Genomic DNA, 72089 nt, shown 5'->3' with positions numbered 1-72089 from the left:
TATATTATACTAAAACTAATCTACAAGTGTTCAACAATAAAAAAATATTATAGATTTTTTTTTTGGCTTCAAAAAAAAAAAAAAAACCATATTACAGAAGTATAATATGGTGTGTGACTGTATTCATCATTTCCATACCGATTTATGAAAATGCATCATTTACTGTCACACATATATAGTACTGTTAGGGGAAGGTGAAGAAAATAAGTTTATAAAGTGCTGAAGAAGTATAGGAGCAAGAGTACCGCTCACAAAAAAAGATTTTTTTTTTTTTTTTTTTTGAGGAACACAAAAAGAACTAGGCACTTCATAACATTTTACGAATTAATTTAAGCTAACTTATCACCTTTCAAATATATTTAGATTATCTACCCAAGCCAAATTAACGTCAATCTATATGTTATTTGCAAACCATATGATTGAATCAGTGATAAACTATTTGCCTTTAACGTGAAATTACTCATATTTAGGGCCCAACACTCAACTTCCTAGATGCCTCATGCTTGAAGCGACAAAAAAAGGTTAGTTTCAAATACATCTTAAGTCAAGGCCTTGCATTTGGACGGTATAAATTTTTTTTCCTCATTTTATAAGGAATTGTTATTTTATTTTAGGTATTAGTCATGAATAGGAGATTCGTGCCAAAGAGAAGTCAGTGACAAAGAACTACTCCAATTATGGATTAATCAAGGTTAATCCTTGGAAGGGGCCAATCCTTTGATTGCACAAAGTAAGATGCAATGAACTTTGGCACTTATTTCATTTAATGTAAAAACTTAAAAATTATATTCTACTAGAAAATCTTAGATCTTTAGAAGGGTTATTTTTTATTGCCTTTTACAATTTTATTCACTCTACATGCTTAGTATACAGTGCTTGTTAGTCGCAAAAGTTCAGCTTTCTCTTGTGGTTTCCCCGGGGAATAGGAAATGGCATTCCCATTGGTGCAGTGGTAACAACTTCTGTGGTTGCAAAGGTCTTGGCTTACCGCAATTATTTTAACACCTTTGGGGAAACCCTGTATGTTTTGCTGGTGGTCTGGCTGTTCTGAGAGTAATTGAGAAGGAAAAGCTTCAGCAGAATGCATTTGTTTTGGGGTCACATCTGAAAGATCATCTTACTGCCCTTAAGGAAAAGCATGAAAGTAAATTTCTGGTCTCTTTGTTTTGTTGGAAAAAATTCTATATAATTGTGAATAAATTTCAGCAAGCACAGCAAGACAACTCCAAAGAACACAAAGATTTACATGAAAAACTTTTCACCTTGAAAAGAAAAACCACGGAACAACCTCCGCATAATTTCACTATATTAAATAGAGATTACATCAATACAACTTGAGCAATGAAAAAACTTTCTTTTTTCATTCACTGCTTTCTTTCTCACTAGGTATCTCTCCCAATTTTCTCTTACTCTCTCTATTTCTCTCTTCTCTTTTACTTGCTCTGTCCTCAGTCTCACTTGCTAGAATTTCTCCTCTTTTTTCTCTGCCCAAATGGCCGAATAGCCTCTCCATTTATTTCTTCATCTTTTCCTTCTTTTCTCCCTTCCTTGCACACTCTTCACATTAAGTCACAATAAATGCAAGCTAACTTATCTTAACTTTGCTTCAACCAATTTCTTTTCTTCAGCTCTCCCTTAGCCGAATGACCCTTCCCTTTTGCTTCTTTCTTCTTTTTATTCCTTCAGCGTGTCCAACACGCATAAGCCAACCAACCCCAATAACTCATGTTGACTTTTGTACATAATAAAGAAAAGTTAAGAAACATGAAATACATGCTCATTAAATGAGCATGTCCATTACGGGGGCTGGACTCATGGTGCAGTGCACCCAACATGTTTTAGACGTTAAGAAATGTGAATCTTTGTCTCACTCTTTATTGCTACTCCTTCTAGCACCACTTGGAAAACTCGCACTGTAATTAATGAGATTGCTTTACTTGTCTCTGCAGTTATTGGGGATGTGAGGGGAGGTTTGATGCTTGGAGTTGAACTTGTAACAGACTGCCAGTTAAAAACTCCAAGTAAGGCTAAAATTCTACATATTATGGACAAGATGAGAGGTGGGAGTGTGTCTGTGTGTGCATGTGCCTTTGTACATTATCAATTTTGGTTAAGAGTGAATTCTCATTAACATTATGATAATACACTAGCAGAGTAGTTTATATAAAACCCAAGATTAGAGCTAGAAGAAACTAACTTAACAGCTAAACTGAAAACAAGCTGTACACTAATCACACACGTGCTAAGCACATGCTCACTAATAGACTAAACTACATACAGTTTAACAAATAGTATTAATAGCAGCTTCAGTACTACATGTCGTTTAGTCTGGTTTATTTCTTTCTTCTCTCTCTACATCTTTGCTCACTTCTGATCTAGCTTCTTCATTCTTTAATCTTGATCTTTGATATACGTGCTTAATGTGTATCCAATATTTTCATTTAAAACAACAAACAAGGTAACCTATAGAATGAATCAAAAAGAGCATGAAGAGCTTTAATTAAAAGAGCTGTTGGCTAAAGGCTAGCTTGGTGAGAGATGCATGGCATGAATTCATATACTGTCCTAGCCATTAATGTACCAAAGAAAGATGAAATATGACTAATGCGTGTTGATAGCAGAGTGGCGAACGAGATTAACAACAAGTACTGCTTCTCAATTCCCAGTCTTGATGATTTTCTCTAACCGATTGCATGGAGACACTGTTTTTTGTGATAGATTTTCAAGTCATTTTATTTGAATGAGTTCAGGAGATGAATGGAAAACCATAGTATTATTATTTATGGAAAATCATACTTAACCATGTGCAAAGAAGAGAGAAGCCTAGAGAGAGAGAGAGAGAGAGAGGGATGAGTTTTTAAAGCCACCACTGGCGAAGGCAGTGGTGATTGTTGTTGTTGGTGCTCTTTCTTAATTTCATTTTACCCTATACCACCAGATACTGGTTTAGAAATCAATCCTGTCTCTCTCTCTCTCTTTTTTTTTTTTTTTGGGTTTTGAAAACCATATGCGAATCTTAACCAAATATCGTAATTAATTTAAAATAAAAGATCTCAAACCTCACAACATTCATGCAAATCTTGACCAAAAATCACATGCACGACAAAATATGCAGTTTTTGAAAAGGTGTTGGATTTTTGCAGAGATAGTAGTGGGCTGGGCGGGGGTGCTTGGTTCTGGTTTTTTCTTTTTTCACAAGTAATAATTAAACTAATAGAATTCCTAGCATACAGTGTAGGTGGGCTTCTTTCAATTATAGGTAAATATGCTTAGATCAATGACATTTTGGATGATTTTGTTCATCTAGTCGTTGTACTGTTTATTAACTTTGTTAGAGAAAATGTTGCTTGCCACAAACTGCATCTTCAGCCTTTTTTTACCAGATTCAGGCGGTGTCTCCAACGGTTTAGCAGCATCGATCTCTAGCAGGTGTAAGGGTTCAATTTCGATGAGACATAATTGTGTGTGAGTTTTACACACTCGATCCATATAGAATATGCACTGAAAAAAACATAGCAGAGACAGGAGGGAAATTTCATCAAGTCATATTGTTATAAATACTGAATGATTGTATTGTATTTTTCACTAAAACAAATATACATGAGTGCCTTTATATAGGAGACATATGAGTGCAGTACTAGTAAATATGAGTGCAGTACAAGTAAGAGTGTAGTACAAAAATGTGTACTATATAAGTAATCTAGTTAGGCCTAAAGCCCACAATACTATACACGTTAACAGCCCCCCTCAACCTCAAGGTGGATGTGAGACCAGCTTGAGGTTGTCAACTAAATCACGAAGGCGTCCCTTAGGATATGACTTGGTGAAGATGTCTGCAAGTTGATCGTTGGAGGAGACGGAGAAGAGCTTGAGAGCACTATGAACAATATGATAACAGTTAAAATGACAATCAATCTCGATATGTTTAGTTTGTTCAGGGAAGACATCATTGTGAGCAATATGAATGACACTCTAATTATCACAATAAAGAGGAGTAGCAGAGGACGTAGACACACCTAAGTCCTTAAGAAGCCATTGTAGTCAAAGGAGCTCAAATGTGGTATCAGTAAGGGTATGATATTCTGCTTCAGTATTGGAGCGGGCCACAAAGGTTTGTTTCTTACTTTGCTAGGAAATCAAGGAAGAGCCAAAGAGAAAACAATAGTTAGTGGTGGACCTGCGATTAGTGGGATCTCCTACCCAATCAGCATTAGAGAATGCACAGAGTACAAGAGGAGACTGAGCTGAGTAGAAAAGGCCATGAAAGATAGTGCCCTTCAAGTATGGAAGAATGCGCAAAACAGTAACATAGTGAGTCGATTGTGGAGTAGACAAATACTGGCTGACCTGATGAACAGTATAGGAAATGTCTAGACGAGTAACTATGAGATAAACTAGGCTGCCAACCAATCGTTTGTAAAGAGAAGGATTAGACAATGGTTTCCCCTCGAGGGAGTCAGATGCGCGTTAAGCTCAACTAGAGTGTCAACGGTCTTGCTATCAGTGAGTCTAGCTCGAGACAAAAGGTTAGAAGCATACTTGACTTGAGTAATATAAAGACCATCTGTGGAATGAGTGATTTCAAGACCCAAGAAATAGCTAAGGTGTACAAGATCTTTCATCTCAAATTGCTGATTGAGAAAATCCTTGAGTTCTTGTATGCCACTAAGGTCATCACCAGTTATGATCATATCATCCACATAGAGGAGAAGTAAAATGGTGATTTTATCAGTGCAACGAAAAAATAAAGCAGCATCATAAGGACTGGCAGTGTAACCTAAGCGGAAGATGGTAGAGCTGAACTTTGCAAACCAAGCTCGTGGAGCTTGGTTAAGACCATACAATGCACGTCGAAGGCGACAAATCTTGTTTGATTCAACAGAGAGACCTGGAGGAGGTTGCACGTAAAATTTTTCACTCAAATCCCCATTAAGGAAGGCATTTTTAACATCCATCTGAAAAAAAATCCCATTTTCTAGCAGTGGTAGCAACCAAAAGGGCACGAACAGATGAGATGCGAACAACTAGAGCAAAGGTCTCTTCATAATCAATCCTATACTTCCATATAAAACCTTTTGCAACAAGATGAGCCTTATAGTGTTCAATGGACCCATCAAAGTGAGTTTTAATCTTGTAGATCCACTTACAACCAACCACAGACTGTCTAGGAGGGAGAGTAACCAGATCCCAAGTATGATTTTTGGTTAATGCATCAAGTTCTTCTTTCATTGCAATCTGCCATAAAGGGTTAGTGGAGGCCTCATGATAGGTCTGAGGCTCGTAGAGTGTAGCAAGGGTAGTGTAACAATGATAATAAAATAAATGTGTAGAATGGATCTTACTCGGGTTGAGTGGCGAGGTGGAATGTCTTGTGGAGGATCTTTAAGCAGAGCAGAAGCAGGGGACCCAGGCTTAGGTTGGGGTAGCTCGTCATCAACCTGTTCATCTTCAACCTGTCCAGAAGGAATAACAAAAATATCTGGTGGTTGGATAGAGAAATCCAAAGGAGGATCAAGAGTATTTAGAGAAGGAACATGAGACTCGTTTGGAAAAACTTCGAAAACAGAAGAGGTAGTTAGGGAAGAACGAAAGTGAGAGAGTTCAACAAACAAGCGGTGTTCCCAGAAGACAATATTATGAGAAACACGAAGACGATGAGACACAGGATCATAACACCGATACCTCTTTTGTGTTTCACCATAACCAAGGAAACAACAAAGTCTAGACCGAGGCTCAAGTTTGTTGTGCTCATGAGGCTGAAGAAGAACGAAACAAACAGATCTGAAGGAGTGAAGGTGATGATAGTCAAGGGGTGACCTAAAGAGGCGCTCATACGGAGTTTGATTAAGGATGATAGTGCTTGGAATGCGATTAATGACATGAACAGCATGAAGAGCAGCTTCACCCCAAAATGGAGGAGGAACTTTGGCAGAAAGAAGAAGAACACGAACAGTGTCAAGAATGTGACGAAGTTTCCGTTCAGCTCAACCATTTTGCTGAGAGGTACTTGGACAAGTTAGATGATGTACAGTGCCATAGGAGTGTAACAGAGCTTGAAAAGCATATTGAGTATATTCAAGAGCATTATCATATCGAAAATTTTTGATACGTTTGGAAAATTGTGTTTCAACCATTTTTACAAAGTTATTGTATGTTGGCAAAATTTCCAGAACGAGATTTCATAGGAAAGATCCAACTATAACGAGAATAATCATCAATAAAAACAAAAAAAAATCGAGATCCACTAATACTAGCAACAGGAGAAGGTCCCCAAACATTAGAATGAATTAACTCAAAAATGCTATTGGAAATAGAATCACTATTATTAAAAGGTAAAGTTGGCTATTTTCTTAACTGGCATGAAGTACAATCAAAATTGTCTTTGGACACAAAACTTAACAGACCCTTAGAAACTAACTGTTATACTTGAGAAGAGGGTGCATGACCAAGACGAGAATGCCAAAGTGCGAGAGAAGGTAAGGAAGAAACCGCAGTAGCAGTAGCAGCAACAGACATTGGAGTAATTGGTGGAAGATGAAGATTGTCCACGGGAAATATACGCCCAACGCTAAGACCAGTCCCAAGCTCTTGTCCCATCTTCGAATCCTGCACCATGCACCCAAAATAGTAAAAAATAAGGCGATATCCTAGTTTAGCTAATTGTCCTACATAGCACAAATTATAGGATAGGGCAGGTACATGGAAGACCCCAGGAACAGAGATGTTGGAGGTCGAAACAAAACCTAGACTATTTCCATGCATGGTGGAACCATCAGCTATATGAATATTTAGAGGATGTGATGTAGGGTCAAGTTTGGAGAATAAGAAAGAGTGAGGTGTCATGTGATTGCAACAGGCAGAATCAAAAAACTAAGTTTGAGACTTACTGGGTAAAACTGAGAGAGCAATGGAAAGAGATGCATTACCAGCCATATGAACAACCTAAGCTATGATCTCTTGTAGTTCAGTGGGTGAAAGGTTGATAGTGGATCTAGAAGGCTGAAACTTAGCTGAAATGGGAGGCATTGGCGGAGTAGACTCAGCATTAACAACTGCAGCAGTAGATTTGTTGCGATGGTAACAAGTCTCAATAGTGTGGCCAGGATGCTTGCAATAGTTGCAGACTTTTTGTTGTTCTGCTTGCGACGATGGCTAGAGCCAGAGGGATCACCTGATCACTGAGGTTGCTCTATGGGTGGAGCAAAAAGAATAAGAGCCAGAACATTAAACTTATTATGGGCTTGAAGAGTTGCAAGGCGAGCTTCTTCTCTTACTAAGTTGTTCACAATAGTATCAAGAGAGAGATGAGGACTACGATTAAGAAGCTGACCTCGAATGGGCTCATAATCCTTGTGAAGTGACATCGAGAACTCATAAAGACGAAATTCATCTCTAACAGCAACATATTTTTGAGCATCATTTGAACATGCCCATGTTGGATCAGAAAGGTCAATTTGGTCCCAAATGAAGCGAAGCTCACCATAGTAGTCATTGATGGATTGCCCTGGTTCTTGCCTGAGTTGATGCAATTCAACCACTAACTGATATTTCATGGATCCGTGAGTAGTGGAGTATCTTTTGGCCAACATATCCCATGCTGATTTTGCATCATCAAAGCTGCCCAACAGATTGGAGATGGAGGGAATGGAAGTGTTTCGAATCCATGCGAGCATCATGTGATTGTGACTATCCCATTCAATCGTGCGACTAAGGAAGACAATATCTTCTTCACTTGCCCCCTTCACAAGAATAGTGATTGCACCAGTACAATAATGCCAAAGCATATGACTTTTAAGAAAACTGCGCATAACTTGAGACCAAGATAAGTACTTCTTATTCCCCTCCAATATAGTATTGATGGGGCGAGGAAGAAAAACATCCTTTTTATCCATTTAGAACAAAATATGCAAAAACAAACTACAAAAATGAAATCTACGCGAAAAACTGAGTGAGGAGAACCTGGACTGCAAAAAGTTAAAGGTCAAAGTCAACGCCCGGTCAAATTCAACGGTCCACTCAGTCAAAGGTGATGACGTCAGCAAGATGACGTGGCGCTGACGTCAGCAGGTGACTGGATGTTGACGTAAGCTACGGTTGATGTGGCACTGATGACAGCGCATGGGATGCAACACAGAATTTTCGAGCAGCGCTTGAGGGAGCGTGCATGCTCCGATGGCTTCACGGCTTCCACTAAGGTGTAGATCGGTGCAAGACGATCTCAGTGGTACCTGCAGAAAACTGATCGGAGCAAGAGTCGCGGCGATACGGAAAGGGGCAGTGGTCTTTGCAGTGTGGAACTCCACAACGATGGCTGCTACAGGTCTGGAACCCAAGGATAATGTCTGGAAGACGTCGGAGGTTCAACGTCAAAAAGTTGCGGCAGCTGTTGTGAGGGTGGAAGCGATGTTGAGAATGGAATAACACTAATAAAGACAAGACTGCTAAGAAAAAGGTAAGAGCAGTGGCTCTGATACCATGTTATAAATATTGAATGATTGTATTGTATTTCTCACTAAAACAATATACATGAGTGCCTTTATATAGAAGGCATATGAGTGCAGTACAAGTAAGAGTGTAGTACAAGAATGTGTGCTATACAAGTAATCTAGTTGGGCTTAAAGCCCACAATACTATACACATTAACACATATAATTAAAATCATTGAGAGGATTCATATTAGAGGTTTGTTTGGATACCGCTGAAAATTGAAAACATTTAGCAAAATAATTTTTAAATGTGTGAATAGTGCCGTGAGACCTATTTTTATTGAAAAAAGTTGCTGAAAAGTGAGATTTGTGGGTTCCGTGAACAGTACACAGAACCCACTGGTGTGACACATTTCAGTGCAAATGTTGGAGTTCAAAGAAGTAGTGGGTCCTATGCACAGTACACGGGACCTACTGGCAGGTCTGTGGGAAACGTTCATGTGCTTTTCAATTTAAAAAAGAAAAAAAAGCAACTGCCAACACTCCATATCTAAACCAACACTAGGTTTAATACCCTAAGAATAGGTATTGCACTTTATCGTAATCTGATAAGCCATTTATTATTTGCAGAACATCTAGTAGGATATGTTAAATTAAAAGATTGATGTCCAACAGGATATGTTAAAAAATTATAAGTTTATATCGTAGGATATGTTAATAAACATTGACGTCCAACAGGATATGTTAAAAAATTATAAGTTTATATAAAGTAGAATATGTTAAAAAACTTGTGAATGTAAAAACTTGTGTACAACGACTGTATTGCAAATGTGTACAATTGTTTAGTCATTGGATCTCGATCCGCATATTGAATGCATGCTTCAGCAGGCATTATCTTTTCATTTTTAAATGTGCCCAACGCAAGCAAGATTACCCCTAGTAGGCCTCGGAGGCTTGGACACAGCCAGAAGGCTTTTGGCGTTTGTCAGTCCCCCGTATATACAGTTACCAATGCTACCCAATTCAGCAGAAGACAATGATAGACGTGCCATTTTTCAACTCATTTAATCTCATACTTAATGAGTTATGTTTGATTATTGGATGCGGTGGCTGACTCTTATATCAAATAATATAAACTCATGAATAGAACTCACTTTTAAAAACTAGCTTACAAGAAAAGAGTGTCTAATAACTTATATACACATGATTAAATTTGTACTTAAATCATGTGAGACACTTAAATTATAACAAGAATGCTGATTTTTAAAAATTAAAACTTAACGGATAAATAGCATTCATTTGAAATTTTATGGACAAAAAAAATAAAAGCTACCATGTATATCGGCCATAAAAATTTAAGACTCAATAATGTATATCGGCCAAAAAAAAAAAAAAAAGTTACCATGTAAGAACATCAACATTGAATGGGGGAAATCCCAAATGCATGCCAAATCCCAAATTTATTTACAATTGAGGCCCAAAAGACATCTCCATTGAAAGTTGTAAAATACAAGAATTGCAAAAAAAAAAAAAAATACAATTAAGCTACAGTGCGATTCTAAATGTAGAATCGCACTGTAGCTCAATGGTAAAAAAAAAAAACTATTTTTTATTTAGTCCGTGATCTTCTCTCTTCGCAGAACATAATTTCCTGCTCTCTCTTCTTTCTTTCTTTCTTTCTTTCTTTGTCTCTTTCTTTCTACTCTCTCTTCTTCTTGCTCTCTCTTCTTCAATGGCATGGAAGCAACGACGTGGAGGCTCGATCAGCTTTTGTGGTGGAGGCGTGGAGGTTGTGAGTTTGTTCATGGGTTTCCGGCGTTTGGATCGGATTTGGGTGGTGTTTGGGTGGCGTTGGGGTGGCATTTGGGTTGGATTTGGGTTGGCATTTGGCGTTTGGGGGATTTGTTCCAATGGGTTTGATGATGGACTTTGGTTTTGGATTTTGATTTGGCTGGATTTTGCTCAGTGGAGGTGGGTGGTGTGACCGAGAGTGGTGGAGATCGACGTGGTGGAGATTGGTGGGTGGCGAGATTGGTGGAGCTATGGTGGCTGTGGCATTATGATCGGCGTGATGGTTTTTTTTTTTTTTTTTTTTTCCAGTTTTGCCGATCTGGCTTGATATGGATGAATGATTATGGAAGAGTTGTGTGGAGGAGTTAGGTTGATTTGGATGATGGGGGAGGAGAAGGTGAAAAATAAAGTAACGGGAGGATAAAATTGAGAAAATACAAAAAAAGAAAAAATATATTTTATTGTGAAGATATATTATTTTAATGAGTAGAATAGAAAAATAAAAGTTTGGATATTGGGTGTATTGAAAAATGGTATTGTATAATTGATAAAGTGATTTTTTGATGGTAAAATGGAATAAAATTGAGAAAAATGAATGGTATGCTCTAAGATGCCTTCAAACTTTTTTCTAAGCACATGCCTCACGCTATTGTCAGAGTAATGCTACCTTCATCTAGTGCCAGTTGCTTGAAATGGTCTGCCATGATTTCAGTCAACCATGTGAAAATATTCTAATTTTTTTATTAGTAAAAAATATTATATTTGAAGAAATAATGCTCTGTTATTCTAGTTAGTAAGATCATTTTCATTCAAAGTGGGACAAATGCTCAAAGTTATTTTTAGCAACAAAACTGCTAAAAAATGCCATGCATCAATGGTATTAAATTTTAAATTTTTTAGCACCTTGCCACAATAGGATGTTATTACTAACACCTTACTATAGCAAGTTGCTACTCATTTATTATTATTTTTTATTCCCCTTCTCTCTCTCTCCTCAGATCTCACCCCCACTCTCTCTCAAAAAGAATAAAAAAGAATAAATAAATAATATTTTAACGAAGTGGTAAAAATATAGAAGTTTTGATGTTAGGTACATTGTAAAGTGATGTGTTAAATATTATAAAATTGGTTTTTTAGGTGCTAAATGCTAAAATTTTTGAAACTTTTTATTAGAATGCTTTAATGTACATGTATTGTACTCATACGTTCGTAATTTACAAATAAAATTGTACAAAAGTAAACGCATAATTTTGGAACTAAAAATTAATTTAAGTTTCATTACTGCCATCTTTATATTCAGCAAGTTAAGTATGCGTTTGAAGGATAAAACAATTGTTGCAGTCAACTCACTTTACAATGTTCTATAGCGAAACATTCAAAGAGTTGACTTAGTAGTTCTTAGTTCCACGTGATATTAATGAGATTTTGGTTTCAAAATCTCCTTTTAACTTTAATATAGAATTAGAAGTCTAGGAGTATTCAAAAGCAGCTGTTAAAAAAAAAAAAATCCAACCAGTGTGACCATCTTCAATTCCTCACTAGTCTTCTTTGACTACTAATCCACTTAATTAGCAAATGTAAATTGTCCTGATAATCCACTTAATTACGCCCTCCATTTCCACCCACAAGATTTCTTACCAAACCTAATTAAATAATAATTCGGTTTTAAATCCATAGCCGAGAACACCAATGTAAATCGGTCCTACTTTGATATGGTAAGCAAAGATTATCACAATCTCGTATTGGTTGGGGAGCTCATGACAACTTACATTTTTATATTGGATGGACATGGCCAATGAGTAATGACAGTCACAGATATTATCGCTATATAAACGTGACGCATTGCGACATTTTAGTCTCATCCAAGCGTCCAACATTCTATTTGATTCTAGTCTTAAAGACCCACATTTGCCTTAACCTTTTCCATGGCAAACAACCATAATACAGTCTTCTCACCTGATAGGACATATTCTCAGTTTGTAAAACCCGCAAAACCAACGTCTTCATGTGTTCTTTCTCTTTCTAGCATTGACAACTGAAAATTCAAAAAGCGTGTAATACATTTTTGAACGTTTAGTCCCTCAAATAACAAATTACCAAATCAAGCTTATAGACAAACAATGTACGTGTGGAAAATGTAAATAAGTTAAAACAGAATTGATAACATAATCTAAACCAAATAAAACCACATCCACAGCAAAAATTAAATGGCAAAGATTAAGGGAAGAGAGATGCAAACACAAGGACAACACAACGATGAGTTATCGAAGAAGAAACCGAAGCCCTCGATGTAAAACCTCTCTACCGCTCTCCAAGCGGTCAATAATCCACTAAAGAATGTAGTTGGGATACATGGACAACAGAAGACCCTCCAAGCCTAATCTACCCAGTGTACCTAAGCCCTCCAAGCTCCTACTCTAACAAGGTTGCGCCGAACCTATTTCTTTTTTAGCTTACCGGATTCCGCTATAGCCCATAGCATCAACCAATATGAAATTGGTCCCTTCCTAACTGCTTCCCAAAGCACCAAATAGTCTTCTCACAGATATGGGTATGGTGAGAAAATGTTTTGGCAATGGACCTCTCAAGGATGTAACAATGGAGAGGAAGAGAGTAGAGGAATTTGAAGAGTCTCTAAGTGAAGATTGTGGATGAGTCAATCTTGTTTTTTTCTAGGGTTTCTCTCTCAAAATTCTCTCTGGAAGCTCTCTACATCTCGTGGGTATAAGGGGTATTTATACTGGAGTGAGAAAGGATTGAGAAGAGTCATATTTTCCCAAACAGGGTTGGTTGGCGACTTGACCTCGCGACTTGACTGAGTCGCGAGTTCAAGCCGCAAGCAAACAGAATGGCTAGGATGGACTTTTTGTCTTGTAGTGCTCTAGCTGGCGTGACTGTTCAACTTCTCAGCACGCCTTGCTCGTGTGCATCATCTGGCGGTTTGCAAACTGCGAGCCACCCGCAAGATCCAACCGCGAGTCCCTGCTTCACTACACATTCTTGAGCATTTCTTCACACTCTCTCACACACTACTCTTACATGAATCCCACCTAAATACAGGGTTTCTAAGTGCTGAATTACAAGCACATTGGCACGGAATAAAGCCAACACAATGGTTGATAAATTTCAAACTTACGATCTCCCCCTTTGGCTATTCCATGACAAAACCCTAAAACAAACTCTAGACTTAACATGTGAGTTGGGAATAGTTGAACAAACCTCACTCACACCTAACTCTAGAATCTGTATAGCTCTTGAATCTTAAGAACAAGTGTCTCCTGAAATACAACAACATAATATGATCATTGCATGCAGAAAAACTTGTAATGCATATGAGACAAGCACAATGCGATCAAGTACAATGGAGTAAAGTAATAGACCAAAGCTTGACCATACAAGCAATCACTATAAAATTGTGACCACAATGCTCATTCACACTTGGAATGAACATCCAGACATGCAAGCTATTAAGCTTAAATGCAAAGAATCATTTGCATGTCCAACACTCAACCAATGCACAATACAAGAAGTATATGCATCTAGGAATAAGATCCTACAAGGGCACAAGAGTGATGTACTAAAAACAGTGCATAGCAAAACATCAAGTACATAAGCTACATAGCATAGATACAAAACATAAAGGCTGCCGAAGCATGGTACAAACCATAAAAGCCTACAGACCATAGAAAACAAACCCTAAAAGCTTACAAAACCAACACGGGTACATACGAAAGCATGCATAAATACTGAAAAACTATCTTAAATATATATGATCCTTGAGTTTAAAACAGCAAGAGAAAAACAAACCAAAATATTTAACACAGTATCTAGCAAACCTATAGTAAAACAAAATTATCCGAAACACAAGAAACTATATAACATAATCATAAAGTAAACTGCTTTAGATAAGTTTTTGGCATGCTCCCCTTCAAACTGACACTCCCCCTCAAGAGCTGCTACCCTTCAAAAAATTCTCCCCCTTTTTGACCTGAATGGCCAAAGGGTCACTGCTGAAAGGTGAAGCTATCAAACTTTGCTGAGAGGATGTTCATTTGATCTTGAAGTGCAGTCAGCCTATCAGATTGTTCATTCTGGACATCTTTGAGCCCATCAATCTTCTCTAGGATGATCTGGAATGCATTTGAAGGTACAGCTGATGAAGATGAAGCTTTGCTCCTCTTGCCATGACCTCTTGAGCTTGAAGCCTGTCCTGCAGCCTTTGTCTCAGTGTCCATGGGTTCACCTTCAGCTTGTTGACCTTCCTCTTCATCACTTAGGAGACGAACTTGTATCCTTGTGATGGTCAGTTTGTTGATGGCTGAGGGTACAGACATGAGACTGATATCTTGAAGGATGGAAACATCTTTTAGTCTGAAAATCCTCATAAGAAGGCTGGGAAAAATTAGCTTGGCCCTAGAGGTTGTTCTAGTTTCATCCACAATGGTGTCAAAGATGTGAGAACTAATGTCTATGAAGGTGTTTTCCTTGAGCTCCATGAGAAATATAGCTCTAGCATTAGTCAGCTTCTTAACTGGGTACAAATTGAACATCATGATGGTGGTTAGACACCTCATGTCAGCAGGGAAGGCAGTAGTGTTGAGGCATCTCCCCTCTCGTGATCCACCAATGCGAGATTGGGCGGCCTCTATAGATAGCATCCTGTCCTTGAAGTTGGTGAAGTCATGGTCCTCTATTTCTTCAAGATCTAGCACCTCATCTATATCACCTACTACTATCGTGAATTCCTTTCCTCTTATACAATAATTCAACTCATCTTCTCTCAGTACAATATTTGCATAAAATTCTCTGATAAGAGACTCACACACCATAGGTAGGTCACTCAGCAACTTATCCCATCCTCTGCCCTCAAAACACTTTGGAATGAAGGTGTCATTCAAATCCACCAAATCTACAAATCGTTCCTGAATGATGGGTGCCTTTATGAAGAAGTCTCTATATCTCTTAAAGTGTTGAGTGGATCTAAATTTTGAGTTGTCCATTTTTAGCCTTTTATCACCCTTCTTGGCAATAGTTTTCTTCTTGGTAGGTGTCATCTGCAAACATAGCAGAAAAGGCCACAAAACAAAGCATAATAGATGGAAAACCGACCATTAGAAACATGGTTAGTATAACAGAAAAGAGTGTAAAAATATATTCAGTTGAGAGTCAGACAATGAAAGATATAACAAATAATAGAAATGATAGAGCAACCTAACAACAGGACCAATGCCAAGCACACTATGATAGTGACCACAACTATTTAAAGCAAGAACACTAGAAGAGACAGACCCAGGCACATACACCTGTATAGAAACCATGTGTAACACATACATCCAGAAGAAGGCATATGTCATTGAAACATAGCTCAATGGGTATGAGATAATCAAACAAACACATAGCAGACAAAATCCTCAAGGCAGAAGCAACACTCATGATAACAAAAGGTAAAAAAATAACCAAACCATCAAAACACAACCACATAGAACCAAACAAACTCACACACAGAGTAAACCACAATAAACCCAAAAATATGTCAATAAGACACATCATAATGGTATGAGATGCACAAATCAACACAAATAACCTCAAACAATGAGACTAAGACATGATAGCACCCATAACAAGCATCATAAAACACGGTCAAACAAACCCAAACGCCAAAACTAGACAAATATGAACCCAACCCATAACCGAAACAACAGATGTCACAAACCTTAGCAATAACTCATAGATCCAACAAAATAGGGTTAAAAACATGAAAAACTTAGAGAAAATAAGAAAACCCAAACCTTTTTCTTGAGGATTAAAGTTGAAAGGATGAAGATTAATGGCGGGTTTAGGAAGAAACACGGTGAATTTGAGAGAGGTGTAAATGGAAAAGATAATGAACAGTCACAAAAGTTCGAGGGAAAACTGAAAAAAGATTTAAAACTATCCATAAAACGCAAAACACGCGATTTTCGCAACTGATTCAAGTCGCGCGCAAGTCACCAGTCTCAGTCGCCAGAGCACTTAAAGCCAAAAATTTGTTTAAGTTTTTTTCGAGACTAGAAGTTCTGCCCGAGAGAAAGTTGCGAAGTAAGCCGCGAAAATCTCTGTGTACCCCTCGCGACTAGACCTTCCACCCGCGAATAAGTCGCCACTTTAAGCCGCGAAAAACATAAAGACCCAAATTTTGAAAAATATTCTAAGTATTTTTCACGACTGGGACATTTACCCGACAGTAAGTCACGAGAAACCGCTGTATGGGCTTGCAACTAGGGCATGCGATTGGACCAACCCGCGACTAAAACGCCAAAACAGGGCAACACTGTTTTTGAAATTTTTGACATTTTTGAAGGAAAAAAAAATACTATCCAAACACAACTTAAAATACTCAAAAATCTTTTTGTGTTTGATCAACAAAGATTGAGTATGTGAAAACACATTTAATCAAGTACAATCACACAAATGAATATGACATTCATTGATTATAGGCTTGTGTGATGTGTGTGGGTATCAAAGATGAGATAGTTCTTAGTCTAATGAGAAGCTTCAATGATCAATTCAACCAAGACATACACAATTAGCACTAGATAATGTGACCCATCTCAATAATAGAAGTATGCATATTTGAACTCCCACAAAACTTGATAACATAAGAATGAAGCTTTTCATTTGGCTCCATATTCATCATATTATTTGATCTTTTTGAAACAATACATCTCATTGTGAGATCGATGCCAGAAATTTTGATATTTCAATTGATGAGATAGCCTTTGGCTTTTTTTTTTTTTTTTTTTTTGGCATCATACATTTTATAAAGGCCGCTTTCCCTTTTTCCTAGTCAAATACTAGTATGTGTGACATGCTTTTGCAGCTCAATATCTCTTTTCATTTGAAGATTTACATTTGGTGAGCTCTTTTTAAGCAAAAACAATAAATAAAAGAGTTGGAAGATATATAGGCATAGGTCTATGCATGTCTCAAGATCGACAAAACCATTCACTAATCATTCATGACAAGTTTGAAAATCTATTTACAACAGTCACATAGATGTTAAGATTTCTACCACAAAGATATGAGTGCATTGGGAACAAGCTATTAGATGCTTGTAGATGCATAAGGCCATTAGTACAAAGGTACAAGGCAAAACATGTTTTGAGACAAAACCCAACAAAGACGATCAAACTTTTAGGATTTTCTACTTTTTATGTGTTTTTGGATTTTTGACACAAAAACAAGAAAGATTGATCAAAAACAACAATGAGAAAACATTTAAAGAGAAAACAAACAAACAACCAATAAACATACAAACAAGCATATTCACACGACATAGGAAGAATTGATGCATGAACATGTTATAATGCTTATGCATGAGTACCATTTTTCACCCACACGTCACGTGCGTTTAGGGTGATATCCCTATAGGATTAGGTACGAGAGTTAGAACTTTCAAACCTTCTTGTGAATCTTTCCAAGCAGTTGGTGAATGCACCAATCATCTTCATCACGTCTATCCTTCCGAGATCACCATTTCGACCTCTTGATGGTTCAACAGCCCAAGTTGTCTTGTCGTTTCTTGGTACTCTTGACCTTTGATCACTAGCATTCCTATGCTCTCAACTTATGACAATTTGGTCGAGTGTGCCCTTGAAGTTCGTAGTGATGACACATATGGTTCGTTCTAGGACCTCTTTGCGAACGTGGAAGAGATTTTGCTTTGGCTTCAAACCTGACCACAGATTGATTATGGGACTTGTTCAACACCCGCTGGTCAGCCACATTCTTCTTCTTTAAACTTTTGCCTTCTCCACAGTAGGGGCAACTACAGCAGACTCTTTGGCCTTCACAAACTTCACTTCTTTGGAGGCATTGATAGTTGAGCTACTTTCTCCAGTGTATCCTAACCTGGTTCTGTCAGAAAAAGTTTTTTGAGAGGAAAGGACATCATCAAGCTTCTTTGTGAATACGCATTCTATTTTGGCATTTGCTTGAACCACCTCAAGCTCAAGGAATCTCACTTTGGTGTAAGCTTCGGTTAGTTCGCCATTTAGTGTCTCAATCTCACACTTGGCCTCCTTGTATCTCACTAGGAGACTTCGATAGTCCTCCTTTGCTTTCTTCATCTTCTTTACAGCTGCCTTGGCCACCCTTGCATACTCTCCCAACTTCTCAAGGAGTGAATTTTAGTTCTCTTGAAGACCAACTGTATCTTCATCTTCTTTAGCATCCGATTCTTCTATAATACCCATGGATTCCTCATCACTATGCCCCCCAAGCTCCTGCACAAGAAAATTCAAGTCCTCCAAAGACTCAGTATGAGCAATAGTCATGAACGCTGAGAAATTCCCTTCTTCATCACAGCTATCCTCCGAATCAGAAGTGGAAGAATCAGAGTCATTGAGAGTGGTGGCATAAGCCTTCCCTTTCGATCTCAAATAATTAAGATATTCCTTTTTGAAATGGCCATGCCCATTACATTCAAAACAAGTTACTCCTTGGGTAGATTGGGACTCCTTCCCATCTCTCCTTTTGAAGTCCTTTTTCTCCTTTCCGGAACTTGTGAATTTTCCTTTATCACCAAATTTCCCACTGTTCTTGAATTTCAGGAATTTACAGAAATTCTTTGCAAGGTAAGCTACATCATTTTCGACTATATCCTCATCTGATGAGTCGTGTGATTCTACCCTTTCATTTATCTTCTTAAGAGCAAGTGATTTGCTCTTCTTTGATTTGGCAATGAAAGCTCATATGTTTGGAGAGAGCCAGTCAGCTCTTGGACTTTGATTTCATCAAGGTCCTTGCTCTCTTCAATTGTAGTCACCTTTGCGTGAAAACTCTCTGGAAATGAACGAAGAAATTTTCGTACAACTTTCGAGTCCTTCGTTTTCTCTCCCAAGTTAAACTTGCCGATGACCACTTCATTCAGCTTACTATAGAAAGAGTCAAAAAACTCATCCTCACTCATTTTCAGCTCCTCAAACCGAGTGGTCAGCATCTGCAACTTGGTGTCCTTAACTTTCTTTGTTCCCTCGCACGTGGTCTCCAATATCTGTCATGCCTCCTTGGCAATGGTTATGTGAGATATCCTATGGGACTCATCTGAAGATACACCACAAAAAATAGGGTTAAGTGCTTTGTTGTTTGCATTAGACGTTGCGAGGGCTGCCTTATCCCATGTGGATTTCGCTGCCTCCGGCCTAGTCCAGCCGACTTCAACAGCATCCCAAATAGATTCATCTATTGAACATAAGAATGCTCTCATTCGTACCTTCCAAAAGGCATAATTGCTACCATCAAAATATAGTGGAGCATTCAAAGATTGAGAACGGTCCATCCCAATGCGGGGTTAAGGATCGCACTAAGGTGTTTAAACCACAAATAGTGCACCCACTCTGATACCAATTGAAAGTTCAAAAAGCATGTAAAACACCTTTGAACATTTAGACCCCCAAATGACAAACTACCAATTCAAGCTTATAGACAAACAATGTATGTGCGGAACATGTAAATAAGCTAAAATAGAATTGATAACATAATCTAAACCAAATAAAACCATATCCACAGCAGAAATTAAATGGCAAAGATTAAGGGAAGAGAGATGCAAACACAAGGACAACACAACGATGTGTTATCGAAGAGGAAACAGAAGCTCTCAGCGTAAAACCTCTCCGCTACCCTCCAAGCGGTCAATAATCCACTAAAGAATGTAGTTGGGATACATGGACAACAGAAGACCCTCCAAGCCTAATCTACTCAGTGTACCTAAGCCCTCCAAGCTCCTACTCTAACGAGGTTGCGTCGAACCTATTTCTTCTTTAGCTTACCGGATTCCGCTATAGCCCATAGCATCAACCAATATGAAATTGGTCCCTTCCTAACTGCTTCCCAAAGCACCAAACAGTCTTCTCACAGATATGGGTATGGTGAGAAAATGTTTTGGCAATGGACCTCTCAAGGATGTAACAATGGAGAGGAAGAGAGTAGAGGAATTTGAAAAGTCTCTAAGTGAAGATTGTGGATGAGTCAATCTTGTTTTTCTCTAGGGTTTCTCTCTCAAAATTCACTCTGGAAGCTCTCTACATTTCGTGGGTATAAGGGGTATTTATACTAGAGTGAGAAAGGAATGCGAAGAGTCATATTTTCCCAAACAGAGTTGGCTGGCGACTTGGCCTCGCGATTTGACTGAGTCACGAGTTCTAGCCGCGAGCAAACAAAATGGCCGGACTGGACTTTTTGTCTTGTAGTGCTCCAGCTGGCGTGACTATTCAACTTCTCAGCATGCTTCGCTTGTGTGCATCATCTGGCAGCTTGCAAGCCGCGAGCCACCCCCGAGATCCAGCCACGAGTCCCTGCTTCATTGCACATTCTTGAGCATTTCTTCGCTCTCTCACACACTACCCTTACATGAATCTCATCTAAATACAAGGTTTCTAAGTGCTGAATTACAAGCAAATTGGCATGGAATAAAGCCAACACAATGGTTGATAAATTACAACCTTACAACAGCGACCCCAACCTTGAACATATTTGTCAAACCGTTCATGTGTACCAATCAAATGTTGAGTCCTCTTATGATAATAATCATGACTTCACATCAAGTGTTAGCAACCAAGCAGATCCAGCTAGGGTGATTAGAGAAGCTCTCTCTAAGGCTTTGGTTTATTGCTATCCTCTGGCTGGCAAGCTTAAGAAAAACAGTGATGGAAAACTTCAAATCAATTGCACCGCAGATGGAGTGCCATTCTTAGTGGCAACTTCCAATTGCGATCTCTCTTCTCTTCACTATCTAGATGGGGTTGATGTTGAAGTAACCAGACAGTTTGTCTATGATGTTCCTTCTGAAGGTGACTCAGGTTGCCACCCTCTGGTTCTTCAAGTGACCAAATTTTCTTGTGGGGGTTTCATAATTGGGATGGGCTTGTCACATTCCGTATGTGATGGGTTTGGTGCAGGCTTGTCACACTCCGTTTTGGAAAGATTCAGAGAAGTCAATATAAAGTTTAAGGCTGGAGGTGCATTAATGGATTTCACAGATTGGAGGCGACTAGGCTCTTTAGATATAGATTTTGGATGGAAGGGGTCAATTAACATTGTTCCCGTGCCAATGACCATGATTGGGTATGTGGATTTGTGTATGTTCTTGCCTCCAAGCAATGTCTATATCCTTCGAAGAAAGATGGGGTTAGGGTATTTATTTCTCTTCCCAGAGCTGCCATGGCCAAGTTCAAAGAAGAGATGGATGCTCTAAAGATTGCAGGTGATGGTACTTGTGTTTCAGCTTTGTAATTTTGTTTATTTGTTACAAGAGCGGTTTCTATTTCACACACCAAATTACACAAATCCATAAACACAAATGCCACATGGCAAAATAAATGGTGAGAAATAGACATAAGTGAAATTGGTGGGATATAAGTGGCACGCCACATTGTGTGTGAGTACTTTGTGTGCACTATCCTTGTTACAATTAGTGAGATGCGATATTTTGTTCTTTTGAACCGAAAATTATATCTTGCACCCGGCATATATGCCGGGTGTGAGACACAGGGGCGGGCCCCACAGTGTGTGGGGCCGCCCCTGTGTGAGACACCCGGCATATATGCTGGGTGCAGGATATACCGCCTCCTTTTGAACCCAAATTCTTTCTATAGAAAGAATTGAATAATACCAGTGAACTACAAATATTTTGACGCTTAAGCGTTGAATTTAGTGAAAAAAATAAAGTATTGTTCCTGTAACCAAATGTCATCATGCCTTGTTTTTCCACTCATAACTTGAAGAGTGATATTAGGAATAATATTACTTTTAAGGTGTGTTTGCGTAGCGGCTGCATTGCGTTTTCCTGCATTGTATTTTTTTTTTTTTTTTTTTGCTGGTCCCATAGCACTAAAAAAATATTTTGCTACAGTGTTTTCAGTAATAAGTTTTTAGTTTTCAGCAAAATAAGCAGTATCTAAATACACACTTACTATATGTCACCAATTGAAAAGAATAAATATTTATTTATTAGGTAGTTAAAGTTCACTAATTATATTATTTTCAAATTAAGTTTTTTGTAGTAAATTTTGTAGTAATTTCAACATTTTTCATAAATCTAATTATGGTTGTGCACATTTAAAATCTAAATCATTGGAAACAAGTCTTAAGTGAAAGAAGTTGTAGTTTATCAAAAAATCCTATTTATTTTTATCCTAATTGTGCCAAATATTAAAAAAGAGAAAGGGAAAGAAGAGGGAAATATACCAACCCTTACTGTTGCTATTTCATAGGATTATTCTTTCTCATATTTTGTAAGAATATAGATAAAGAGTAATGGCAAAGTCAAGATTTCAACATGGGAAGCAAGATTAAAAAATATATATTGAGAGTAAAAATAACTTGAAAAACATTATCATTATTAATTAATAACAAATAATATATATATATGCTAATGTAATTTTCATACACAATCTAATATGTAATAAATATAAACTTCAATTTGTTTTTTCATAATCTCAATTAACTACAAAAATATATTTCATATAATTAAAATAAGAAAACAAAAGTAATCAATTCATAGCTAATGACTATCAAATTAAGAGATTAATTTAATACATCAAGTTTAAAAATGTAATTTATTTCCCAAAATACATTAAGAAAATAAATCCATATATATAGAAGTATTAAGAATATAGCAATATACACGTAAAGTTGTATATGTGTCTAATGGCTTAAAATGCTTTTGAAATTTTTTAAATAAAAACTCAGAGTTTGAACTGTAAAATAGTTCAAAGATGAAAGAGAAAAAGATTAGTGGAAGCTCTAGGGTTAGTGTTTCATACTTTTAATTAGTGCTATATAAAAATATAAAAAATAGTTTTTTTTTTAAATAAAAAAAATTATGTGGGACACACTATATCAACCCTTGGATTGTCGTGGAAAGGGTGAAAATCTGTGAAAAGCAAAAAAAATTTAAAATGGAACCACTAATTGCCTTATTTTATTTAGGACTAGTTTGGAAAGAGAGTAATGATTAAGGCCAATTTTAGATTTTATTTATATTACAAAATAAAGATATAAATCATTTGATCTTTAAAGTACATAGAGATTTACATTAATCAAAAGAAATATTAATTTTAAGAATTTTGATAATTATTTCATAAAAAGTTAATTTCATTCGTATATGAATTTTGATCAACCACAAAAATAGGGTAGCTATTTAACATATAAATATTTATTTTATTATAATAGTTTGTTTAGTACCTATTTGCTAAAAGCAATATATCCACTCACTAAAAGTTTCTAAGAATGGTAACGAATATCACCATCTTTCAACAATAAACAACTGAGTTTTGCTATAAAAAAAATTAAAAAAAAAGATAACAAAAGATATGTATCATCGAATTTTTCATTAGATAAATTATAAGTTTCGAAAATTTAAACCTAGAAAATCAATGTTTTTTAGATAACAAATAAAACACTTTATATCTTCATTACAACTTTCCAAGAATTATTACTATCTAAAACTCAAAATATGTGAAGAAAATTTTTGGGATGTTAAAATTTAGTGGGATTATTTTAGACATTGCACAATAAATATTTTAAGAATCATAAACTTTCATTAGGATTTAACTGAGAGAATAACAATATGACATATTTGCTATTTTCCAAAATATTAAGGGAAAAATTGCTTGATTTTAAAGTTTAAGGAGGAATTATAAACTATCCCAAACATGAAGGATGGCTCAACAAAGTTGACTAAACCAACAAAAAATTTCTAAAACACAACAGAATGACACAAAATTTTCATAATATTTTTATAATTTTGTTATATTTTATTTTGACTTGTAAAGTGTTATGAAAAATATTGTGGATATAGCACTTCTTTTTTCACAATACCTTTATTTTTAGTTGTGGTTGGCTTTAGTATGATATTTTATTACTTTATTTTGATCTATAAAGAATTAACACCTCAATAATTATGAAAATATTGTGCCAATTTGTTGTATTAATATTTTATTATGATGTGAAATAGTGCAAATTGGACAAATCAAAAATAATATAGCAAATCTACTGTAGCTTTACCCATTCATGAAAAAAAAGTGGCCAGCGAAACAGTGAAAATTGAACAACCAAAATTACTGTAGCAAAGCTACTGTAACTTTTTCCATTCACTCTTTTTATATATAAAAAGTGTTGTGAAAAATGTTGTTGATGTATCACTTTTTTTTTCTACAATACCTTTATTTTTAGTAATAGTTGGTTTCAGCATTATATTATATTCTGATCTACAAGGAATTAATACCTCAATAATTGTAAAAATATTGTGACGATTTGTTGTGTTACTAACTTATCTGTACTATTATTTAAGGGGTTTCTTTTGTTTGGACTAGATTTTTTTTTCCCAAAATACCCCTATTTCTTTAGGTTTAAGTGGAGACAGAACTAAAGGACAATAAAGTAAAAATATATCTTTAACTCCTACTAAAACATTGCATACAAAATAGGATTACTCCCCCACTAACCCACTTATTCAGAAACAAACTACATGTTTTAACTTTTCTCTTTCTTTATTTTTTTAATTGGCCAAATATATATATATATATATATATATATATATATATTTAAACCCACGTTAAAAAGTTACTATAATTTTGGGTAAAATTTAATAATTTGCATCAATTGTAATTTGTGATTATTACGTTTTTCAATTACAAAAAAACTTAAGAGTACAATGAGTGTTATACGTTTGTACCAAATATTAAAATTATAATTGATACAAATTATTAAATTTTACCCAAAAAAATAGAATAACCTTTGAGCACGCGTGTGAACGCATGCTTTGAGGCTAGTTATATATAATCTAGGTAACTAAAGGCCCGTTTGGTAAGAGATTTATAGTAACATTGTTTGTATTTTTTTGAAAATACATATGGGTGAAAAAATGTGTAAAAATACGTATAATGTTGTTTAAACATTGAAATATGTTGTTTAAACAACAATAACAAACGTTCTCTAACAGTTCATGTCTATAAAAAATAAAAAATAAAAATAAAAAGTTGAACTGGCGATGTTATGAGAAGAGAAAAAAAAAGGGGCAGTGAACAGTACATGTCTTATAAACAAAAAATACTATAGCAGTATGGATTGGCTTTTTTTATATATAGATTTTGACTTATAAAAAATTTACATTGCTAGTTCAGCAGTTTCAAAAATATTGTAACGACAACAAGATATCTTAAAATTTTTCCAAAATAAATGTTATGTCCATGACATTTTTATAACAAATTATAAGTAGTAAGTTGTTATTGATAGGTAAAAAAGTAATTTCATTAGCAAGTTTAGATTAGAACCAATAACAATTTACCACATATGATTTGTTATGAAGGTGTTGTGAAAAATGTTGTGAATGTAGCACTTTTTTTGCATAATAACTTTATTTTTAGTTGTGGTTGTTTCCAATATGATATTTTATTATTTTATTTTGACTTATAAGAAATTAACATCTCAGCAATTATAAAAATATTGTGTCAATTTGTTGTGTTGGCCAAATGCCTTGAATAAGTATAAAAGGATTTTTAGTAGCATTAGAATGAGTCAAAAAACTTGACTAAAACAAAACACTATTCCTAAGCCTATTGACTCTTTTTATATTTTATTTTGACTTGTAAAGAATTAATAAATTAGCAGTTTTGAAAATATTGTGATCACAACAAGATGTCTTAAAATTTTCACAAAAGAAATGTTATGTCTATGATATTTTCATAACAAATTATAAGTAGTAGGTTATTACAAGTTGTTATTGGTGGGCAAAAAAGTAATTTCATTAACAAGTTTGAATTAGAACCAGTAACAATTTACCACCTATGGTTTGTTATGAAAATGTTGTAAAAAAAGTTGTGGATGTAGCACTTTTTTCGCACAATAACTTTGTTTTAGTTGTGGTTGGTTCCGATATCTATACTATTATTTAAGGAGCTTTCCCTGTTTGAGATCCTCTTTTTTTTTTTGTTCAAAAAAACCCCTACACCCCTATGTTTAAGTATAAACAAAACTAAAGGACAATTCGGTAAAAATACAATTCTAACTCCCACTAAAACATTGTCAAAAGAATAGAGTCACTCTCTTGTTGATTTTCAAATTATTGTATCCACTTATAAATTAGATTTTCAAAATAAAAATTATATATAAAAAAAAACAGGTTTTTTTTTTTTTGCTACAAAATAGAATCACTAAAAAAAAAAAGCCTTATCACACGAGCAAAGCACGTATGATGAGGCTATTGATATTTCATTATTTTATTTTGACCTAGAAGAAATTAACACCTCAACAATTGTGAAAATATTGTGCCAATTTGTTGTGTTAATATTTTATTATTTTATGAAACATTGTGAACTGAGAAAACCAAAAATAATGTAGCATAACTACCGTAACTTTATGCATTAAAAAAAAAAAACAGTTGGTGAAGCAGTGCAAGTTGAACAAACCAAAAATACTATACCTTCAAGTCATTCTCTTTTTTTTTTTTATATAGATAATATAATACAAAACAAACAAAAACAAATTGGTTTACTTTAGAAGAAAAAAAATCCATCTCACCAAATTGCCCAAATGCCTTGAATAAGTATGACAGGTTTTTTTGTAGCATTAGAATTGTGTCCAAGAAATTCACCAAACCAAAACACTATTCCTAAGCCTATCGAATCCTTTTATATAGTTAATAGAAATGAGAAAAGTAGGACTGCTTTTTCCCCTAAAAATATAGGAGATTTCTAACTTGTCTTATTAGGGACAAAAAAAATTAAAAAATTCTAATATAATATAGCATCATGAGGACCATCAACGAATCAAATATTGAGTTGTGTTTCCAAGGTTTTCTGGTTGCTCACTGTCACGGTGCATATGTTCAATACCACGCACAAATGGCAGGTGGCCTCCCTAAGTAGTTGGTACTTGGTAGTAGATACATTTTGTACATTTATACAAAGAATTAATAAAATTTTGTTTCTTTGTAATTAAAACATAACATAGTTACAAAGAATTTCGGCGGAGTTCAGGAGCGCCATTGATCTCAATGTTGGTGTCACAAGCTTTGACCAAATATCTCATTGTCTCAACTAGCATTATAGGTGGAGAAGAAACAACTTAAGGAAACTCATGATAGTAGCCATCGATCTTTCTTGAAGGATGATCATTCGAACTGGGAGAGTAATTCATCTGCCAAACATACTTCAACAAGTAATTAAGGAAACAACTCCTAGATTCTCTAAACATGAAGGCATAGTTAGTTCAAGATCTAATGCCACCACTTGCAAGTGTTTCAAGTACCATTGATTTAGATTGTCTTAGTCGTAAAATTGTGACTCTTGTTGATGAATAGATAATTGAAGAGAATGAAAAATACAATTTATTTGAGATATATTATAGAAGAAAAGTGTTGGAGCATTTTAATATTATATAATTAAAATTGATTTATATTACAACATAAATGTAAAGACGTGAGAGTTAATATGAAAAATAGGGAATTAGTGAAAATGTTTAATCTTACATTGAAAAAGAAAGAAATTATTATATTTCTTTTAATTGTGGCGATTAATGGGCTAATATGAATTGATTTAGATATTGAATTAGATACATGCACTAAATAATAGAGAGGTTCTAGGCAAAGAAGGATGTTCTTTCTGTTAGAGTTTTGAACTTGAACACTTTGTGCAGACAAGTCAGAGAAGGTTTGCACAATTTACAAAGCTTAGCCAACCAAGAACTTGAATCTCCTTAAGTTAAAGAAGGTTTGCACAGCTTACAAAGCTTAGCCAACCAAAAGCTTAAATTTCCTTAAAAAGAGCGAGTGCTGCGCCTCAGTCCAAATAGTGTTGTGTATTATTTTTATCTTCAAATTAATAATATTGAGAAATATTATTCAGTTTCTCACTAGTGCCAACATTTGGTAGTCCCTTTTCATTTGGCAAAGCTTGAGCTTAGCCAAAGAAGAAGATGATAAATGCCTTCGCAATAATATCTTTTGCATGACATGCATTTCTTATGGAAAAGTTTGTAATGTTATAATGGATGGAAAAAGTTGAAAAAATGTGGTGGCAGCAACTATGGTGGAGAAATTGAAAATCAAGATAAAAACAAATTTTCATCTATACAAGCTTAGCTCATTTCGCAGAAATAACAAGGTAAAAATAAATTTGTTGTCTTGTTCAATTTTTTATTGGAATTAATGAATCATAAAGATGATGAATTATGCAATGTTGTGCTTATGGATACTTGTCATTTACTTCTTGTGAAAGAAAAGTTATTCATGATGGGTTCAAATATACTCATACATTTGTCAAAGATACAGTTCAAGATCATCTTGCGGCTCATTCCAAATTGAAGACTAGTTCTCCCAAACCTATTAATTATAGAGAGGGGGCGAAAATGGGCAAATGCCCCCTTTCCCAAACTAATTAGAGAAATGCCACTTTTTTCAAACTCGATTTTCTCAAAATTGAGTTTCCAAAAAAAAAAAAAAAATTCAGGAGCCCTATAGCAATGTTTTAAGGAGCCTATAGTGACGTTTTAAGGACCTATAGCGGCGTTTTGTAACTCAACCTCCATGAAATTGAGTTACATGCAAGTTTTTTTTTTTTTTACCTATAACTTGACTTCAGGGAGTTCGAGTTACAAAACGCCGCTATAGGTCCTTAAAAACGTCACTATAGGCTCCTTAAAACGTTGCTATAGGGCTTAACTCGATTTTGAGAAAATCGAGTTTCAAAAGAAGAGCATTTCCCTAATTAGTTTAGGAAATGAGAAAACATGCTGATTTTTTTTTTGCAAAAAGGGCAAAAGCCCATTTTGGCCCAGAGAGGGAGCAATTTAATTGCTTAATCTAATTTAGAAAAGGTGTTGGAATGTGCTATCGAATTAAAAATAAAAATAAAAATGAGGACCCTCCAATGATGCGACCTCTCTTCTTGATGAATTTCAAATTTTCATTCCTGATGAGATTCCATTCAATCTTCACCCAATGAGAGACATTCAACTTTGACATTGATCTTGTGCTTGGTGCCGTCATTCGAGTGAGGCAACCTATATAATGAGTCATGATGTGATGTCACGGAAGACTAAAGAAAGCACACACGGGGCTTTCTTGATGAAACAAAAACTAAACTGTTAGTTCTTGATAGTAAACCTCAAATCCACAAGGGATTTTCCTGAATCCACAAGGAGAAGAAAACTGGAATTTACCAGAGAAATAATTTGACAAAAGTCTGTGTTTATTGATAATAGTCTGATTTGCCTCTGACGGCTACAAAACATATAAATACCGAGAAAAATGTCAATAACCCTAATTCACACTAATTATGTGATTATGTAACAAAATACTTAAACTTACCAAAAATGGAAAAAGTGAGTTAAATGTAAAATCATAAACTACTGACCTTAAGAGTCATCCTAAAACAAACGATACCTTATTCTGACTTTTAAACTAAAAGTTATTAGGCAAATATTACTATAAATAGCAAAAACAACGTTTTTAAGGCCTTAATGAAGGAATTCGCCTAAATTTTGGTGACTGTCATAACATGAATCTGGATCAGAACGCTGTTTCCCTTCAACCTGTCAAGTTTCATGCAATTCCAACACTGTCACCCCGATGGCCTTTATTGGCACCCCATTTAATCTTGCGTTGTGACTTCCTGCGTCCCTGTTACTTCAAGAAGGCATGTATTGTCTGTTCTACATCATAATGTGTATGAAGAGCTATAAAAGAGCTTTTGGCTAGGGGCTTGGTGAATGAAAGCATGAGTTCCTTTGTTGTCCAAGCTATTCTTGTATCAAAGAAAGATGGAATATGTATGTTGAATATGTTGATGGTAGAGTAACGAACTAGGTTAACATCAAGTACTGCTTCTCAATTCCTCATTTTGATGATTTTCTTGACCAATTGCATGGAGACACTTTCTTTTTAATGATAGATATTCGAAGTGACTATCATCTTATTTGAATGAGGTCAAGAGATGATTGGAAAACCATCTTTAATCAAGTGTAGAGGAGTAAAGTTAATTAATAGAATATACAGGGAAACCACTTTGATCAAAATTTTAGGCCATGAGTTTGGTCCATTTATGTTATATTAAATTGAATGTGAGACTCACTGCTTAACAAATTACTTTAGTTACACATCAATATTCAAAAAATGTTTATAAAACTTTTAACTCAAATGACATATTTTTGCTGTATAATGATACTATTTAAAATGAGATCGTTGGTTTAAACTCCACCAATTGAGAATGTAATTTTCCAATGAAAAAAAAATGATCAAAATACGTTATTGGTCCTTATAATTTATTGAAATTTTAAATTAGTGCTATTGATACTTGATGTTTCAAAATAAATATTATGTGCATATGTTAACTTCCATTAGTTTATTTGTCTATATGTCTAACGAAATAATGATATGGCTCTTTCTAAATGAAATAATTTTTATTTTACTAAAATTACATGTGTAATTTTCAAGTCCTATGTACAATTATATTGTACTTATTAGATAGCTTCAGGCCCTTTTCCCTTACCATGGTTAGCTTATGGACCAGCTATGGCCCTTAGGTGAGCGTGGTACTGTCGGCAACAGTAATTTTAATTGTTTGCCACTCAGATTTTTTTTTTTTTTGGATGAACCGGAAATTTTTTAAGACAGAAAACAAACTACACAGGTAAACACGCAGATAAATGAAGCACAATCCATGTCATTATGGTTATTACCATATTTAAAATCTAAAGTATGTCACTGAAAGCAAGCTCTTTCAACCACATTTAAATACTAGCTGCTTTTTACCTACACAAATTGTAAAAATGGAAGATTCTTGATAACATTTATCCTTAGGAAATTTGTTAATATATTATTTTGAGAATAATTTATTACTATTTTTATGAAAAGTATAAAATGACGAAGTTTGGCTACAAACTTAATAAGTTAGGCTACAACTCACAGTAAGAAAATTAATATGACTACTATATTTTGAAAATCTAAGGTTATGTTTGATAATGATTTTTGCTTTCTATTTTCAAAAACTTGTTTTTGGGAATATAAAGAAAAAACTATTTTCTTATATTTTTGAAATAAATAACATGTTTAGTTAGTTGAAATTATAAAAAATAGATTTTCAAAGAAAAAAAAATAGAAAATACTAAAATATGCTGTTACTAGGATTTGAACTCTAATGCTAACTCATTAAATGAGACACATTCTGAAAAACTCACGTAGTGTATAAAACATTTGTGAATGTTTAGACCCCCAAATGCAAATTTTCCAGAGCAAGCTTATATTCAAACAATAGATGTGTTGAATATGAAGTATAAACAATACCCAATTTGGCAAAACTCTCTAAACCATAATTAATCACAAACATAGCAGCAATTAAAAGGAATAGAGTAGGGAAGAGAGAAGCAAACACAAGGATAATACCGGCACGTGTTATCAAAGAGGAAACCGAAGAACTCGGCAAAAAACCTCTCCGCCGCCCTCCAAACGGTAAATGATCCACTAGAAAATCAATTGGGATACATAAATAGCAATAGACCCTTCAAGCCTAATCTACCCGATGCACCTAAACCCTCCAAGCTTCTTGCTCCAACAATGTTACACCGAACCGTGTCTTCTCTAACTTTCCGGATCCCGCAATAAGCTCTATATTGCATCTGACATCCTTGGCATCTTCCAATACTTCCCATGCTCCGATAACACTCTCAACACTTTGAATGGGTGTGGATAGTGTTTGTGTACAAATCTTCTCTCAATGTGTATAACAATGGGAGAGATAAGGAGAAGAGACTACAAAGATTTTTCTCTAAGAATGAGTAGCTCTCTCTCTAACAAGGTGGATGTGTTGTAGAAACCTCTTTTAAGGTTTCTCACAATTTCTATAGGTAATGAGGGTATATATAATACGAGTGATGGGCAAATAAGTCACAATAAAAAATTCTCTAACTAGTGAAATTCACAGGTCGCTCGCAGGTTTCCTGAGTAGCGAAATCCAGCTGGCACAGCTAGCACATGACTCTTCAACTTCCACAGCTAGCACTTGACTCTTTAGCTTTTGATATGTGCTCCTCGTGTGACTTTTAACTGTCTTGATCAAATCTCCACCACTTAACACTAAACCCACTACAAATAAATCCCACAAAAATACAAGGAAATAAATTAATTAAGTTACAACACCTTTTTGTCATGGAATAAGACAATACAAATGTTATGAGAAAAATCATAACTTAACAATCTCCCCCTTTGGTTATTCCATGACAAAACACCCTAAAACAGACTCTAGACTTAAACATGAGTTTGCGAACAATGAAAAAAACTCACTCACACCTAAATCTAGAAACTCTGATGAACTTGGAACAAATACGTGTAACCTGAAACACTTGCACAAAACATATTAAACCCTCAAGATATGGCAAGTAATAAAATGACAAGTATAATATAACAAGTAAATAGCAATCAAGTAAACATGATGTGAAACATATGAGCAAATTGATCATACACCAAAACAGTCATAAAGAAATGACTAAAATGATCACATAGCAAAGCAAATGATCATCTGAACATGCATTCAATGAAGCACAATAGCATAAGGATGTATGCATGTCCAATATAAATACGATGCAATGAGAACAACAAAGCATAGCTGCTGAACATAACTCAAAGCACCATAAAGCAAACAAGAAAACAAACATAAAGAAAAACAAACAAAACAAAATTTTCTTATTAACACAATGTCTTCTTCCCCTTGGTATATGCATCTCCCCTATGGAATATCTCTCCCCTACAAATGTGCACAAGAAATAGCATTTCTCCCCCTAAGAATGTGCACAAGAGTCATATAGAAATGACAAAACTTTCTGGTATACTACTCTAGAGTATACTCTCCCCCTTTCTGACACTAATAGACAAAGGGTCAAGGAGAAATGAGGGCAAAAGATGAAGGTATGAACAAGGATAATGATGCATGAGGGGTGCATGATGAATGAGAAATGAAGCTTAAACAAAAGACAAATTAAAATACTACAAAGCATAAGGTAAACATGACATGCTAGGATGAGGCAATGAGGTATAGACCAATGCATGATAAGGGTAGCAAAGATGTGTGTAAGAGGTAGCTATGTGCAATGCATGACCAAAGTATGGAAAATGCACATGTGGGGCAAGGCGTGTTAAATACACAACCAATAAATCAAACATGTTCCTAATAAGGAAACATGAGAAACCCCAAAGTTTGGTACTTATAGGAGTCCAAACAAGTGAGAAAATGTCTAAGAGGCATTTTATCAAACACCTAGTCTACACACTATGAACAACAATGTGAAACAATGCATGAACATCATGAAATCTGTTAGGACATATGTGGAACTTGTTAGAACATATGTTATGTAAGTTGGCTAATCCTTTGACAAAACGCACTTTGCTTGTAATTGGGTAAATCTAGAATGGTTTAAGTCTTCAAGAAACATGTTGTTCAAGTTAAGAATTAAAGCCATGCAAATCTGGTCAAGAAACAAGTGAATAAGTGTTGTATTTTAAATCTTAACAAATAGCTCGACAGATTGTATTTATTGAGGTTTAAAAGGTATTTTCAGCCCGATGCTCGACAGCATCTCGGCAGATACCCTATCTATCGAGAATTACGAAATTCAGATTTCTAGATCTATTTTTCACACACATCTAAGTTATTTATATAGGGTTTCTTTTCTTATAATCCTAGACATATATAAGGATTATTTTAAATGTAGTCATACAAGGAATCAGAGCATCCTTTCATGCAATGTGTGACCAGAGACAAAAGTTCACCTAATCCCTCAAATTCTTTGTGCACCAAAGGTTTTGTAACTAAGGAACTTCTTGATCTTCATCGTGTGGATGAACTGAAGAACTTTTCAGCCAATATCTTCCTCAAGTTGGTGTTTTAGTCACGTACTTGGATCCTTGCAATTATTGGTTAGTTACATACTTGGAGCAGTGCATTGAAAATGAGAGATTGCCACTATATTATAAGTCCAACTAGGTATTGGGGTAAGGGTTCAACTATAGGTTTGTATAAGGTACTAGGATTCCTTTATTTGTAATTGCTTGTTTTGATAATAGTAGATTCTCTAGAGTGGTGACCTTAAATTCACCTGGTAAGATTTTTCCTTGGTGATTTTCCTCATTCGTAAACAAATAGCTTATGTCAAATTTATTTTCTGCTGCATTTACTTTAGTTGGTAATTTTTTTGTGCTATCACGCATATTACATGTAATTGAATCTAATTAATTTTACTTGGCTAAATTAATTGATTAAGTTATCAAAGGGGTCAATACATTCTTGGCCTATCAAGTAGTATCAGAGCAAACACACTCTGATTAGGGTTAATCTTTGTTGTGTGATCCATTAACCCCTGTTTGTCATGGATAGATGAGAATCTCTTATTATACCTCCTTTATTTGATGGCACTAACTATGCATACTAGAAAGTACACATGAGAGTTTTCCTACAGTCTTTAGATGAGAAAGTGTGACAAGCTGTGGAGATTGGCTGGACTAAGCCAAAGGAAGCGCCGGCGGATTGGGATGATGCCAAGATCAAAGTGGCGAACTTCAACAGCAGAACATTGAATGCGTTATTCAGTGCAGTCACAAATGAGAAATTTAAGAAAATATCCTCTACTGAAATTGCTAAGAAAGCATGGACTATCCTCCAAATAACCTATGAAGGAACTAAAACTATCAAGGACTCAAAGTTTCAAAGGCATACTATGAGCTTTGAAGAGATTAAGATGAAGGAAGATGAGTCGTTTGATGAGTTTTATGCCAAGCTGAAGGACATAGTTAACTCTATCTTCAATCTTGGGGAAACTATTCCCGCACCCAAAATTGTGAGAAATGTACTCAGATCTCTATCGGAGAGATTTCATGCCAAGATCATTGTCATTGAGGAATCAAAAGACATAGACAAAATTCTTTTAACAAAGCTGGTTGGCAACTTACAAACCTATGAATTAGGTTTGACTAGGATCGGGAAATTAAGCAAGAACAAGAGCATGGCATTAAAGGCCAGAAGCAGTGATATAAATAAGTCTTCTAACAACGAATATTCCAGGATGAAATCCTACATCATTAGGCAGTTCAAGAAGTTTATGAAGAATACCAATGCAAAAGGATTTGACAAGGACCGTAAGCAATCGAGTTCCTCTTAATTCAAGAGCTAAGACAGAGGAAAGAAGTATGCTAAGGACGATGGTCAGTACACTTTTCCCTTCGAACCAAAATGCTTCGGATGTCAAGAGTTTGGACACATGAAACAAGAATGTCCAACTTATCTCAAGTCTATTAGGAAAAGCAAGGCCCTTGCTGCTACCTTGAGTGACACTAATCCTGACATTAAGTCAGATAATAGTGATAATGAGGAAATCTTGAATGCCTTCACTGCCACAGTAAATCCTACTAAGGGGATTGTTGAAGAAGTAAATGAAGAAGAGAACTTGGTAGAGTCTAAGTTTGAGAAAATGGATGAACAGGATGACATCCATATAGCCTATGCAAAGTTGTACAAGATCTTAGAAAAACATGAGAAATTGTATAGGTTGGCCACCAAGAAGCTTAGTGATGTGGAGCTAAATCAGGAAGAACTCTCTACCAAGGTTGGTGAAGCCAATCAAACCATTGCAGTACTGCGGTTCAAGAACAATTCCTTGGCTGAAATGACTAAGAAGCTTGACGTAGAATTGTTCCAAGTTCGAGCTCAATTGAAGAGAACGTCTAGTGCAAAGCTTGATGAGATGCCGAGTTCCTAGAAAAGTTCTTCTGACAAAACCGGCTTGGGGTATGATTTCTCTTATCCTAATATTGCTTCCTCTAGTTCTACTGTTTTTTTCTCACTTGCTAATATTGTTAATTCTAAGAGTAATGAACTTAAAACCAAAGTAGCTAGTGAAAACATAGACAAAGACAAATCCATTCTAAGAGAAATCCATTCTAAGAGCACCTCCTAAGATAGACAAGAAGGAGACTAGAAACCCTATGGCTAAAAAGGTTAACAACAAAAAGTCTCAACTAACGAAGCTGCATCTCTGTCATCACTTTGGACTTTCTGGGCATACTCGTCCAAATTGCTACAAGCAGTTAGCCACTGAGCAAAGCAACAACATGATCTCGTTTGGAAACCAGAATCAGTTTCTATCCTCTTTTGCTCCTCTTAGAGATCTTCTTAATGCCCTCAAGTTCCTTTTGAACTTGAATGGCTTCAATTCTTCCCCCCTCTCCACTAGATCAAGGGTTCGCCAAACAAAAAGGTTCTTCCAAGTTGTGGAAGGAAAAATGCTCAAAGTGATTCAGTCACTTTTTCTCTCTCCCCCTCTTTGTAATGTTGCATTACTTGTTTGTTTTGCTTTCTTGTTTTTGGATAAGTCTAGTTTTATGCATTTCTTTGCTTAACATGTTTCTATTTGTTTGTTTTCAGTTTTTGCTTTATTTCGTTTTCATAAAAAAAATTTTGAAAAATCGGGAAAAAAAAAGGTGTTTTGTGTATATTGGTACTTATGTACCTTGGATGGCCATTGAAATAAAGTTTTCTAAATTTTGTATCTTGTGTAGCTTATATGAGCATTTTAATGCACAACTAAGCAAGTGGGCTTTGTGGCTCGTGTTTGTGATGAATATGATTAAGTTTTTCTCTTATATTTAACACTCATATTACTCTTTTTGATGTGAAGGACAAGAAAATCCTAAAAGAAATGCATAAATAACCATCTCACTACTAATGCCCACCAATCATAAATAACATATGTGTGCTTTGGCATAGCAAAATTATGATGTTTTGGTTTAATATAATTGAGTATTTCTTTTCTCTCTCTTATATGCCCACGAATGATATGTTCAAAAAGAAAGTATGCAAAGAAAAATAAAAGCAAAAAGAATCAAAATGCTTTTAAATATGATTGCAAGCGTGTTTCTAAGAGATGTGAGAGTTATAGGATGTACCTCGAAGGTGATAGTCTCCATTAACAGTTATGATTGTGTGTGAGTGTATTTGATTTTCTCATATCTCAAATCGTCATAATATGAGACACTTGTGCACTCTTGTCATGTTTTTTTACATACAACACGCAAAATTCTTTGCTACTTTTGATACATGTGCAGGTACAATGTGATTTGGCCATCACAAGAAATACATATGTTAATATATACTCACTAAACTGTCTTGACTTACTTTTGAAATATAAAATTGGTTAGACTTGTTTAGTGTGTGTGTGTGTGTGGGTGTGTTTTTGGATCATGAATGCTTTACATTTTCTTGTTGAGAGATGTTTTTGAGAGCTTAACATGTTGATGGGATCTATGGTTGAGTAGCTTGCTTGATTACATTCACGACTGTGATTTTCTTCTCTTTGAAAAACTGTTTTTATCAAGCTTGATAACATCTCGACGGATAGCTGAACTTCTTTTCTCAACAGATCTTATCACAAGTTCGATCCACCAAGCTATTTAGAATTTGTCTCGATAGTTTCTCAACTGATTCTTGATCCATTGAGAAAGTTTCTATCTAGCCGATAGCTTCTCGATAGTTATTCGATCCATCGAGGTACTTTTGCCATCGATAGCTTCTCGACAGATTTTATCTATCGAGATTTAGTGCTCAACAAATCCTCAATCCATCAAGACACGTTTTCTTTAAATAGATCCAGTGCAATTTTAGATTTCATTTCTCTCAATCTCTATCAACAGATTCCTGCCTTTTCACCTCCCAAACACTCTCTACTCTCTCTAAACCTCAAACCCGCCTGGATTTCAACCTAGTGTGATAATTTCTTCTCTAGTATTATCTCTCTTTCCTTCATTCTTCATGCATTTCACGCATTTAGACCTAGGTTTTGGGTTTTCTTAAAATTTTTGGGGTTTTTGAAAATCTTTGAGTATTTTGTGAAATTTTTGGGTTGGGTTTTGCTTATATGATGTTATATACTCATGCATTGCATTACATTTGCATGTTCACAATGTTTCATGCATTATAGATGTGTGTTTACATGTTGAAACTTGTGTGCTGTTAGGATTGGATTGGGTTAAACCCATGATGCAATTTTTTGTTTCATGACACATGCTCATGCATATTTCATGCATATGTACCTTTTCAATTCCTTATTTTGGTACTCTTTGTGATTGGTGCTTTACTTTTTGTCTCCCTCTCTCTCTCTCTCTCTCTCTCTCTCTCTCTCTCTCAAATAGTCTGCACATGGCACCTAAGCACAAATCCGCTCCGTCCCGGAACCCTCTTCATTTCGGGGCATCATCTTCTAATTCTACTCCACTTCATGTCCGGTTCTATGATGAGAAAGCCCATCAGGACTTCTCGGAGAACTTTTCCAAACGTGGTGTTCTACAGAATACCACGTGATTCTATCAGATTTTTCCGATTCTACTCTACCCACTATCATACACAGTCAAGGATGGGAATCTTTATGTGAGATACCCGTAAGTTGTCCCACCGTGATCATACAGGAGTTCTACTCCAACACACATGGGTTTGAAACCTCTATACCTCAGTTTGTTACACAGGTTCGAGGTATATGTCTCGTATTCACTCCGGATCTTGTATCCGTGATACTACATGATGTGCATGAAATATATACAATAAAGTACTCACTTATCTACATATTTAGCCGTACTTTTATGTTATTTTGGTATTGATCATATAATATTTTTATGTTATAGGTAACAAGAGCTTTACATGCAAAGTAAGGCTAAGCCAATTGAATCAAGCCAACTTTCATCCAGCCATGCATGAATTCAAGAGAAAATCAACCCAATTAAATTCAAGTCCAAGTGGAGAAAGGAATCAAAGGAAATTTGCACCAAATTCAAGTCCAATTCGGCTCACATATCCAATCGAGATGATTCAAGTTAGGATGGAAATTTAACTTAAAGGGCTACAACTTTGTAGTTTACCAAAAGTCAAAATTCTAAAGTTAAATGGGCCAAAATCGTTGGTTAATTGAAGCCTAAAAATCTGGGATTTTCTCCAAACAGGAATAGTATTCCTTGACCTATTTAAAGGCTCTTTAGGGAAAAAAGAAAGAGGACCAGGGAGGAAAAGGGGGTGCCGCATAGAAGAACTTGTTTTGGGAGTCATTATGAAGAGGAGGATCTGAGGACAAAGGCAAGAGCTTCATGTTGATCAACCAATTCAGATGAAAAACATAAGTTTTATTTGTTTTCTTTTCAATTTTATTATGAACTAAATTTATTTTCTAAAGCATTGATGAAGTCTAGCAATGAACACACAATTTATATTCTGAGTTATTTTATTTTTAATATTTCCATGATTGAGTGTTTAATTCTTATTCTTAATGCTTACTATTTTTTTTACGAATTATCTTTTGATCAATTGAATTACAATGAGACCGAGAGGTGATTTGTTATTTTAGTTCTAGAATTAAACATCATTAGTTGAGCGAAAGTAGAGATGCTTTACCGCGATTAGTGTGATTTTTTCAGAAAATTCAAAGTACGTAATGAGTCTCCAATTAATTAAATTCGCATAGAGAAATGGGATTGTTAGTTGAAGATATTTTTGATGTTATTCGAGAGAAGATATTGAATACTTAAGGAATTTTCAATCATCAATGGGAGATTTTTAGAATTTAATAATTAGGAAGAATAAATTGTGTGGGATTTGTTAGGTGAAATCAACCGCTCTAGATCCATTCTTATCATATTTTTACACCTTTAGATTTTTGAATTTTGTTAATCTTTTATTCGTAGATTTATTTTGATTAAATAGTTTAATTTAACTCAGATAGTAGAACGTTCCATTTATTTTCGATTTTCCAAATAGTAATTAATTTAGTGAATTTCGGTATTCAATAACATAGTTAATCCCTGTGGGTTCGACATTCGTTTTCTAAAAACACTTTACTACTTGTTACAATTCTGTGCGCTTGCAGATTATTTTACGCGAACACTACACATTCCTAGGGTAGCACGTCTTGACCACCCTAGTTGTCAGCGTATAAGGCCTGTGTCCAAAGACGAGCTCATATCCCACTTTTGTAAGAGACCTTCCATATGGGGTAGTCGTCAAAACACCCCATGCTCGGACTTTGCAAAATGTCCGAGATTCCTTAACATGGTGATGACAATCGTTCTTACTCCACTGTGTCACTATAACTCCATTACAGAGCCTCGTGCACGATTTTTGCTTTCCCTCATTGAGGACCTTACTATAGACTTTCTTTCTCACTTCATTCTTTCTCTCATAGATGTCTATAGAGATACGGCAACCCGTGATAAGCTCATTTTTCCTTCGGCTATCACGAGGATCATTCGCCATTTTTCTATCTCCTATCCTGAGTCTACTCACTTCTCTATCATGGATTCCATTAGCATGGCGTCTGTTCAACAGAGCGAGGCCCAACTTCGACCAAGGCGGCCATGGACATGGATGCTTGCCTCAATACACTCACTACTGAGTTGTATCAGGTGAACACCCATATTGGTCGTATTGCACAACGACATGCTCACATGGGTGGTTTCATAGCATCTCCCTCTCCTTCTCCAGAGGCTTCTGAGGACGAGGACGCTGATGATGGTTCCCGTGATGATGATGATAAGGATGAGGATGCTAGCTCTTCTAGTGATGAGGAGATGACCGCTTCTCAATGACTTACCCTTTGTCATTAGTGACAAAAAAGGGAAGTATTTTTGAGATGAGAATAGTCATGTACTTAGGGGGAGAGTTAGCATAGGACATTTTTGATAGGGCGAGTGTTTATATTATGAGGGATGTAGTGATGATTTCTGTTTTTTCTTTTATTTTCTTTCTTTTTAGATACATTATCTTCTTGTACATCGATCTTGTGATCATTCTATTGATGACATACATTGTACTTATTTCTCTTTTATATATGATGTATATTGTTATTCACCTATCTCTCCATGGGTTGTTTCTTTTCTCCCTTTATACACATGTTCTTTATGTAATCTTTTATTTCTGTTTCACACTAAGATGCCTTGATGAGTTTTGTTTAAAGTGTTTCAGAAAGATAGGTTGTCAAAATCTATCATGCCATAAACTCTCTTCTTGCAAAGTGTTTCAAGAGTTTGTGCTAGGATTAGATTTTATTGTACTCAACAAGTGGTTATGAGTTTAGTGATTTATGACTTCTCTCATACTTCATTTGTTTGTTGTGATTTTGTCACAAATTGCCAAAGAGGGAGATTGTTAAGACATATGTGAAATTTGTTAGAACATATGTTATGCAAGTCAGCTTATCATTTAATAAAACGTACTTTACTTGTAATTGGGTAGATCTAGGATGGTTTAAGTCTTCAAGAAACATGTTGTTCAAGTCAAGAATTAAAACCATGCAAATCTGGTCAAGAAACAAGTGAAAAAGTGTTGTATTTTAAATCTCAACAGATAGCTCAACAAATTGTATCTATCGAGGTTTAAAAGGCATTTTCAACTTAATGCTCAACAGCAGCTTGACAGATACCCTATTTATTGAGAATTATGAAATTTAGATTTTCAGATCTGTTTTCCATGCATATCCAAGTTATTTGTGTAGGGTTTCTTTTCTCACAACCCTGGAAATATATAAGGATTATTTTAAAAGTTGTCACACAAGGAATCAAAGCATTCCTTCATGCAGTGTGTAACTGAAGACAAAAGTTGACCTAGTTTATAAAATTCTTTGTAGAAGCTACTGTGTTTGTGCACCAAGGGTTTTATACCAAGGAGCTTCTCGATCTTTATCGTGTGGATGAACTGAAGAACTTTGCAGCCAACATTTTCCTCAAGTTGGTGTGTTAGTCATGTACTTGGATCGGTGCAATTATTGGTTAGTCACGTACTTGAAGCCGTGTATTGAAAATGAAAGATTGTCACTACATTACAAGTCCAATTGGGTATTGGGATAAGGGTTATACTGTAGGTTGGTATAAGTTACTAGGATTCGTTTACTTATAACCACTTGTTTTGATAATAATGGATTTTCGAGAGTGGTGGCCTTAAATTTACCCAGTGGGGTTTTTCCTTAGTGGTTTTCCACATTCATAAACAAATCACCTATGTCAAATTTATTTTCTGCTGCATTTACTGTAGTTGGTGATTTATTTGTACTACCACGCCTATTGCATGTAATTGAATCTAATTAATTTCACTTGGCTAAATTAATTGATTAAGTTACCAAATGGGTCAATACATTCTTACCCTATCAAAATCCACCCTTAATACATGTTCTTTTTGCCACAAGGGGCCAACATCCAAAGTAAATCATCAAAAGAAACAAATCCCATACAAAAAATTTGACAAATATGTAGAGCTCGACTGATCAAGAGAAACCTTCAAACGATCGAACTACAATTCTACAGAATTTTAAATTAGTCCCAACAGCTCTTCAAAATGTGCCTTATGGTTTCCTTTAAATACTTGGAGAATTAGATCTGAAACCCTAATCACATAAATGGGCTTAATGAGCTAATGGATTTTAATTAATTCTGCAAAAACGCATCTCGATCAGTTGAACCATAGTCTCGATCAGTCAAATTTGTCATGTTTTGAATTTCCTGGCCTGCAACTTCCTTATTTTTGTATTCTGACTTGCAGCACCTTGAGCTTTGTTTAATCATACCTATAGACTTAGGAATCTATTTCTAGCCAAGTTTGTATTCACGGTTTGCCAATTGTTCTAAACTTTCAGAACCTAACAATGGGTGTTTGGTTTACCGTGATGTTACATTACACCGTAATATTTCGTTATTGTAAGCTTACATTAATGTAATCTCAATACAAAAATACAACATTACGTTATTTAGGAAAGTGATGAGATTAAAGTAATATGATATATTTTGTAATTTTAGATTATAGTAATATTAGAAAAAAATAAAATAATTAAAAAATTTTAATTTCACATCATCATAATGTGCATCATATCAAGGGCATATCATAACAAACCAAACGCCTCCTTAGTGAATTGTTATCCTTATGGATTATTAGGTCAAATCATCCACAAGTTTTTTACCTTGAAACTGGATTGATTCATTGGTTTTCCTAGATCATCATATCGTTGTGTTCTTTACTTTTCCACTGTTTATGATATGATTGATGCTTGTTTAACCTAGATATGGTTGATAGATTTAAGTAACAACTTGGTTAATAAATTAGGTTAAACAATCTGTGTTTTCGAGGGGTCTAAACCTTAACAATTACTATTTAATTCATAAACTTATTTTTTATGCATAATTTTAAACTACAAAAACTTGAAATTTAAACATTTAATTGATGATATAGTTATTGATATTTAATCTTCTTGAAATTTTGCAAGTATGAAGAATATATAAAGAAAAAATATATAATCTAATACATATTTATTAAAATTCACATCCAATAAAAAAAATATTGAGTAGAGTTGTAGCCTTAACTCTTAAGTACTTTGTAGCCAAATTTTGTCCAATATAAAAAGCTGTAAAAAAAAAATAAGTTTTTTTTTAAAAAAATATTTCCTAAACCAATGCTCTTAAAATTAAAAAATATGACAAAATTTAGCTAAAAAATTGGTTGTAACCTAAGGCTACCACTATACTCAACATCTTTTTATTGAAAGCGAATTTTGACAAATTCACCATTGGATTATATTTTCTTCTTATATTCTCCATTTTTGCAAAATTTCAAAAAAATTAAAAATCAATAGTTATGTCATCAATAAATTGTTTAAATTGCAAGTTTTTGTGGTTTAAAATTATGCATAAAATATAATCTTATAGATCATATAGTAAATAATATTTGATTGGCGTAAAATTTGACACGTGTATTAAGAGCGTAAAGAACATACAATCTAACGATTAGATTCTTAAAATATGTAGTAATGTTAATAATATTAAGTAAAGTTATAGCCTCATGTTACAACCAATTTTGTAACTAAATATTATCCTTAAAAATGTTTGTTAACTTTTTTTTATTCCAAATTAAAATAGAACATAGCAGAAACATGGAGGAAATTTTAGTGGGCCATATAAATAAAAGCAAAGTAGAAGAGTTTTACCTGCATTGAGAAGCCATTATTGCAGGACGTCCAGTAGGGGTGTTAAATTTGAGTTTCATCCCATGTTTGAGTACCGGCAATGTGCTTCACTACAATCTGCCAGGCATGCTCAGTAGCGTTCTCCAGGCTCCAGCGCCTTTTTAATGTCTATATTCTGGTGCATTGGATCTTCAATTGAATGCAATCAATTGTATTTGCTTCAGTAGGCATTGTCCTTTTCATTTTTTAGGGTGTCCAACGCAAGCAAGATTAGCCCCCTAGCTAGTAGGCCTTTGACATATCCAGAAGGCTTAAGCCGCCTGGAAGTCCCCCAAAAACAGTTACTAGTAATGCTACCCATTTCTGCCGAATAGGATGATGTACGATAATACCTTGGATTGCAAATTAAGGAGGATGTTTATTGTACACACAACTGTCACAAATTTACAGATACTCATAAAATGCACTTAATTGTGACTTCAAATCACGATTGTCAGTGACCATACAAATTAAATCCAAATTTAAAGGATTGTCCCATTAGACCTAACATGCGTCATTTTTTAGTAGAAGTATTTATCACGTTACTTAATTAGAAAGGATTAGGATTCAAGTATTGCACCAGTGCAATTCACCTATCTCCTCTCATAATTTTTTTTTTTTTCACTTTTCACTTTTTTAACTTTTACTTTTTACTTTTTTAAATTTTTTTCTAAATATTTTTGAATCAATAGCAACTACCAATCTCAACCATTCATAAAAATCTCAATACACTCAGAAAAAGTAACTTAGGTAATTATTTTGTCAGAATTGTAAGCAATAAAAGTAACAAAAAGTTAGCAAAGAAACTAATGTCGCTTATTTTTATAACTTCAAAGACCAATTGGTAAACTTTAGAATCCGATATTTCGGCCAAAAAAATCTGCTACTAGGTAAGATATCTTCAAACTATTTTCAAGCAAACCTGCTCATGAACACACGCTATTGTGATTCGTGAGAGCGATGCTACCTTCATCTACTGCCACTTGAAGTTGTCTGCCATTGTTACCGTCAGCCATTTGAAAAATATTCCACTATTTTTTTAAGTGGAAAGTATTCTATCTTAACTCTTAAGACATAATGCTATGTGCTGCCCTTATCATAAACCAATTAGGGTCCCCAAGGGTTGATGTACACCTTCCAATTTCCACCACAAGATCTTCTTACCAAACCTAGCCAATAATTCCATTGTAAATCCATAACATGAAAGTTGTGTGTCCCTAAAATGTCACAAGTTTTTCTTAACTCTAAAATCAACGCCGAGAACACCAATGTAAATCCTACTTTGTTAAATGTAAGAAAAAAATATTGATCACAACCTTACATTTTTATATTGGACCGACGGACATGGGCAATGACAGATACTATTGTTATATAAACTTGACGCATTGTGCTACATTTTTAAGTCTCGTCCAAGAGTCCAACATTCTATTGTAGCTTAGTCTTAAATAGCCACATTTGCCTTAACCTTTTCCATGGCAAACCACCATAATACAATCTTCTCCCTTGATAGGAAAGATTTTGTGCTTGTATTACCCGCGAAACCCACATCTTCATGTGTCCTTTCTCTTTCTAGCATTGACAACAATCCCAACCTTCAACTTCTTTCCCACACCGTTTATGTGTACCGATCTAATGTTGATTCCTCTAATGATAATAATCATGACTTCACATCAAGTTGTTGCAGGCAAGCAGATCCAGCTAGTGTGATTAGAGAAGCTCTCTCTAAGGCTTTGGTTTATTACTATCCTCTGGCTGGCAAGCTTAAGAAAAACTGTGCTGGAAAACTGCAAATCAATTGCACCGGAGATGGAGTGCCATTCTTGGTGGCAACTTCCAATTGCGACCTCTCTTCTCTTCACTATCTAGATGGGGTTGATGCTGAAGTAACCAAACAGTTTGTCTATGATATTCCATCTGAAGGTGACTCCGGTTACCACCCTCTTGTTTTTCAAGTGACCAAATTTTCATGTGGGGGTTTCACAATTGGGATGGGCTTGTCACACTCCTTATGTGATGGGTTTGGTGCAGCACAGTTCTTCCGAGCCCTGGCTGAACTTGCAAGTGGAAAGAGTGAGCCATCGGTGAAACCTGTGTGGGAGAGAGAAAGATTGGTGGGAACACCTACTGAGGAGCCTTTCCAACTCCATGTGGATAAGACTTCTTTAGCAGCTTCACCATATTTGCCAACTACAGACCTCTTGCATGAATGCTTCTACGTAAGTGGTGATAGTATAAACAGACTCAAAATGAGTTTGACGGAGGAATGTGGGAGTGAAAATTTGAATGAAAGTTTCACCACTATTGAGGCTCTTAGCGCATATGTTTGGAGATCAAGGTTTAGAGCTCTAAAATTCAGATGGGAAAATTCTGTTCTGGTTGATTGTGGGGATAAGGAAGCTATTGAATCCACCTTTGCCAGATGGGTATTATGGGAATGCTTTTACAGAGGCAAATGTAGACTTAATGGGAGGGGAACTGAATGAAGTACCACTCTCAAAGGTGGTGAAACTCATAAAAGATAGAAAAAAAGTTGCTTCCAAAAGTGATTATATCATGCACTCACTAGGCGTTTTGGAAAGATGCAGAGAAGTCAATATAAAGTTTAATGGTGGAGGTGCATCAATGGTTTTAACAGATTGGAGGCAACTGGGTTTGTTGGAAGAAGTAGATTTTGGATGGAAGGGTTCAATTAACGTTATACCGGTGCCAATGAACATATTTGGGTATGTGGACTTGTGTATGTTCTTGCCTCCCAGCAATGTGGATCCTTCAATGATAGATGGGGTTAGGGTATTTGTTTCTCTTCCCAGAGCTGCCATGGAAGAGTTCAAAGAAGAGATGTGTGCTCTTAAGATTGGAGGTGATAGTGCTTGTGCTTAAGTTTTTTTTTTTCCCTTTTCTTTTTGTTACAATAAGTGGGATAGATGGTTTTCATTAGTTTGAACCCACTAAATTTTCAAGTTTTTGCTACTTAAGTATTGTATTTTGTGAAAAAAAAAAATTATTGGTTTTATAATCCACAATAATTATGTATTATTTTTCAGCTTATAACTTCAAAGGTGATACTAGAAATAATACAAATTTTATTATATAGAATTTATAAATTGACATATCACTAATTAAAAATAAACCAATTCAAGCATTCATTTATTAAATAATTGAAACTCACTAATTGCATTTATTTACCCATTAAATTTATGAAATAAAATTTTTAGTAGCTTTAACACTTTCCAATCAGTTTCCATAACTTCAATTATGGTTGTGCATATTAATATCTAAATTATCGGAAACAGGTCTTAGTGTGGAGCCAAAAAGCAAAAAGATCACACAAATACAAATTACAATTTCTTGGAAAAACATAGTTTTATTACCTCGTTAGACGTAAGAGAATGTGGAGACAAGCCTTGCCTTGAGAGATAGGCCATTAACTCTTTTTTTTATCTTGCAAATAATGTGGGCTGAGTATTTTTCACTAATAGCCTATTTTGCGCGAATAAGGGCACTTGATTGCAGGGCCCAATCCGAGAGAGAGAGAGAGAGAGAGAGAGAAATTGGGCCATTAGAATAGCCATGAGCCTAACCCGTGTAGATGAAAGTAGCATGAGCTATGAGCCCATTCTGTGTACTGGGAATTGATGGGCCATATAAAGGCCATAGCATGGGTCATGAAGCCTGATCTATAAGGTTAAGTCCATCGGTTTGAAATTTCATTTTGTGAAGGAAAGTTAATGGGTCGAGAGTTTTAATATATGAAGTGAAGTAATTAATTCGACTTAATCAAAGACGTGAAGTAATTTGGACTTCGTTAGAAGCCCATTTTATATAGAGAAACATACGTTATGAAGTTGGAGTTTTTTAACTTAGATATTGAACATGTTATAGACTAATTCCTTACATTGTAATGATATGGCATTTAAATAGAAATTATAGAATAAATGGTGAATTGCAAATTATATCCCTAAAATTTGGAGGTGATTGGATTTTACATCTTGAAATTTCAGAATTTGAATTTTACCCCTTGAAATTTGGGGTCTTTAGATTTTATACCTTAACGTTTCAAAATTTAAATTTTACCCCTTAAAGTTTAGGGTTGTTTGGATTTTACACTCCCAAATTCTGAAACTTTAGGATGTAAAATCCAAACACCCCAAAACTTTAAGAAATAAAATCCAAACACTCCTAAAATATAGGGGGTAAAATCCAAATTCTGAAACATCAGGATGTAAAATTCAAACATCACTAAACTTCAGGAGGTAAAATCTAAATTTTGAAACTACAAGCTGTAAAAAACAATCACCCCCAAACTTTAAGGGGTAAAATCCAAATTCTGAATCATTAGGATGTAAAATCCAAACATCACCAAATTTCAGGGGGTAAAATCTAAATTCTGAAACTTTAAGATGTAAAATTCAATCACCCCAAAACTTTAGGGGTGTAATTTGCAATTTACCCTAGAATGAATGAGTAGCTATGACAAGGCCAAAAAAAAAAAAAAATTCATCAACAACATGATTACACAAATTAATGTGATGCTATCATATTCACTAGGTAAGATTAGATGTCTTTAAACCATTTGAATTAACTTGATCACACGCTAATGTGAGTGCAATGCAAGCAATGTGTCTTCATAGGAAAACTCTTCCCTATGTTTAATTCACACTCAGTTTTACTACATTCTTAAGTGTCAATTTGTGATCGATGCACGATAACTCTATCTTCTACCATGTACTTATAGTGGTCTCATGTATAAGTTATCTAATCGAATATCTAGTGCTACTTGAAATTGGGTACCTTTATCATTGTCAGCCATGATAAAATTACAAAAATGGGTTTAACTTACTAGTTTATTATTATCCAAAAATTATTGGGTGTTTTCATAATACAGTAACATTGTTTTTCTTTCTAGTACATTTTTATATGATGAATCTCATAATGAATTTAATTAATAGAATTTACTATAAATATGAAAAAAATGAACACCAAATTACCAACTTACTATATTTTGAAAATATCTAATAATTATTATATTTTATCCTGTTTGGGGCCAAGAGAGGGGGATTGATGTTTATCTTAAAATTTTCACCAACAATATTTGATTATTACGTTAACAAAGCCAACAACTCCGATGAAAAGACATAAGAAGTTGCTTCTAATGCACACATTAAAAATTTACAAGTTTTTATTTACTCTTAAATCTAGCCAACAACTCCCATGTAAATCCTCTGGCTTGCCAAATGGCAAATCACCCCGAATTTCAATATTATGATTTAGTAAGCTATTTTCCTTTCTTTTTTTTTTTTAGAGGGAAGTTAACTTAGTTATTTTTAGATTTTTTTTTCTATGGATGAAAATTATTTTTCTGATTAAATTAGTAGTTGGTATTTTTTTTCCTAAAAAAAAAAGTAGTTGGTATTTTTTTGGTCAATAAAAATTAGAAATTGCAACTTTATATATGGATAATGTTGTAAAGAATTTGATGACTATAATCTAAGGGTCCTACCATATGAAAAGGAGACAAATAATAGAATTGAACATAAAACTCATAGAGAGTTTACTAGTTTTGGTTTTCATAAAGCTAGCACATAAATCAGAAGAATTTGGTTTTCTGATATTGCAACTACAGAGAGAATTGTAAAGAACTGTAATATCCAATGTTAAGATCTCTTGTGAGTTTATATAATTCATAGAGAAAAGATATTGAAATTGGTTTTATATAGTAAATTTATTTAGAGTTGATCTTGTAATTTTTCCCTTTTAGGGAACAAAGTTTCTAAGTAAATTTTAGAGTTGTTGTGTGTGATTGATCTATTTTCCTTTTGGTTTGGTAGTTTTGGTTATAATATTTTTAAGAATTGATTAAAATATGGTTAAATTTCTTAATTCTTATAAGACCACATTGTAACCCAACAAAATGACCTCTCTATCATCTTACCGAATGGGCTTCTTTTATGTAATAGTTGAAGTCGTAAAGAAATTACTCTTCCCTTAAAAAATAAAAATGTAAATCCTGGCAAATCTTTTGCTTGATCTTTTTTTCATTACTTTGTTGAAATTTAGCCATGGTTGGTACGGAGTCTACGGACCTTGTAATGATGGTAACTTGTATTGCTTGGCTAGCTAGGGAATTTGTGACAAATACGTTTTCATATTCGATGGATATGGCCTTTCAATGCTATGATATATAAATGAGATACATTACCATATTTTAGTCTCATCCAAGATTCCAACTATCAATTTATCCTCTTCTTAAAGTCCTTGGTCTGCATTAACCCTTTCCATGACAAACCACCAATGTACAACCTTCTTACTAGATAAGAAAGATGTTGTGCTTGTTAAACCCTCAAAACCCACGTCTTTGGGTGTTCTTTCTCTTTCTAGCATTGACAATGGTCCTGGCCTCGAGCTTATTTGCCAAACAGTTTATGTGTACCGATTAAATGTTGATTCCTCTTATGATAATAATCATGACTTCGCATCAAGTTTTAGCGGGAAAGCAGATCCAGCTTGTGTGATTAGAGAAGCCCTCTCCAAGGCTTTGGTTTTTTACTATCCTCTGGCTGGCAAGCTAAAGAAAAACAGTGATGGAAAACTTCAAATCAATTGCACCGCAGATGGAGTACCATTCTTAGTGGCAACTGCGAATTGCAAGCTCTCTTCTCTTCATTATTTAGATGGGGTTGATGTTGAAGTAGCCAAGCAGTTTGTCTTTGACTTTCCATCTGAAGTTGACTCAGGTTACCACCCTCTTGTCTTGATGGTGACCAAATTTTCATGTGGGGGTTTCACAATTGGGATGGGCTTGTCACACTCCGTATGTGATGGGTTCGGTGCAGCACAGTTCTTTCGAGCCCTGGCTGAGCTTGCAAGCGGAAAGAGCGAGCCCTCGGTGAAACCTGTGTGGGAGAGGGAAAGACTGGTGGCAACACCTACTGAGGAGCCTTTACAGCCCCCTGTGGATCAGTCTTCTTTGGCAACTTCACCATATATGCCAACTACAGACATCTTACATGAATGCTTTTACGTAAGTACTGATAGTATAAAAAGACTGAAACTGAGTTTGATTGGGGAGTGTGGGAATGAAAATTTAAAAGAAGGTTTCACCACTATTGAGGTTCTTGGCGCCTATGTTTGGAGATCAAGGTTTAGAGCTCTAAAATTGAACTCAGATGGGAAAACCCTCTTCTTTTTGACTATGGGGATAAGGAATCTATTGAATCCACCTTTGCCAATTGGGTATTATGGGAATGCCATTTCGTCTGTAAATGTATTGTTAATGGGAGGGGAGCTTAATCAGTTGCCACTCTCAAAGGTGGCGAAACTTATAAAAGACAGCAAAAAAGTTGCTTCCAACCCTGATTACATCCTGCACTCACTGAGAGTTTCGGAGAGACTCAGACAACAAAATATAAATTATGAAGCTAGTGGTGCATCAATGGTTTTAACAGATTGGAGGCAACTAGGTCTGTTGGAAGAAATAGACTTTGGATGGAAGGACCCAATTAACATCATACCGCTGCCAATGAACATATTTGGCTATGTGGATTTTTGTTTGTTCTTGCCTTCTTGCAATGTGGATCCTTCAATGAAAGGTGGTGTTAGGATATTTGTTTCATTTCCCAGAGCTGCCATGGCCAAGTTCAGAGAAGAGATGGACGCTCTCAAGCTTGGAGATAATGGTGAACGTATCTGAGTGTTATATTATATTATTGTGGAAAGTAAAATAATGAATAACGATAATATTGTGCAAAGTAAAATAATAATGATAATAATAATAATAATTTCTTAAAATGTCATTAAGCATTATATTCGAATCTTAGTCCTTGAATGTGACTTCAATTGTGAAAGTGTATTTCTAAAATCTAAATTAAGGTGATCTTGTTAGGTTCTAAGACTTTAAGGAATAATGTATTAGAACTTCAATGTATAATGTATTGGCAAACTATGATCAAAATATAGAGTCTAGGTTTAGACTTGCTCAAAGTATGTTTTATTGTAAATTTGGAATCAAATGATTACAGAAATTAGTGGTCAAATTCTGCAAGGCTCCATTGATCGAAAATTAGATTCGATCGATCAAGAATCGTGCAGAATTAATTTTCTGCAGCATTTCCAACTCTGCCCAAGCCCATTTGATGTATAGGGTTTTATGTTTTACTTCACATATAAAAAGAAAAACCTTAGTTACGTTTTAGAGGCTTTTGATGTGATGTGTGTTGAATCTCTTGTGAGATCTAGAAGTGTTTACCTTCATATACACTTAAAATTATCAAGATCAAGATTGATGTCAAGAGCTTAGTAATCGCTTCAGTTGTTGTATAAAAGAACTTAACAAAGATCTGAAATCTTTGAGTGGAGTCTTAAAGTCACAAGTAGGAGAACTTGTGGTTGCAGTAGATCAAAGAAAGAAGTAGTCCGTGAACTCGAAGCTGTCACATGGTCGTAGTAGTAAGTTTTCTACACGAGGTAGCAATAGGATGTTAGTGGTATAAGTTCTATTGTACAAACTTCAATTCTTTCATAGTGGATCTGTTTTACCTTGAGAATAACTAGGTTAAATCCTCCCTAGGTTTTTTACCAATTTGGTTTTCTTGAATCATCAGATCTATGTATTCTTTACTTTCCGCATTATATTTTTTTTACACATATTTGTTTAACCTAGTTTTAATTAACAAACTTGTTAATCAACTTGGCTTAATATTAGGTTAAACATATGGTGTTCAGGGTTTTAAAACGTACAAGTGGTATCAAAGCTAGTTAGCTCTAGTGTTTAGATCCTTTGATATAAGAGTTGATCCTTGATCCCTACTGTCATGGAACACAGTTACTCTCTTATGATCCCACCTCACTTTAATAGGAATAACTATGCCTACTGGAAAGAAAGGATGAAAGCATTCCTGAAATCTATTGATGAGAGAGTTTGGAATTCCATTGAATATGGATGGGAGAAACCAACTACTCCTATAAGCGAGTGGTCAACTTCTCAAAAAGAAGCAGCCGCTTTTAATAGCAAAGCCATGAATGCATTTTTAAATGTTGTTTCTATGGAAGAATTCAAGAGAATTTCTAATGTTGAGGTTGTTCATATTACATGGAATATTCTCCAAACTATGCATAAAGGCACAAAGGCAGTTAAGATTAATAAACAGCAGCAGTTAACTACTAGATTTGAAAATATTAGAATGTCTGATGATGAATGTTTTGATGAATTCTATGCCAAACTAAATGATATTGTTAACTCTGCTTATAATTTGGGTGAAATTTATGATCAACCTAAGATTGTTAGGAAGATTCTTAGATCCTTGACTGAGGACTTTAGACCCAAAGTGACTATCATCACTGAAAGTAAGGATGTGGACTCCGTCCCTATTGATGAGCTTGTAGGATTTCCCTAGTCCTATGAGCTAGACCTATCCAAGACAAACAAATTCAAATCAATGGCTCTTAAGTCAATTAATGATATTGATGGGAATGGATTTGATGATGAACTCTATTCTACAGAGATTGTCTATCTTGCTAAGAACTTTAGAAATTTTCTTAAGAATAATAACAGAAAGGCAAAAAGTAAAAACAATGCTGAACCTAGAAACTTCAAGAGGAATGAACCAACTAAGCTTAATAACAATAATGAAAAATCAAAAGAAAAAGTTGGTCAAACCTCTAGTAACTCTCTAGGTCAACAATGTTTTGGTTGTCAAGGGTACGGTCATGTAAAATCATAATGTCCTACATTCTTGAGATCAAAGGGTAAAGTTATAGTTGTAGCCCTTAGTGATGATAAAGTTTCTAATCACGAGTCTGGTAGTGATGAAGATGGAAACTTCATTACTTTCACAGCTACAGCTGAAGTTGATGAAAGTGTTATGGTTGAAGAGAGCCTTTCTAATGTTGAACTCTCTCAATGTGCTGATTTGTAAGAAACTTTCAATAAGCTATGCAAAGTTGCTCAAAGGATGCAATGAATGTTGATTTAGGTTGAAAGAAAATTGCTTCTCTTGAACTTGATAAGAAAGATTTGTTGTTGAAATTGCTTAATGCTAATACTTTGATTGATAAGATGAAGACTGAGAACATGTTGTTGTTTGATAAGATTAAGAATTCGGAACTAGAATTATCTGTTGCTAAAGAACAAACAAATAGGTCTGCTAGTTCTAAACTTAATCACATGTTGAGTGTTCAGAAGTCTGCCTTAAACAAAATTGGTCTAGGTTTTGTAGAAAGCATCTCGATGTCTGAAACTCATTCCACGAATTTTGTTCCTTCTTCTGAGCCTTCCAAGAGTGAGACTGTCAAACCAGTAGAAGTTACACCACCTCCTAGGAAGATTAAGGTTGATTTTAAAGAGACTAAGCCTAAGAATCCTAACCTTCCTAAGGATAAGTTGCATGATAGACTTTTGTGGGTTTGTCATTTTTGTGGAAAGACTGGGCATATTGGTCCAAATTGTTTCAAGTTGCAAGTTGTGAAGCAAGCAAATAAGCCAAAAGTACCTGTGCCTCAAGCACAAGATCCTATGGCACTTATTAGTGAATTGGTAAAGACCTTAAACCTTTATACCAATCCTGGAGTTGCTCAGAATTCTCATATAAATAATAACTCCAATGCTAGAGTTGCATCTAAAAAGTTTTGGATGCAAAAGGCTCAATCTAATTAAGTCATTCTGACATGGTCCTTTGCTTTATCTCAATACTTATTGTGACCATTCTTCTTTTGCCTTATTGTTTTTCCTTTTTGCTTTTAGGAATTGCATTGCATTATATTCATGCATTTCATGTTAGGTTGCTTTTTGTTTTCCAAAAATTAAAAAAAATAAAGGGGGGGGAGGAAAGGAAAAATGTGTTTTGCATCATATATCTTGGATTTTATAATCAAGGTTGGCCATAGTATTTTTACATAACATGCTTGTGTACCTTGTTTAGCATAGATGCGCTTAATTTTACTGCACTTTACTAGTTTTAACTATGTAGTGCATGTTGTGTGGGAATTGTTTATAGTGTTTGATCACATGATCTTGATTTTGAAGTCACATGCTTTTGATTGCTATGACTAGAACTTAATGAGAAAGGCATAAATAACCATCTCACCATTGTTTACTAGCCAATCATGAACACCTTAGTGCATATCATAAGATTTTGTGCTCAAGAAAGTGTAACACATGCACAAAAAGAACATAAGGTGTAGCATCGAATTAATACTCAAATTGGTGTGTACATTATTATGCTATAACAAATTTACAATGAAATAAAATTAGTGTGTACATTATCTGGCTTAAATATCAATTTATCAATTAAATAAAATTGGTGTGTACATTATGAGGCAAAACAAGAAATTTCCATGATTGCAAGCTAGTTTTCTAAGAGATGTAGGAATTATATGATGTAACTCTTTAGGTGATAGTCTCTTTCAAACTTATGTGATGAATTCCGTAGAAAATGTGATTGATTACTATCTACTTATCACCTCACATATATCTCATGTTTTTGCTAGTTGCACACAGTACACAAGTTATTCATTGCTAAACTTAGTACATGATATTGTACGTGTGTGAATGTGTTTTGGTCATCCAAGATTATATGTTCCTTGATTTTAATACAAAATGTGTTTACTGTTTGAGTTTTCGGGACAAATTGGTTGAAAACTTGTTTTTGAAGATCTAGGTTAAACTCAAGTGTTTTTGAAAAACTTTTAAACCCATAATCATGTATTTTATTCGTTAAATAAAATGGTTTGAGTGATTTGTGCTTAAATCATGCGTTGTTTTTTAAAAATTTCAAAAATCCAGATTTTCAATCTATCGAATCTGTTTTTTGACCGATTGAAAATGCGTTAAAAGTTTAGGTTTGAATCTGCCTATCTCGATTGGTAATAACGCCTTAAAATGTATATTTGTTATATATTTATGTTGGCGTTATCTTCTTATTACTATGCTTAATTTGTATAATTAAGCCATGATTTGCATTAGTCCCTATTATTTATCTTTACATAATTTCTTGAATAAGATGCCATTCATTGTGTGTAATTTTATATTTTCAGGAAATCATGTGAGAAAGATAAGTTTACAGGAATTTGTGAGAGAATGGAGGTCAAACTAGAATTAAGTGGAGCTAAAGGACCATGCTTAAATGTCTAAGGAGGTGCAGCTAGAGTGCTTGGATCGTCTACTCTGATTGGAAGCTTCAAATAAGGAAAGAAACTAAAGAGGCAGAATCTGAAAAGAAAAAATCTAATTTGAGTACTAATCAGTATTTTGGGTGTATCTCACTCATCAAAAATCCAATTGACACAAGGCTAGATGAATTGGAACCGTGACTTAATTATCTACAACTTTTCAGTTTTGAGTTTTTCGAAATTCACAAGTTACTACTGTAAACCTGGACAGAAATTAAAATAGGAAAAGTTTTATTTTCTTTGGACACTTTTATTTTAGGGTTTGGAAGGGACGCTAAGGAGAAGGAATTTTGGGCAGAGAAAACCTTGTATTTTCCTTTCTCTAATGGTAGCCTAAACTCTTGCTAGGGCTAGGGGTTATGTTTCTTCTATACAGTATGAATATTCAATGTGATTTTTTCTAAGATTTTATCAACAACATATTTGATTGTTTAGTTGGATTTCTTTTGATGTATTAGTTCTTCCGTGCTTTCAATAAGTTCAATCATGTTATTCTTATTGTTTAGATGAATTTCTAATAGTTTCAAATAGAAATCAGATTTTAAAGTGAATGGGTTTTTCTGAAAAACTTTTCTAACCGCATTATTAATCGAGGTTATCATGCGTTCTTGAATTGTCTCAGTTCAACCGAATCATAAGTTTTTATTTGTATAAGAACAATCAATTATGAAATAGATATTTCTTAGATCACAAAGAATCTCATATGGATATAGGGAAACACCACGATGCCCTAGTATTTACATTATTGATTTGAATCAGTTTTTATTATTATTCTTGTAAACAGTCACCAAGCAAAATTATTTTTCTTCTTCACCCAAATTTTTATTTAATTATATTGTCTTTGAATTTACCCCGCTCCTTGTGGTTCGACCTCGGTACTCTGAGAATTATATTATTACGATCTCCTGCAGTTGGGAGTGAGCAAGCAATTTTGGCACCATTGTCGGGGAGTTGCTGCGTGTTCAGAGGCAATTTGTTTTTTTTTGGAGCAAAGCATAGCTGGTGGAAATTCTTCTATTGGTAACTTCGTTCCATTTTTTTTTTCCCTTATTTTGTTTTTATTTTTCTGTTTGCTTTTATTTGATTGTGTATTCATTGTTGCATGAGCATTTGGGTTAGAAACAAGAAAGGCATATTAGAAATTTTTGAAACTTACTTTGGTACTCTTTTTGACACACCTTCACCTTCACCTTCTTCATCAATCATGGGTGATGAAGCACGTAATAATCATAAGGAGAATAGAAGAACTATGTATGAATTGTTGCATCCCACACAAAATTCTGTTCCTTCATGCATCATGTTTCCACCTAATGCACCACATGTAGAACTGAAACAAGGTTTATTAGCAATACTTCCTAACTTTAGGGGACAAGAAAATGAAAATCTTTATGTCCATGTTAGAGCCTTTGAAGAGGTAATCAGTAGTTTCTATGCACAAAATATTATTGAGACTGCTAAGTTACGTTTCTTTCCTTTTTCTCTTAAGGATAAGGCAATAAGTTGGCTTTACACCTTGAAACCTAGGTCTATAGGTAGTTAGGGGGAGGTGACCAAAGAGTTTTTTAAGAAACATTTTCCTCCCCACAAAGTCCAGCAAGTAAAAAGAAGGATAGCTAGTTTTGTTCAAGGAGAGAATGAGACCTTATACCAAGCTTGGGAAAGGTACAAAGATCTTTTCAATTTTTGCCCAACTCATGGGTATGAAGATTGGAGGTTGGTTAGTTATTTTTATGAAGAACTTACACCTAGGGACCGACAATTTGTTCAACTCTCATGCGGAGGGGACTTTTTACAAAAAGAACCCGAAGATGCAATGGATTATCTTGATGAGATAGCTGAAAACTCTAACACGTGGACTGGACCTAGCCCTATGGACTCCACTGATAGGACTAGAACTAACACTACCACTTCTAGTGGAAGTGTTTTTAAGTTAAGGGAAGATGATAACATGAGTGCAAAAATCAGCATGTTAACTAAAGAAATTGAGGCACTCAAAATGAAAGGAAGTAAGAGTGTTAGTGCTACCTTTAGAGAGGACCCTATGGAGGTGTGTAAAATCTGTCATGAGATAAACCATGCTACAAATGAATGTGCATCACTTTCATCATTTTTAAATGTGCCAGAAGAACAAGTACATGCATTTAATTCATATTGGCCAAATAATTCTTCATATTCTAACAATTATAACCCAAATATGCGAAACCATCCGTATATGAGTTATAAGAGTGACAATGTGTTGAATCCTTCTGCTCCAAGGAATTTTAATTCACCACATGCATCATCATCATCATCATCAACTAGACCTTCCTTGGAGGATGCACTTAGTACTTTCATTCAAAGGCAATATGAGCAAAATCAAAAGTTTGAATCCATGCTCACTAGGCTAGATGAAGAGGTAAGAGAGACCAAGAGTCATATAGCTAAGCTTACAAATTCATTGAGTGGGATAGAGAGAGGGAAGCTTCCTTCCCAAACTCAACCCAATCCCATCAATCAAAATCTAAAAATTGGCTCTAAGGATAAAGATAAGGAAGTAAAAGCTGTGACCATTTTGAGGAGTGGTAGAGAGATTGATAAAAGTGCTCCTTTAATAACTAAGAAATCTAAGGAGATCCCAGTTGAAGAAGATAAGGTTGAAACTGAGTCACTTGGGCTTGATGACATTGAACAATGCCCAATCCCTCCACCATTTCCACTAGCCTTAAAATTACCTAGGAAATTGGACACCACATTTGAGATATTAGAGCATTTGCATCAAGTCAAGATAAATTTGCCATTATTGCATGTTATCAAGCAAGTGTCTACATATGCCAAGGTAATTAAGGACTTATGCACCATCAAGAGAAAGCATCATGTGAAGAAGACTGCATTCCTAACAGAACAGGTAAGTGTAGTTATTCAATATAAGACCCCACCAAAGTAGAAGGATCCAGGTTGTCCTACAATCTCTTGTAGTATTGGAGATTACATCAAGGAGCATGCATTGCTAGATCTTGGGGCAGGTGTTAATTTGATCACTTTCAGTGTATATCAAAAACTTGGACTTGGTGAGTTGAAACCTACTTCAATAACTTTACAGTTGACTGATCGCTCTGTAAGGGAACCGAGAGGGATTGTTGAGGATGTGTTGGTGAAAATTGAACAATTTTATTATCCTGTTGATTTTATTGTTCTAGATTACCAACCTGTTTTACATCCTAGTGTTCATACCCCTATTATTTTGGGTAGACATTTCCTTGCCACAACTAATGCTTTAATTAATTGCAAGAATGGAAGGATGCAACTCACTTTTGGTTCCATGACTTTGGAGCTAAACATATTTCATGTGGCTAAACAACCACATGAGGATGATGATTGTGCTTATGTGAACCTCATTGGGGCAGTGGTTCAAGAAGAGTTTAATAAGAATTATTTTTTGATCCTCTTGAAACTCTTCTTCATAATTCTGTTGGTTCTTATGATTTAGAATGTGATATTCATATATCTGAAAATTTTTCTTTGTTGGATTCCTCACAGGTATTGGAAGAACAACAAATGATGGCAATTAATAAAGGATAGAAGCCTTGCTTTGAGGAGCTACTAGAAAATGAAAAAAAGCTTGTGCATTCAAGTGAAGAGGCACCATAACTGGAGCTTAAGCCACTGCTCAATGGTCTTCAGTATGCATATTTAGGCCCAGGTAAGTTAAAACCTAGGTGGGATGGCTCTTTCATTGTAAGGGAAGTGTTTAACCATGGAGCTGTAGTAATTGAGGACCCTAAAGATGGTAGGATTTTGAAAGTAAATGGACAAAGGTTAAAGCCATTCTTTGGGGGAGTTATACTAGAGGAGGAGACTATGTCACTAGAAATCCTTACCTATTGGGATACTACGTGAACTCTAAAAGAGCCTTATGAAGTTGTACCATATTTGTTTTAATTTTCTTTTCATTTCGTTTTTTTTTTCTTTTCTTTTTGCCTTTTTTTTTATGTTATTATTTTTTTTTTTTTGTGCTAACATTTTCAAGTGTGAAAGAAATTTTTTTTTTTTTTTAAAAAAAAACCATTTAAATGCTTAAGGTAACTTCTTTCCTTTATACTTGAATTTATTTTGGCTTTGATACATTGAGGACAATGTAATATTTTAGTTGTGGGAAGAGGTCTACACATTTTGCTGCACCTTACATGATTTTTTTTTTCTTTTTTGTTGCAACTTTTCAATTCTCTAAAAATAAAAATAAAAATAAAAAAAATAAAAAACCTTGAATTTGAATGCAGAAGAGTTATAAGCTTTATTTTTATATCATGTGATGGAATGAATAATTCTGAGTTGGTTATACTATTTGCTATATTAAGACTTTTTCATGAAGAGCACAATTGGAAACTTGTGAGCACAATAGCCAGGTTAGTGGACAGCTGGAAGTTGGATATGCATGGAACATGAACAAGCTAGATATAAGCTGAAACTCAACCCATATAGAGAGTTCTTGAGCCTTACTTTTCTTTGTAACAGTATATCTTTGTTTGAACTCTTAAATTTCTTCCATATGCTTCAATATTTGTAAAAGATCTCTATATTCTTTTGGTTGACTATTGGAAACATTATGGGGAGATATACCATGATCCTACTTACTTTTGTCCTTAGGCATGCTAGTTTATGTGAAATTTTAGGAGATGAGAGCCTAAGACCACCAATTTTTTTGTCACTAGCTATACAAATATTCAGCCTACCTTTACATTCACCATTGTCACCATCATTTGAGCCATGAGAAATACTTCTACAATACCACAAAACATTTTTATTTATGGGTATTCTCATGGGGGTTTAGGTTTTGAGCAATTGATGTGTTTAGATACCACCATTGTCTCTCTTTTCTTCAACAACAACAACAACAACAACAAAAAAAGAGAAAAGAAAGATAAAAATAAATAAATAAATAAAAAAGAAAAGAAAGAGGAGACATACATAATCAATCAATAAAGCATTGGTGTCTTACACATCTTTCATGTATTTTAGAAGGGTTATATGGTTGAGTAAAGGTTATTTTGATTCAAGTTGGTTGTTATCGCTATGAGTTAGGTTTGGCTTGAATTTTCTGCATTTGATTTATATACCTCATATTTCAAAGAAAGCAGTCGGCCTTCATAAGATTATACTACCACTGAGCCTAAAGTCCTACCTGATCCTAAGGGTGCATGGTTGGTATGTGTTTGGGATAAAAACTAGGGATGAGAATGGTATTAACCTAATGTTTCTAGGAATTCAACATCCTTTCCAAGAGATCTTTTTCCGTTGTTTTAGCGGCTGCTTTTGTATACACATGTGATATTTTTAAAACTTTTTCTTTCCTTTTTGTTCACATGTGATTTGAAGAGAGAAACCATTACTTCTATGTGTGTTCTTTCAGAGTATTGATGACTTAAGAGGTGTTTTGGAGTAAAGGCTCTAATCTAGATTATTCTTGGTCTATGCATGTTTGGAAAAGCCGATTTGATTGGATGGGCTATGCATACACACACTCCAAAAGTGAAGCTAGTGAAAACTCTTTAATATGATGAATAGTATCCCAACTCAAAATTGAAAGTTCATTTGTATGATATAATGATAAAGCAGACTAACATTTGCTGCAGGAATTTTCAGGAAACCTTTGACTTTTGTGGGTAGAGTCACTGCAAACCCTCATGAGAGTAAACTCGTCCACTAGGGTGACCTAGGGGTTCAAAGACTTGCTGCACATGGGAAGTGCAGTCGTGTAGCCTACGAAAGTGGCTTGTATTTTAGTTTTTTTTTTTTTCACTTTTAGTAGACATGGGTGCTTTGTGGATTGCTGGAGACTAGCAATATTTAAGATGGGAAGTGTGATAACGCCTTAAAATGTATACTTGTTATATATTTATGTTGGCGTTATCTCCTTATTACTATGCTTAATTTGTATAATTAAGCCATGATTTGCATTAGTCCCTATTATTTATCTTTACATAATTTCTTGAATAAGATACCATTCATTGTGTGTAATTTTCTATTTTTGGGAAATCATGTGAGAAAAATGAGTTTACAGGAATTTGTGAGAGAATGGAGGCCAAACTAGAATTAAGTGGAGCTAAAGGACCATGCTTAAATGTCTAAGGAGGTGCAGCTGGAGTGCTTGGATCATCTACTCTGATTGGAAGCTTCAAATAAAGAAAGAAACTAAAGATGTAGAATCTGAAAAGGAAAAATCTGATTTGAGTACTGATCAGTATTTTGGGTGTATCTAACTCATCAAAAATCCAATTTACACAAGACTAGATGGGTTGGAACCATGACTTAATTATCTACAATTTTCCAGTTTTGAGTTTTTCGAAATTCACAAGTTTTGAAGGCCGAAATTAACTCACAAGTTACCGCTGTAAACTTGGACGGAAATTAAAATAGGAAAAGTTTTATTTTCTTTGGACACTTTTATATTAGGGTTTGGAAGGGAGGCTAAGGAGAAGGAATTTTGGGCAGAGAAAACCTTGTATTTTCCTTTCTCTAATGGCAGCCTAAACTCTTGCTAGGGCTAGGAGTTATGTTTCTTTTATACGGTATGAATATTCAATGTGATTCTTTCTAAGATTTTATCAACAACATATTTGATTGTTCAATTGGATTTCTTTTGATGTATTAGTTCTTCCATGCTTTCAATAAGTTCAATCATGTTTTTCTTATTGTTTAGAATTTCTAATGGTTTCAAATAAAAATCAGATTTTAAAGTGAATGGGTTTTTCTGAAAAACTTTTCTAACCGCATTATTAATCGAGATTATTATGCGTTCTTGAATTGTCTCAGTTTTTAATTGTATAAGAACAATTAATTATGAAATAGATATTTTCTTAGATCACAAAGAATCACATATCGATATAGGGAAACACCCCGATGCCCTAGTATTTACATTATTGATTTGAATCAGTTTTTATTATTATTATTGTAAACAGTCACCAAGCAAAATTATTTTTCTTCTTCACCCAAATTTTTATTTAATTATATTGTCCTTGAATTTACCCCGCCCCTTGTGGTTCGACCTCGGTACTCTAAGAATTATATTGCTACGATCTCCTGCACTTGGGAGTGAGCAAGCAATTGGTGCTCGATCAATCAAATCTATTTTTTGATTGATTGAACCTCAATCTCGACTGATCAAATTTCGAAAAGGGACTTTTTAAAAAGGCTTTTCCTTTCATGTGTTCTTAATTTGTTCAAAAGCTTTTCAAATCTTTTCTCACACATTTTCTTCAATAAATCCAATCTAAGCCCCTTTTTTTTTTTTTGGTCGTTTTCCTCCCTAAATTTCTTAAGGGTTTTTGTCTTCAAGTATTTGTAAGTCTCTTTTACCCTTTCTTTTTCAACTTAATCACATTTTTCTTGAAAATTTCGAACATAGGAATTTAGGATTTTTTTATTTTAATTGCTTTTAATCATTTTTGTTTCATGGGTTTTTGTTCTTAGAAGTTATAAACTTTATTCCTATGCATTAATTTGATTAATTTGTCGGTTTAAGAATAATTGGAAATTCTAGGGCTTGGAACTTTGTGAAATTGGGGTTTTTGTTCAATTGGGCTAAAATTGATGAAATGACTTGTGTTATTGATTAATTATGTCATTATATGATGTTGTCTAACTAGTGTAATGATTAATTGATCAATTTGGTTTAATTTTTGAAAAAGGGTTTTTCAAAATTTGGGGTTTTTGCTCTAAAGCCCTGTGTTCAAGTCAATTGATGGTTTATGAAGTAAAATTGAACAAATTTCAATGTATTAGAGTATGCATCATATGTGCATTCATTACATGCATCATCTAGATTGTTATTTATTGAGATTTTTGTGGTCTAACCCTCTCTAATGCAATCTGCCCTTGTGCTTCTTTCTTTGTTTCTGTTTTCCTTTTATTCTAATCTCTTAGCATCATGGTTAGAAAAACTAGAGCAAATAAGAAAACCACCACCCCCTCTACCCCTATGTTTGAGAGTGATAGGTTTAGAACCGAGAAAAACCAAGAAACCTATGAAAAGTTTAACATTTATAGGTTGGTTTGGGCTGAGCGTAAGGTGATTCTAGATGAGTTAGATCTGGAGATTTGTATGAACTTTAAGCGTAGGGGCTGGTTGTCACTCTTGGATGTAGGGCATCCTCCTCCAGATGCCTTGATCAAAGAGTTCTATTCGAACCTCTCTATCCACTCCGATGATTCCAACACTCAGGTTGTGAGGAATTGGATAAGGAGTGAAAAGTATGTCATTACAACCCAGGTAGTGGCCTCTGCTTTTGGTGTACCTTTGGTACGGCAGTCTGTGTACCCTTACACTGAGACCCCTTTGCTTAATGACATTATGTCATTACTCACCAGTACTTCCATTAGATGGGGTACTCATCCTCAAATCGCCTCCTATGAGCTTACTGAGCTCAATTATCTGTTTTTTCGAATTTCTTGTCATTCTATTTTGCCTATCTCTCATTTACACACTATTCCTCTCGAGAGATGTGCGTTTTTGTACACTCTCGTCACTGATGCTCTTATCAGTTTTCATTCTCTTTTTATTAGCTCTTTAGTTGAGGTTCATAGGAGTAGTGCAAAATATCATGGTCTTTTCTTTCTGGTTTTTATTCATAGGATTTTGTTAGACTTAGGTTTAGAGGACTTTCCTGCATCCAAGCCTGTCCATATTATTGCTCCCATAAGTGCCACCTTCCTTAGGCAAAGAGCGGCTTAGATGAAAGCTAGCTCTAAACGCCCTAGAGTCGAGCCTTTCACAGGTGATGCATCTAGGCCTTCTTCTTCTGGCAATCCTACTACTAAGGAGTTTCTCAATCCTACCTCCTCTATTAATCCTCCACCTTCTTCTTTGACTAATTCCTCTATTCGGAGTATGCTGGATATTGTCATGACCATTCAAGTGGCGCATGGCCAGATTTTGTTAAATGTGCTCACGGAGCTTTAGGCTTTGCATGCTGATTTGGCTGGTGCTTGACAGTCTACAGTCTACTCCACCACCTCCTTTTCATGATGAGTCCTGATTACCCTTTAGCAATTCATCACAAAAGGGGGAGTACATATTGTGCATGGAGATAGGGGGAGTTTTTGTTACATTGTAACTAGGAGCTTCTTAATGTATATCATTTTATTTTGGCTCATGATGTATATTCTTTTTTATGAGTTGTATATGTTAGGGGGAGACACTATGCTTTATGTTTTGTTTTTTTTATTGTTTCTTGTTTCACATATGACACATTGGTTATTGATTTATATTATGAGGTTATTCATGGTATGTCTTTTATTTTATCTTTTGTGAAATTAAGAATTTATTTTGGTTTACTTGTATTTTCCACACATGCGTTTATATGTTTGTTGAGTGCTTTAGAAATATATAGGTTAATTCAGTCATGGCTATTGTCTACACTGACAACTGATAGATAGTAGTTAGGTTGAATTGTGTTTAGGGCATTTTAAATTTAAATGGCTTGTTTGTAACTTTGAGCATTTCATTTTTTGTGATGTGTTTTGTCATGGATTGCCAAAGGGGGAGATTGTTAGGTTCTAAGACCTTAGGGACTAATATATTAGAACTTTAATGTGTAATGTGTTGGCAAACCATAATCAAAACATAGAGCCTAGGTTTAGGCTCACTCAAAGTGTGTTTTATTGTAAAGTTGGAATCGAGTGATTGCAGTAATTAGTGATCAAATTCTACAAGGTTCAATTGATTGAAAATTAGATTCGATAGATCGAGAATCATGCAGAATTAATTTTCTGCAGAATTTCCAACTCAGTCCAAGCCTGTTTGACGTGTAGGGTTTTATGTTTTGCTTCACATATAAAAAGAAAAACTCTAGCTATGTTTTAAAGGCTTTTGATGTGCTGTGTGTTAAATCTCTTGTGAGATCTAGAGATGTTTTCCTTCATTCACACTTAGGGTTATCAAGATCAAGATTGATGTTAAGAGCTTGGTGATCGCTCCAGTTACTGCATAAAAGAACTTAACGAAGATCTGAAATCTTTGAGTGGAGTCTCAAAGTCACAAGTAGGAGAACTTGTGGTTGCAATGGATCAAAGAAAGTAGTAGTCTGTGGACACGGAGCTGTCATGTGGTCTTGGTAGTAAGTTTTCTACACGAGATAGTAATAGGATGTTAGTGGTCTAAGTTCTATTGTACAAACTTCAATTCTTTCATAATGGATTTGTTTTACCTTGAGGATAACTAGGTTAAATCCTCCCCAGATTTTTTACCGATTTGATTTTCTTGGGTTATCAGATCTTTGTATTCTTTACTTTCTGCATTATATTTTGTACGGGGTATAATCCCAAACCCATTGGATCTTGGGCCTTAGCCTCATGGTACGGTGCGCGACCCCAAGCCCATTGGGCCTTGGACCTTGGTTCAGACACACTTTAAGGCCCAACCTCAATTCGAATACCATAATAGGTCTACCTGGTCTTGAGCATATTAGAAGCAGGCACATGCCGGTCAATTTATAACTTTATCAGGAATGCGCTTGCTCGAGGCAGTCTATGTTCCCAGCAGCCTATTATTGCCTTGGGGAGTATCGCTGCCGAATAACCTTTTTGGAGACTGGAACCAATTCCAATGCCATTATCACCATTCCCAACAGAGCATATTCTTATTAAAAATGATAAGATTGGACCCCCTTCGTACGAGTGAGATCAGGAAGTAATCATAACGCCTCCACCCATCTCAAGCTATAAATAGGATAATAGAATGTAAAGAGGGGGTTGGCATTTCAAAAGAGAAAAGCAGACAGTAAAAGAGTGAGAGTAACAGCACCACTAGGAGGGAGAGCCACACGCAAAGGAAAAAGAAAAGGAGTTCATGAGAGAGAGGGTGTCATAGTGTTGCTTGGCCAGGGACTACCCATAGTAGGAAACACTTAGCCCACTATATAAATGAATTGTGAACCTAATCTTAGGCCCAGTCCATCTAAGGAAATTTGGGTAAGCAGATATTTGTTTTACACATATTTGTTTGACCTAGTTTTAATTAACAAACTTGTTAATCAACTTGGCTTAATGTTAGGTTAAACATATTATGTTAAGGGGTCTAAAACTTAATAGATCTTACATTACTTATGGCAAACATTTTTAAGGTAATGTGCATCACATTAAAAGCACATCACGGCAAACCAAACACCCTGTAGAGCATCTCAGCAAGAAAAAAAGGATTCTGTATGCCTAATTGACCATCCTTAATTATGCGAAAGACTGAAAATGAAAAATGAAAAGAGATAAATGGAAACGTGCTAATTGCCAACCCCTGCTGTTGCTCTTTTTTGGATTTTTCATTCTCATCATTTTGTTAGATTATGCTAATTATACCAATGTAGAGAAGGCTGCTTGTCTGTTTCTGGGGATTTCACCCGAGTAAAATTCAATTAGCTTAAGCGAGTTACAAAAGAAAAGACAAGAACTTTTTGTCTAAAACTTTTCAAGATTACTTGGTAGTTTGCTCAAGCAAGTGGCAATTCGCTTGAGTAAAACGCGATTTGCTTGTGCGAGAACATGAATAGATTAATTGAATTCTGTAGAATTATGCAGAAAAACCAGGCAAAATAGTTATTGATTATTGTCAACAGCTAGTAACTGTTCTAACAGAGTTTTAAAAGTTATATCTCTTCATTGATGACCATTTAAAAAATACATTATCATTAGTATCTCTACATTGTTTGCAAACATTTAAATGAATTTCACGTAATTTTCCAGAATATGTACGTAGCATGTAGCTATTTGAATTAGGCAAATGTCATCCTAAAGAAAGCGAATTCTTGACACCTCCAAGCCTACTTCAATCTCATTCTTCTATCACTGTCTCCTTATAATTTCAAAACATGTTTAAGATGATATGTGAGAAGAGGTGAAAAGAGGATTTGAAGAGGCAACTTTAAAGTGGTGAATCAAGATTTAGTGAAGCGTGATCGATTTGATAAAACCAATTTCACTCGCTAGCTAGACAAGAAGTAATTCCTTCTTATTATGTTGAAGAATTTCTATATTAAATCCGAAACGCCATTCCTAGATCCAAGTTCTTGTTGTATATATAGGTATATATACATGAATAGGTTGTAATAATGATATTTGAGTTTTGAGAATATTGTTTCATAAAGTTTGTAAAGTGAAAATTCAAGTTCTGAAATTTTCTAAGTAAAATTTGAAATTCAGTATTTTCGATCAGTCGAAGTCTTTCCTCAATTGATCGAAATGATGAGTAAAATTTTTCTAAAGTCTTGGCCTAGTTCAATCGAAATCGATGCTCGATTCCTGTTTGATCGATCGAATAGGATCTCTCGATCAATCGAGACTCGTAAAACTGAATTTTTTGCAAAAAATTTTATAACTGTTTTGAACGTTTGAAAATGTTTTAAGCATTGTGAACTGTTTTATGAAACATTTTTACTCTTCATACCTGCCTTTTGGTGAAATATAACCATATGAGTATAAATAGAGGTTTATGTTCACTTTATAAAATAAAAAATAAAAATAAATAAAAATCTGTGGTCATTCTCCAGAATTGCTATTTGTAGAACCCAACAACTTAGTTGTATCCTGAGGACAAGTTTGTGATAACCCTTTAGCAACAATAGTGTGTGGCAAATATTGTCTAAGGAAAACGATAACCCTTTATCTATTTTCTGTTTGTCTTTTGTATTGACATTGTTCTTCCATCGTTACTTTGTATAATATCCTAACAGTTCTTACGATACCAATGAAATTAAGGTAAAAACAGAATGGGAGAAAGATGAACTAGTTTATATATGACACATATTAAACACTTTCAAATCATTTGCATGATCTTTTTAACGCAATTAAATCGCCGAGTGGGATAGAATGCATCGGATGTAAAGTATAAAACAAGAAATAGGAATAGATAAATCATCATTTAAAATGACTTTGACTTCAAAATTGTTGATAATGCTACTATGTTATATCAAGTACATGCATTGAAATCTAAGTTCATAAACTTCGTGATCTTTCAATTCAAATTCCTTAGTCATTTTGATTGAGAGCAATCATTACAAAACTCTCACAAAATTGGAACAACTATTGAAAGAATGCTCTACATATATCTAAAGATCTTACTTTGGGGAGAATTGGTATGCATCTTCATTTTGAAAAAGAGAGTAGAAAATAAAGTACAGCACAAAAGCACTAAGGTAAACATTAATTATATTTAAAGTACAGCACAAAAGCACTTGAAAGTAAATAAGAAATAAAAAATATTTATAAAAAATAATAATTATATAAATCCCAACAAAGACAAATAGAATATATCATGCTCCCATTATTGTAAGAAAGGTCACTACATTTGTGACTGCATGCAGGTGCTTGAAGAATAGGATGAAAGAAGAGGAAAGCAATGCGAATGAGGAAATTGTGATCATGGTGAGTGAGATGCGAATTGGGATAATCACAAAAGTGCTCAGGGCTGCTATTGCAAACTCTTTTATTGGTGGTTTGATTTTGGTGTAATGTCGCATGTGTGCAATGATAAGACATGATTCAAGAACTACGAAGATTCAGTTGTTGAGCAAGAAGTGCATATGAGGAATCACAACATTGCAAAAAAATCACTAGAAAATTCTTTATCGAACTGAAATTAAGTTCTAGGAAAAAATTTTAAAGAATATTCTTCAAGTAATATAGGAAGTGGAAATCAAAATCTGCCAATTTGATGAGTAAGAAGGGCATTAAGGTACTTTTAAGAGTTTGACCAATTAATCTTGTCTAACAATAGGATTTTTGTGAGAAAGTTATGCCACAGATAATATGTTTAAACTAAGCATATTATTATTAAAGAAGCTTCTAATTATGCTTATATTGTTGATTTATTTATGTTATGTCATTATTTATTTATTTTTTATTTGAGAAAGAAGCACTTGCTACATATTATTCATTTAAAGGTAAATCCAACAAAACAAAAGTAATGTTCGGAGAAACAGACTCCATTTAGACTTGTAAAGGAAAGGACAATCTTACTCTCTGGACTAAGGAGTGTGCAACTGCATTACCTCGCCAACAAACATGAGAGAAAGAAGAACTCTGAAGCGAGTTCACATAAGACAAAATGTCTTTTATAATATGACCATCAGAAGAATTCACCATACCATTTCCCTAAAGCGATTTGATTACTACCTCAAAGTCGCCTTCGACGATTGCATGACAAAAACTTGTTTCGATCAGGGGAGTTGATTTCGTACCGTACTGGCCGATACGGCCGGAATTTATCATACCGGAACATAAATCGGTACAGAAATACTGATGTTTCGTACCGGTTTGAATACCGGCCATACCGGGCCCGTTTCGGTTATACCGGGATATATACCGGATTTCGGCCGGTAACCGGATATCAGAGCGTAACAAAAGTTTTGATTTTTTTGCAAATCTTTGAGAAATAAGAGGGTTGAAAAGAAGTAGAGTAAGAAGAAGAGAATTTCGTAAAACCAGATTTAGCAGACGTTGTTGCTGTAGAACACCATTGCTGCTACTTTTGCTTCTTCTTCTTCTTGGTCTCGCTCTTACCACCGCATCTGCCAAGCATCTTCTCTTTTTTCCATTTCACCTTTTGGTTTTTACCCCACGTGAATTTATAATGGACATTTAAATTGAGATGGGAAGTGAGAGGACTTTGTCCTTATCTTCACTCTTTACCTCCACATAAGTGAAAAGACACATGGGTTAAAGCTTTGGACAGATGGCCATGAGGCAAGCCTTCACTCAAGTCCTCGTAAATGGTTCCTACTGTTCCATTCTCACATCAATGTACTTATATTCACCTATTGTAATAAAGGTTCCATATTTTCATATATATATATATATATATATATATATATATATATATATATATATATATATATATATATTATTGGTTTTTTAAGTTTTGAAATCATAGATTACCATTATTATTATTGATTGATTGGATAGGTGACATATGTATTCTAAAAATAAAAATAAAAATATATAAGATGTAAATTTATCATTTTAAATATTTTAACTAATTATATATATAATTAGCGGTAATTCTGAAACGGTACACTGAAATTATTATGTTTTTGGGGCAGAAGAATAATGGATAATCTTGTAAATATAGTTTTAGAGATTGTGTGTGTATATATAATATATAAAATAGCGGTAAACCCGAAACGGTATACCGGTATTGACCGGTATCCGAAATATATCGTACCGCTGGCCAAACTGGTACAGCCTCGGGTACGGACTTCCTTGGTTTCGATGCTAAATCTGACTACTCTTTTAGTTGCCAGCAGCTCCACGGTCTGGACTGAACGAGGTTTTGTTAATTTTCTGAAAGAGCTTCCATAACCTGTCCTTCAGAGTTGCGGATCACCACACTAAGGCCTACTTCATCTGATTCCCCAAACATCACCCCATTGAAATTTAGCTTCATAGTACCTTCATTCGGAGGACTCCATTTTTGATGTAAACTTCTTCGACTAACTGGATGATGCTGCTACAGATTCTTGAACGCCTGAATGTAGTCCTTTGCATATCCTGCAATTCTGTCCAATGGCAAGCAATTTTGGTGAAGCCGAGCCTTGTTTCTATGGCGCCAAATGGACCGTGTTGTAGCAGCAAAAAGTGGAACAAGGTGCTGCCTTTCTTGTACCTGTCGAAGCAGCTCTGAAAAGGAACCCGAAGCTGCTC

General features: G+C 34.9%; 3 protein-coding genes and 1 pseudogene across 3 annotated transcripts; all 4 read left to right on the top strand.

The window, feature by feature from the left end:
• The first annotated feature begins 12142 nt into the window (after positions 1-12142).
• Positions 12143-21450, top strand: LOC142606207 (tetrahydroanabasine acetyltransferase-like). The gene is made up of 2 exons (XM_075777591.1): positions 12143-12252; positions 20709-21450. The coding sequence occupies exons 1-2, from the start codon at positions 12143-12145 to the stop codon at positions 21448-21450; spliced, it is 852 nt and encodes a 283-aa protein (XP_075633706.1).
• Positions 21451-45690: 24240 nt separating this feature from the next.
• Positions 45691-47141, top strand: LOC142606206 (tetrahydroanabasine acetyltransferase-like; annotated as a pseudogene).
• A 3397-nt stretch (positions 47142-50538) lies between these two features.
• LOC142605743 (tetrahydroanabasine acetyltransferase-like) lies at positions 50539-52212 on the top strand. Its single transcript, XM_075777186.1, has one exon. It carries the CDS (start codon positions 50539-50541, stop codon positions 51949-51951), a length of 1413 nt encoding a protein of 470 aa, XP_075633301.1. The 3' UTR covers positions 51952-52212.
• A 5418-nt stretch (positions 52213-57630) lies between these two features.
• On the top strand, positions 57631-59892 carry LOC142606205 (uncharacterized). Its single transcript, XM_075777590.1, has 4 exons — positions 57631-57958; positions 58133-58634; positions 58809-59310; positions 59401-59892. Exons 1-4 carry the CDS (start codon positions 57631-57633, stop codon positions 59890-59892), a joined length of 1824 nt encoding a protein of 607 aa, XP_075633705.1.
• The last annotated feature ends 12197 nt before the right edge of the window (positions 59893-72089 follow it).

The sequence above is a fragment of the Castanea sativa genome, chromosome 8 (genome assembly GCF_040712315.1).
Source record: "Castanea sativa cultivar Marrone di Chiusa Pesio chromosome 8, ASM4071231v1".
Taxonomy (NCBI): Eukaryota; Viridiplantae; Streptophyta; class Magnoliopsida; order Fagales; family Fagaceae; genus Castanea; species Castanea sativa.
Note: the sequence above shows the minus strand (reverse complement) of the source record. Positions and strands in the feature narration are given on the sequence as shown.

What these genes read in the sequence shown, in the direction of transcription:
- LOC142606205 (XM_075777590.1), top strand. Translation starts at nt 57,631, where the DNA reads ATGGGTGATGAAGCACGTAATAATCATAAGGAGAATAGAAGAACTATG. An exon ending in CCAAATATGCGAAACCATCC is followed by an intron (nt 58,635 to 58,808) that starts GTATATGAGTTA and finishes CATGCTCACTAG; the next exon opens with GCTAGATGAAGAGGTAAGAG. An exon ending in CTGCATTCCTAACAGAACAG is followed by an intron (nt 59,311 to 59,400) that starts GTAAGTGTAGTT and finishes GATTACATCAAG; the next exon opens with GAGCATGCATTGCTAGATCT.
- LOC142605743 (XM_075777186.1), top strand. Translation starts at nt 50,539, where the DNA reads ATGACAAACCACCAATGTACAACCTTCTTACTAGATAAGAAAGATGTT.
- LOC142606207 (XM_075777591.1), top strand. Translation starts at nt 12,143, where the DNA reads ATGGCAAACAACCATAATACAGTCTTCTCACCTGATAGGACATATTCT. An exon ending in TCTCTTTCTAGCATTGACAA is followed by an intron (nt 12,253 to 20,708) that starts CTGAAAATTCAA and finishes ACCTTACAACAG; the next exon opens with CGACCCCAACCTTGAACATA.